Source organism: Narcine bancroftii, chromosome 4 (genome assembly GCF_036971445.1).
Source record: "Narcine bancroftii isolate sNarBan1 chromosome 4, sNarBan1.hap1, whole genome shotgun sequence".
Lineage (NCBI taxonomy): Eukaryota > Metazoa > Chordata > Chondrichthyes > Torpediniformes > Narcinidae > Narcine > Narcine bancroftii.
In genome coordinates, this window is record NC_091472.1 from 111,269,221 (window position 1) to 111,341,309 (window position 72,089).

At 42.2% G+C, this 72,089-nt stretch overlaps 2 long non-coding RNA genes across 3 annotated transcripts; one reads left to right on the plus strand and one right to left on the minus strand.

Moving 5' to 3' along the window:
* Positions 1-4,894: 4,894 nt before the first annotated feature.
* Positions 4,895-5,863, minus strand: LOC138760998 (uncharacterized). Its single transcript, XR_011356057.1, has 2 exons — positions 5,617-5,863; positions 4,895-5,091 (listed from the first exon to the last, which is right to left on the minus strand). It is a non-coding gene; the product is annotated as an uncharacterized lncRNA (long non-coding RNA).
* On the plus strand, positions 5,573-38,453 carry LOC138760999 (uncharacterized). 2 transcript variants are annotated; one of them, XR_011356058.1, is made up of 3 exons: positions 5,573-5,698; positions 6,917-7,237; positions 36,884-38,453. It is a non-coding gene; the product is annotated as an uncharacterized lncRNA (long non-coding RNA). The 2 variants fall into 2 exon arrangements; XR_011356059.1 differs by having other exon boundaries at positions 5,578-5,698; positions 7,089-7,237.
* The last annotated feature ends 33,636 nt before the right edge of the window (positions 38,454-72,089 follow it).

The following is a 72,089-nucleotide window of genomic DNA, read 5'->3' on the forward strand; positions in this document are numbered from 1 at the left end:
TTTCTGCCTGCATCAAGTGCAGGTGTCCTTCATGCTAGGAAAAGGTTCCCCAGGTCTTTTCTGTTGACTTCTCTATCCTCTGCAGGGTGGTGATACCAGGTGGTGATACAGTTGCACAGGATGCTCTTGATACATCTTCTGTAGAATGTAGTGAGGATGGAGGGTGGTAGATGGACTTTCATCCACCTTTGCAGGAAGTAGAGGCGCTACTGGGCTTTCTTGGCTATGGAGCTGGTGTTAAGGGACCAGGTGAGGTTCTCCGCCAGGTGCACACCGAGGAGCTTGATACTCTTGATGACCTCAACGGAAGAGCCATCAAAGGTCAGGGTAACATGGTCTCCCCAGGCCCTCCTGAATGAGAGGTCCAGGTGAAAGTTAGCAGCAAAGTGGATATCATTAACAAGCTCAACATGGATTCAGGAGGCCGCACTGATGTATCCATCGGTGTAATGGAGGAAGAGTTGAAGGTCATGTACCTGACAAAGGGCCCAGGCCCGAAACGTTAATTACCCTCTATCCCTCTGGATGCTCCATGACTTGCTGAGTTTTTCCAGCACTTTTATGTATTGCACTTGATCCCAGTGTCTGCATAACTCTTTTCAAATTGTTTAATTATTTACAGATGGTAAAATAGTCTTTTAAAAAACTGGGAAGTAATTAAGAAGGAGTTTGTTTCGGATCTGGTGAAATTAGAACAAGGATTTTACCAACCTTTAATAGGCTTCAGATCTCAAGTCCTCAGCAATGATCCAAGATCTGCATTTGTCCATTTCAGTCATGCTACTGTCCCAGCTGTTAATCATGCCAACAGTCACCATCATTTCACTACATTCTGTGCTGTCATCTGATCTTCCAAGTTCAAGCTCAGGTTAATGATCACATGTGCCAAGAAGCAGTGATAAAGGTTATTTTGCAAGCAGACCAGTTGACATCTCATGCATGGTGGAATGAGGAAAATCTAGTACAGAGGTACCAAGGGGAAGATGAGCAGAGAAAGATTTGATGATACAAAGCAAAGGATTCTGATAATGGTGGGAAAGAAACTGTCCTTGAATCTGGCGGTGTGTGATCTCTCACTCATGAATTTTGGTCTTGACAGTGGGGAGGAGTGGTTGAAGAGAGAATGGTCGGGGTGAGACATCACGTTTACTATATAGGCTGCTTTTCCAAGGCAGCAGAAGTTATATATGGAGTCAATTTTGGGGGGGGGGGGTGTATGGTGTGGGAGTTATTTGATGGCCTGAGCCACATTCTAAACCCTCTGCAGTTTCTTGCAGTCTTGGGCAGAGGAGTTCCTGTCCCACAAGGTGACAACCCTTGACAGGATGTTCTGAATGCTTCTACCTCTAATGCCTGAACTTTATCACAATTCTGCGAACTGTATCCCAAACTGCATTTTATCCAACAAATAAAATCCATATAATGAACAGATTTGAAACTTACCTGTCTCCCACATCTGGGGTTTCAAAGCATGACATTTACCGGGAGTGATGTATTCAGAGGGTCTGAATCATTGCTGAAGGTTCTTACCATCCATCTGACAATATCTTTGACCAACTCCCATAAGGGTGAAGGTACAAGAGCAGCAGGACTAGGACTGTCAGACCAGGTAACAGCTTTCTCCCTCAGGCTGCAAGACTAATGACTTTGTCACCATTGAGGTGCCTTCAATGTATAGTTTATTAATTTTGAAGGAGTTTTTTTCACTTTGAATTATATTTTATTAACTTATTTGTGGTGATATTTTCATTGGTGTGTGATTTTTGCATTGTGAATGCACTGTGGTCCAGAGAAATGTTGTTTTGTTTTGTTGTATGTGTACACAGTCTGATGACAATAAATTAGAACTTGATCTTTAAAAGTTGATCAATTATGCCCAGGAGATTTTGTAGGCTCCAGGAACAACTACAAAGGCAGAAAGATTGTATGGGGTGACATAAAACAAATGGAAGGAAACCAATATACTAGAGTGTAACAAAATTATGGCTGCCCTAAAGCAGCAGATAAAGTTTTTGTCAAGTGTTATTTGTGATGTTGAGGGTGAAGATGCAACAAGAAGAGCAGATTTGTAATCATCCATCTGCTAGGAAGGTGAACAGTAATTAACATATGGTAAAGAATCACATATTCAAATTCCTGGGTGTCAACATCTCCGAGGATCTGTCCTGGAGCTTCCACGTTGATGCAATCACAAAGAAGGCTCACCAGCGGTTCTACTTTGTGAAGTGTCTAAGGCAGTTTGGTATTGTGATAGCACAGATTCTATCACCAATATGTATATGTATAGATTGTAGTGTAGGATGATTGTGATTGGCTGAAAGCGTAGCCACGCCTACTGGCAGGTCTTAAAGGGTTTCCCCTAGCCAGACCAGGTCATTCTGGACTGGTCGACCTATATGTGATATGCTCCAGTCTTCTAGTTAATAAAAGCCTTGGTTTGGATCAACAAGCCTTTGATTCTTTTGACACGCTCTACAGGTATGTCATCGAAAACTCTCAAAAACCTGTACAGATGTACCATGGAGCGCATTCTGGCTGGTTTCATCACTGCCTGGTTTGGAGCCACCAACTCTCAGGACAAGAATAAACTTCAGAGGGTTGTTAACTCAGCCTGCAGCATCACAGGCACCAGACTTCACTCCAACAAGGGCATCTACATGAGGTGGTGTCTTAAAAAGCAGCCTCTACCTTCAAAGACCCCCCCCCCCCCCACCCAGGCCATGCCCTCTTCACTCTGCTACCATTAGGAAAATGATACAGGAGCCTAAAGACGAGCACTCGACGACACAAGGACAGCTTCTTCCCCACTGCCATCAGATTCCTAAATAGTCAATGAACTAAAGACACTGCCTTACTTTTATGCACCATTATTTTTATTTATAATCATGTCATAAGATGGTTATAACATGAATGTTTGAACGATGATACTGCTGCAAGAACACTGAATTTCATGACTTGTTCATGCCAATACAAATTCAGATTCTGATTCTTATTCTGGGATAAGTGGAATCCATTCTTTTTTTTTACTGGATGGCTCTGTTCTTGATGATGAAAGTTAGATGATTATTGAAGTAGGTAGGCAATGCTTTGCAGCTGGAATCCTATACATTTCCTGCCCTTCACTGCAACTGCAGAGGGTGCCATCTCAATAAGAGCTACTCACCTGGACGACTGCAAGAACAATCCATGACCACCATTGACAAGGAGAACAAGGCACCCACCATTGTTAAGACCCCCTCTAAGTCACATATCAGTCTAGCTTGGACATATATACATACAACTGGTCCTTACCCGATAAGCAGTTTGTTCCTGGCACTGCATTGTGGGAACCACCTTTATCAGAAGGACAACAGCAGTTCAAGAAACTGGCTCAACTCTGCCTTCTCCAGGATGATAGAGAATGGGCAATAAACATCGTCAATGTTCAGATCCCCCCTGCCCAACACAGAAAATAAGGAATACAAAAATCATGAAAACTAGATCAGTCTTTTGGCCAGAGCAGGGGAATAAAAAAAAAGACAGAGAACACAAGTTTAAGTTGAGGGGAGAGAGATTTAATAGGAACCTAACAGGTTTTTGTTTCACAGAGGGTGGTGAGTGTAAGGAATGGGCTGCCAGAAGAGGTAATTGTGGAAGGTACTATTGTGATATTTAAGACTCATTTGGACATAGACATGGATAGGATGGGTTTAGAGGGAGGGATATGGGCCAAACGCAGGCTGTTGGGACTAGTGTGGGTGGGACATTTTGATTGGCATGTGCAAGTTGGGCCGAGGGCCTGTTTCCATGCTGTACGACTCCACGACTATAAATACACCAAATTAATAGCTTGAAATCAAGATTAAAATGTGTTCATTCATCATAAAGCATTTTGGCACATTGCAAGAATATGAAATTATGCAAATACCATACTTCTTCTTATTTTCAACCTTTCCGTGTTTCTATAAATCAGCAAAGTGGCAAATGAGTTTGTTTGAGAGGATGTTTCTCCAGGATCTGTTGGGCAGAGCAGATTGAATAGTATTTTCTAATGTGCCTATTGCATTGCAAAAGACCATGTCACCGGCAACCTTGGTAGCCACCATTGCGGGTCAGCCTGGTTTTCTCTCGAAGTCTGTTCCTGGATCAAGTGGGGGTGGGGATGCATAGCATATGTTCTGTGTATCAGAAACAGCCCCCTGAACACTCCTTGCTCCCAAAAGCGCAGATGATGAGGCATTCCTGTGAAAATTGCACAGCGTCCTCTGCAGAGATAATAAAGGAGTAACTATACAAGATGTAAGGTAGAAAGCATGGATGATATCAAAGAGATAGTGTCAAACTAAAATTAAAACAAAATAAGCAATCAAAAAGCAGGCAGGTATAACTTGTGTTCCCTGGTACCCTAATAATGCTGCCTCCCTAGTTACAGCTGAAAATTTTATCCAGTTTTAAGAGGACAATGGCATACCTTTGTGATGTCATTATCACCTTAAAATGAACGAGTGGATAGGGTCTGGAACTATGTGTACACCCTTTAACAGTAGTCACTTTCTTCAAGAAAGAAGCAAAGAGGTTTAAGGACCAAAAATAATGTTTTGAATAAGAATCAAAGTTGTAGGTTCAAAATGTTAGCAATTATTTCATTCAGATACATTCCCTCCATTGAAGCCTATTTAAAATCTTGTATCTTAGTTCAATCTTTGATTCAATTAGGACTTTCATGAACATTAGTTACTGTGGTTACTTTAAATTCAGATAGGTCTTTTCCACTTTAACCAGTGTTCATTTCCCCTGAATACAAGGGTATACTACAAAACTATTTTGATTTAATTGAAAGAGATGCTTTTATAAATGACCCTGTCGTTTTGTTTCGCTAATCAAACAGGATATGGAATATTTGACTAACTGTGGATCTTGGTTAAAAGCCCAAATTTATTAAACAACAACAAACATTCACATTGGACTCTTCATACACAGCAGAGCTGATTGTAATCCAGTGGATGTGGCAGGAATTTGTAGGCACCAGATTTAAAGTTGCAGATCAGTTACGTCCGGTGACCAAATTTCCAAGGTTCTGTCACCCAGCTAAATCAGATTGGGGCCTCATTACTGTAAATAAATCAGACTCATATAATGTCAATAAGATATTGAGATCATGCGTGATCAGCTCAGGTAGTCATGGGGAGAGGCCCTGAAGAGGTAAGTAAAAAAGCTATTTTCATAGGAAATCCTCCAATATTCTTGAGGCTGGGATCTCAGCCTCCATAAACATAAGCTCTTCTAAAACCCTCCCACCTAACTTGCACCAATTTATTTTCACTCATCACAACTGTACTCACAGGACCTCATTACTTTCTATTCCCCACTCCCCCGCCATGGTGTTCCCCTTCCCTATCTCTAGCCCTACCTTGGACCTTCCATCTTTTGAGATCTCTGGTCACTTGCAAGAACATTATTTTAATTGTTCCATCATTGCTGATCATACTTTCAGTAGTTGGCATAAAACTATTGATAATAATTATGAGTTCAATGTTAACAATTGCATTTCTATACCAAAGTTCTCCACATCCCTTTTCTTTATGGTGCTCCATCAATCCTATACATTAACTGAGTTTACAGGCAGAACTGAATGACCTTTATGAATTTTGTTCCAGGCTTTTTTTCGATAATACGTCTTGGAAACTCCTGAAGATGTTTAACTGCCTTGAAGTGCTGTGTAAGTATAAGACTTGGCTGTAAGGAGAAGCCAAGAATCTTTTCCAATCTTCATGGACTGCTGTTGAACTGAGCTCCACCTTGCCACTTGATTGGCTGGATCTTTTGCATTGTTATTTAACTTCCTGCCAGCCATTTTAACCTATGAGCATGGCCGATGGTCCTTTAGGTCGTATCTGGAAATTTGCAGCAGGAAACAGGTTTGGGGTATGCAACTTAGTTGGACCATGCTTCCTATTGGCAGCCTCAGGTCATGTGTCAGCTAGCTGCCTGAAATTTATAATCTGTCCTCAGCTCTCAACTAGGAATGCCAGGAGTGGAGGCTTAAGATATTGGCCATAGAGAATTTTGTCTGGTTAGGATGAGAAGGCAGAATCATGGTCAAAGAGGAGACTTTTAAGAAGGCTTTTTAAAATTGCTTAATGGAGTCATCTTGCCAAAGGTTTTCAAAGGGAAGGAACTTAATTCAGTTTCCAATGGTGGACTAAATAGAATGAAAGAAATGTTATTTTTAAGCTGCAGAATTGCAATGTGCAAGATAAAAGGAAGACCAAAATTGCTAATTGGCTGAGGTTTCAAATTCAGATGTGACTCAGAAAGGATCATTGGGTTCTGAGGATGAACAAGTCTGGATGAGAATCTGAGTAAGGAGTTCTGAAGTGATTGAAAATGAGTAATATAGACACTGTGGACCATATGCAGAATCTTTCAGACTGTAAGGAAAGGAATGATTCCTCCTCAATGTGCATCAGCCTGTTGTCAGGCTTGGACACCACCTGTCTCCTAATTAATGTGGGTGACGGTGCTGAAGAACTGATCATGGTGGAGAGTACCTGAGTGCAACAACAGGAAATCAGAAGGTCATCTGGTAATGGTGACAAAGAAGACCCAGGAGTTAAAAGGAGTTCCCATGAACTGATGGAAAAGTACTGGTTTGCAGGCCCTGCTTCATCAGAGGGATATAAAAATGCACTGGATTGCCCACTCATTGGAACTTTGCCTTTGGACTTGGTACAACCAGGAACTCAGGAATCAGAGAAGGAGGAGTCTGCAGGAGTTCATCAGCTTGGAGTTTGCCCTGACATTGAAAGTACTCTGTGTGTGAATGGCTGTTGGGAAGCTAATGTTGTATTAATTTGTGATTGTATGTCCTTCTGTGTCCAAGTTACAAAGCTGATATTTCTCACCACACAGATATATATAAAATTTGATTTTACAGGAGCAAAATGACAAAGCCACAAAAAATCTCCATTGTTTCTTCAAAAAGCTGAAGCATATTGTCGTCCTGATTCACTGCAAAATCTTCACATTTTACCACTCTTGCTGAAGGGGTTTACCTCAAAAAGTTGACCATTCTTTTTCTCTTCTTTGATGCTGCTCAACCCACACAGATTAGTGTTATCTTCAGATGCCAGTATCTATACAGTTTCCTCTGTGACTTCTGCATCTGATGCTGGAACAGGGTGCAAGACTCTGGAATCATTATAAACCCAATTGCCAACCACCTCTTGCACCATGTCTAAGGAGGGAAAAGATTCAGGTAAAAGTTTGTTATTTGCTAATTGCAGAAGACTTTGTTGAAAATACAGCATTTATATTATTTTGAAATGTAAAAAATGTTCTAATAGATATTTTAAAAATGTTTATATTGTGTAAAGCATTTTTATCTTTTTCACTTTTTGAATTTTTAAAACCTAATCTTTGCCATTTCAAAGTTTTAGAAGCTTAGGCTTATTTTTTCAAAAATCATTCAAGTCTTTGACAGTTCTTTCTAAATCTAGATCTGCGACCAAGCCACCTGCCAAAATCCTTTCTGATTTCATTGTCAGAAGTAAACTTACTTGGTACATGGAATGATTGATGACAGTCACGTTTTCTTAGTCAGAGCATTGCTAAGGAAAAGCATAGATTGTTTTTATATATGCAAATTCGTCAATGGGTCCTGTTGGCCCAACACCAAACGCAAAATCTGGGCTATTGTTTCAAAGCTGCTTTTTAACTTTTCCCAGAACCCAGAAAATTTTATTCCTTGCCATATATTTTGAGCTAAGGGTAGTACTGGGAATCGTCCAGGAGAGAGTGCAATTGCATCCCTATGAACTCAAAGCAAATCAGAGCAAGGCAGCTGATGGCTTAAGATTGACAAAACAAACCAGAAAATACAAACTTCACAAATTCTGATGAGAATGTTTGAGTCTGATTGCTATTACTGCAAGAATTCTTTTGATCTTATTTGTCATATTGCTAACAATCTCATTGCGACTTGTGGGAGCGTGCTGTTCACAAGATGGCTACAATAATGACTGCTATCAAGCCTGCAACTGACTGCAAGTTCTTTAGCTTTGTCTGGGGTTGTAAAAAGCACAATCTAAATATTGCGCAAAGGAGGGAGAAGGATGTATCTTGGAAGTAAAATGAAAGGCGGGGTAATCAAGAAGCATTTGGCATGCCTGCATTCATAGGCTTGGGGCTCGAGTATAAAAGTTGGATGTCATGCTGCACTTGTTCAAGTCTTTGATTACACTGTATTTAGAGAATTGTGTACAGTTGTGGTCACCATAACACAGGAAGGATGTGGTCTATTGCTACCACATCCTTCCAGTGAGGGACATAAAGAGATTCAGCCTGGTACGGGAGTTATAACATAATAAAGAGAGAGTGGATGAGCTAGGTTTATCCTCACTTGGAACATGGGCAACTGGGGGATGATCTTGCAGAGATTAAAATTCTAGATTGGATAGATAGTCAGAATATCTTTCCTGTGGAAGGAGGTGTCACAGGATCAAGCTGCGAAGGGAGAAATTTAAAGGAAATTCCACACACAGAGGCTGGTGAATACCTGATTATCAGCTGCTAGAGGAAGTGGTGAACGCAGATACAATTACATATTTTAAAAGTCCTTTGCAAGGGGTAAAAGAAAGGTATAGAGGGATTTAGACCTATTATGTGCTTCATTAGACTTCACAGTCAGTGAGTACAAGAGGAGCTGAAAGGGTTAATTTCTGCACTACGTGGCTTCTGTGATTCTGTGGCTTAATTTTACATGTTCTCATCATAACTTTATTATTTAAAAAACAATGCATTAGATGACTTGTTCTATGACATCTAACTTTCACTTTCTTTTGAATTTTGTTAAATAATTGGTTCTACTTCCAACTTTATGTTCGATGCAATGTCATCAATTTACAAATCCATAAAGTTGTTGTAGAATTAAGCCCTCTCTGTTGGCTAATGGGTTAAATTTTGTGTTTTTCTTCTTTGGCTTGGCTTCGCGGACGAAGATTTATGGAGGGGGTAAAAAGTCCACATCAGCTGCAGGCTCGTTTGTGGCTGACAAGTCCGATGCGGGACAGGCAGACACGATTGCAGCGGTTGCAGGGGAAAATTGGTTGGTTGGGGTTGGGTGTTGGGTTTTTCCTCCTTTGCCTTTTGTCAGTGAGGTGGGCTCTGCGGTCTTCTTCAAAGGAGGTTGCTGCCCGCCAAACTGTGAGGCGCCAAGATGCACGGTTTGAGGCGTTATCAGCCCACTGATGCAATGTCATCAATTTACAAATCCATAAAATTGTTGTAGAATTAAGCCCTCTCTGTTGGCTAATGGGTTAAATTTTGTGTGTTGTTCAATGAACCACATTGACAGTTTCATCCCTGTTATGTGTTTATTTGGCTAGCTTAGCAGGAAAGACACTGGGGCTACTCTCATTGGCCTTAATATCTGAATGCTTAGACAGCCATAAAGCAATCTTGTTTCTCTTTCTGAATCCATTTCACTTGCTACCAGAGACACTAGTCACTTGACTGGTAGTTTTTTAAAAATAATTGCAGAGTTAAGATTATAGATGTGGCAAAAATTTAGCAGAATCATCCTAATCTTTTGCCTCTGCACAAATTTTGAGTTTTTATATATGAACACAGGGGTCGTGTAAATGGAGTGAGTTGATTAAACTTGCATCTTCGTCGTTCTCCATAGCTCTTGGTGATTCATTATATTTAAGGAGCTGCGTGCAGTTCCCAAATATACATCTGCATCAGAGAGGTAAAGAAAAGATTGCGCATTAAGAAATCTGAATAATAGAAATGCAAATAAATTTGCATGGAGAAATTGCATAGAACTTTGAATCAAGCATGAGGACTTCGCTGAGAGAATGGCAGCAGTTTGAGGCACCAATAGTTGTTGCTAAGTCCACCAATGGCTGACCCTGAGCAACTGCGACCACGCGGGTTTCCTCTTGGTCAATGGTTCTCAAGCTTTTCTTTCCACTCACATACCACCTTAAGTATTCCCTATGCCATAGTGATTAGTAAGGGTTTGCTTAATGTGAGTGGAAAGAAAAAGTTTGAAAACCACTGTTTTAGACGTACCTAATTGACTCGTTATGTGCACGGTTTCATAACTCCAAAGGAAATGGGCCATTTTTTTCAAGCAAAATATTTCAGTAACAATTGGGTCTAGAGTAGTGATTCTCACCCTTCCCTTCCCACTCACATACCACCTTAAGTAATCCCTTACTAATCACTTTGAACATAGGGAATGCTTAAAATGCTATGTGAGAGGAAAAAGGTTGAGAACCACTGGTCTGGGTGCTCTGGTTTCCTCCTATGTTCCAAAGATGTACGAGGGTCAGTAGGTTAATTGGTCACATGGGTGTATTTTTGCAGGGCAAGATCATGGACCGGAGTGACCTGTTACCTTGCTCTCTCTCTAAATTAAAACATGAGGATCTTGAGACCAAGTCCAACAGCAGGTGGTGCCACTGGCCCGGAAGTTGTACATGTCTGAAGAGGTGTACAAGGCATTTGCAGAAAATGCAAAGAGGAACTTGCATTTCTCACACCATCCAGGGCAGCAAGCAGATCTTCCTCGGGAGCTTTATCTGTGCATTGTTCAACCTGATCTTCTGCTTTCGGAGTACTCAGTGTGGCCTCCTTTACATCAGTGAGACCAAACACAGAGTGGCTGCTCGCTTTATCAAACACCTATGTTATGTGTGTGAGTCTAAGCTTGAGCATCTGATAGGCAACCATTTCAATCCCCCCTACCATTCCTACAGTGACATGCCTGCCCTCAGCCCCATCCATTGCTGAGGATGAGGCAAAATGTAAACCTGTGAAGCATTACCTCATATTCCTCTTGAACATCCTTAAACCTAATAGCAATGACCCTACAGCACAGAAAACAGACCATTTGGTCTGTGTTGACCATCATTTGACTAGTCCCACTGCTCCCATTCCATAACCCTCCAGACCTCTCCCATGTATCTATCCGATTTATTCTTTAAACACAAGATGGAGTCTGCACTCACCATCTCAGATGCAGCTCTTTCCACACTCCCACAACTTTCTGAGTGAAGAACTTACCCTTAATGTTTCCCCTAAACCTTTCCCCTTTCAGCTTAAAAAACTATGATCTCTCGTATTTATCTTCCCCAATTTAAGTGGAAAAAGCCTACATGCATTCTCTCTGTCTGTAGCTCACATAATCTTATAAACCTTGATCAAATCTCCCCTCATTTTTCTTCACTCCAAGGAATAACGCCCTATCCTGTTTAATCTTTCCCTGTAATTCACCACCCGAAGACCTGGCATCATCCTAGTAAATCTTCTCTGCACTCTTTCAATCTTATTGATAGCCTTCCTGTAGTTAAGTGACCAGAAATGTAGACAATACCCCAAATTTGGCCTCACCAATGTCTCAAACACAATGCGCAACAACTTTTCTAATTTTAGGTAAAAGTCCTTAGCCCTTTCACCCCATCACCATCTGGTTCCACTATTTCCATCTCTTCTACACCAACTCCTGTTCTTACTTTATTCTCCTTACCCTCCCACCACCCCCCCAAGGATTTCCCCTCTCGCTGTCTCTCCACATCTAACACCTTCTCTCCTTCATCTCCTATCCTCCCCCCCAGCTTATTTCCCCCTTATATAAAATATCCTTTCCATCTCTATATGCACTCCCATACATGCTCCTACCCCCCTTTCTAACAGAGTAGGTCAGAGAGCATTCATTGGTACAAATGTTCAGTCAGCATTTTGGATCAGGATCCTTTATCAAGACTATAGGGAAGTGGGTGATTTTGCACGTATGATGGGGGAGAGAAAGGCCCTAGAGGTTTCAGGGTAGAGGGCAGAGGTATGAGAGATGGAGAGACAGGTAGAGGGAGAGATCTCTTGGTATTCCGGGGTGGGGGGGGGGTTGAAAAGTTAGAAAAGGGCAAAAATGTGCAGGACTGGTGTAGTGTGTGTATATATATATATATATATATATATATTATGTACTGCTGCTGCTCTGTACATAAATGGATGGCCTGCCCACTGATGACTCAATCCCCCATAACCCCTCCCCCTGTGACCTGGCTATAAAGGTCAACCTCCCTATCCCCTTCCATTCATTCGAGCACATGGAGTTGGGCCAGCTGAAATCTAATGTGTATTAAACCCTATCGTTCTTCAGACTTTGGAGTCATTAATAGTGTGTATCAATTTAATACACATTAATTTTCCACACGGGATGAGACCTGACAGACTTGAAATCGATCCACAGACATCCGGAGCTGTTGAGTGGTATGAGCAGTGGATTGCCTGCTTCACAAACTTCCTTGAAGTCGCCTCGGGCCTGGTGGACTCGGATGAAAAGAAACTCAAGGTCCTGCAAGCTAGAGTGGGCCACCAAGTGTAACTGGTAATCAGGAGCTGCAGCACCTTCCCAAAGGCCATGGCTGAGCTCCGCAACCTCTACTGACCCCAGGTGAACAAAGTGTACTCACAGGAGTCCATGGATGAGTTCCTTCGAGTGCTGTATGACCTGGGGAGAAATTGCTGGAGCACTGCTACAGCCCCTGTGCCTGTAGCCCAGTGTTTAGAGGAGCTGGTCCAAGATGCCTGCATGGCTTGAGTGAGGTCTGACTACATTCATCTGTGACTGCTTGAGGAGGACAAGCTGCCAGGACTCTCAACTCGGCCCAATGCAACACTGATGAGATCACCGGTAAGAACAGGGCCTCCACGTGTGGACCTCCGCAATAGCAAGCTATGACCCCCACTGCCACCGGCGCGATCGGACTCCTGAGGTTCCACTACTGTGGCCAGCTGAAGCACCTCTGACAACTCTGTACGGCTAGGGAGGTGACCTGCTCGGGGTACGGAATGAAAGCGTGTCTGTAAGACATCCAAACTCAATGATCCTCCAGGCACCCTATCCCGGGGCATGTGCACTAGCGCACTTCTTGACCGCCTCCAGTCTCTCCACGTTGACCTCTGCCACCCCGGAGTCATGAGGTTGTTCCACTTCATAAAAGCTTGGATTCTCCCATACTCCATTGAGGATGTCAGGTCTCTGACCAGACACTGTTGGGTCTGTGCTGAATGTAAACAGCAGTTCTTCAGGCCCAAAAAGGCCCATCTCATCAAGGACTTTTGAATGGCTGTGTTGATTTCAAGGGACCAGAAGGAATGTCTATTTGCTCAACGTCATAGACGAGTTCTCCAGATTCCCATTTGCCATCCCCTGTCCTGACATGACCCCTACCCCTAGTTATCAGGGCACTCCACAGTATATTCACCCATTTTGGGTACCCGGACTATATTCATAGCGATTGGGGGTCCTTGTTCATGAGCGACGAGTGCGGCAGTACCTGTTGGCTAGAGGCATAGCCACTAGTAGGACTACAAGCTATACCCCAGGGGAAAATGACCAGGTGGAGCAAGAAAATGCCACCATTTGGAAGGTGATCCTCCTGGCCCTTAAGTCAAAAGGCCTGGTCATATCTCATTGGCAGGAAGTCCTGCCAGAGGCGCTCCATGCCATCTGATCCCTCCTGTGCACTGCTGCAAATATGACCCAACATGAACGCATATTTTCCTTCCCTAGGAGGTTGGCAACCGGAACCACTCTGCCACCCTGGCTCTCATCTCCGGGACCCATTCTGCTAAGGAAACACGTGAGGGGCCATAAGACCGACCTGTTTGTGGAAGAGGTGCAGCTCCTGCATACAAATCCATAATACGCATATATCCAGTACCCTGACAGCCATTATGACACAGTCTCTGTCCGGGACCTGGTGTGTGCCAGCGACACCCACCTACCCACTGCCCTGGCCACCACATACACACACATCGGTCCCTATAGCGACTTGGTGCAGGCTATCAGTGCCTCCTGGGCACCCACACCACATGCCCAGGACCCTCGCCCTGCCAAGCCGACTGCCCCCACAGACAACTAGACCCCACAGCCTATGTCTCAAGAAATCCGACCAGCAATGAGCCGACCAGTACACCCCTGGCGGTGCTGCACAGGTCACAGAGGAAGTCATCTGACTGGCTGAACCTCTAGAACTGGGTCTTTTTTTTTTAAAGATGGGGTGAGTGAGGAACGATAGGCTTTAATACACGTTAGATTTCGGCTGGCCCAACTCCATGTGCTCGAATGAATGGAAGGGGCAGGGAAGACTCAGAGGAATTCTCTTTTGCTTTGCTTTCTTTTGTACTGTAAGGGGTGCTGGCCGACATTACTTTTGGCATTTTCTCTGCTTTATGGTAGGCAGAGAGCAATTTTATGGAATAGTAAAGGAATCTTGAATCTTGAACCTTAATGGCCAAGTCTCAATTCTTACCTATGGGACTGTACTAGCTATGGCTTGGATTACTCCCAGACGGTGGTTCTCAATGGCTGAGTTAACCAAGAGGGAAGATCCATTGCCTTTAAATCACAAAATTTATAATTGAAGTTGGCAACCAACATTTTCAAATGGTCAACAATAGCAGCATTAGTTACCTCACACTTATTCAACCAATAGAATTGACTGAAATTTCTTGCAGAAATATTTCTTTGGCATAATATCTTTGTTTTTCCATCAACGAACATCATATGTGCTACTTGGAGTTGCTTGTTCAATTTATTTAGTTTCTCAAAAATGTCCAACAAAGAACTCACATAAGCTTTACCATCTGTTGTTAGCAACAGCTTCATTTCAGGTTTGTCCTTCAAAAACACGTTGAGGAGATCAAACAGTTTCATAAACATTTTGAAGCAGCTTCCCTTTGACAATCACTTTACTTCAGTGTGAAGCAATAATCTCCCATGTTCTGCATTTTTATCGACATAAAACTGCTTAGACAGATGTTCGCATTTGGCATTAGCTTTGATGGCATTGATACACTTGATCACAGAATGCAGTATCTCGTGTAGAACAGGGGAAACTTTCTTGGCAACTAAGTTTTCTCGGTGAATAACATAATGCACAACCAACATGTTTGGATTTTCATCCTTTATTAATTTTAAACATCCTGTTTTTACCCGTTTTAGTAGGTGCACCATCTGCAGCACAAGATACAATGTTTTTTTTGGTATTTCATTTTCATTCAAACAACATCTCTTCTAGAAGCATTTCCAGATCAATATATCTCGTGTATGCCAATAACAGAGCCTCATTGTCCCATACGGTAGATTCATCCAGTTTTATTGTGAACTTTCATGATTTCAACTTCTCAATAAGGTGTTTTTCAACATCTTGACCCATGTCATCTACTCTATTGCACAGTACTCTGACTCAGTGGCATTGCTCGGAAATCTTTTTCATCCTTTTGCGGATCTGTTTTGAGAAACATGATATTGTGGGTTGAATCGGTTTCTCCCCAATTGGATGATTCTTCCCATGTTTTGCCATCAGTAGAGAAATTTCAAGGGTACGATTCAGGGCTGTAGTTGGCGCAGCGAATAATGAAGTGATTTTTGATCTATTTTCAAACTTCTCTTACAGTGATTTAAAATATTCCAATTTTGAATTGACATGGTTAGGATTTTTTTTACACTCAAATGAGCTTCAAGATGGCCTGCTTTCATTAGCTGCTTTCAGATGGAATCGCCTGAAGAATGCAGCTCCGGGGCGGCTGTGGGTATCTGCGAAGGGACTTTTAGGTGGCAGCGCTGAAGGTGGTGTTCTGCCACCTGAAAGGTTCGAAGCGGGGAGAGGTGCCGCAGAGAAAACGCCAGCTCCTGAGTCGGGGCATCCATCTGTCAGCTCACCTCCCCGCTGCAGACAGCCCCTTCCTCGCTGCCTGACAACCCCCCGGCGCAGGACTACGGGGCTGGAGCGGCCGGCGCGGGATGTCAGTTCTGGGGCTCGCTGGCCGCTGACATCCTGCACTGGCCGCCCCAGTGCTGACATCCTGCATCGGGGGACTGTCAGGCAGCGAGGACTGCTAGACACCTGAAAGCTGTGAGCCCCTTTGCCTGGTGCTGCTTTCAGGTGCAACAGGGGATTCTCTGAGCCAGAGAATATACCTACAGGAGGAGGGTTAGGTAAATGCTCCTCCTGGCCGGGTTCTCCACTGTGGCCACCCAACAGCTGCATTGGGGTAGAATAGGCGGGTATCCTGGCCACCTGAGAGCGGCTATTGATTTATTTGTCAAAGTCTGTTGGCATAATAGGCAAAAAGGTACATGTTCATTGTGTTCAGCAGGTATAAACCCAAACTTTAAGAATTCCACTGAATATTGACAAACCTTTTTCTTGCTTGGTCTGCTCATTTTGAATATGTAACAGTGTGACTTCCCTGAAACAGATTAATCAATATTTTATTATGTCTTAGAATTGAAAAATATAATAAAAGTAATGATCGAATCAAAGGAAGAAAACTGACTCTCAAAAAAATGAAAAAAAACACTAGTGTAGTTTCTGACATTTTTTTCCTCGCAGAGAGTGCATCAGAACTGCGTTTGCATTGTCCTTTACTTTCTGCGGTCCCTATTTTTTTTCTTAAGTTTGGCATCCTCCTCAGGCTGGCACCTGGGGTGGACCCTCCCCCCTGCACAAAGATACATACAGATACAGGTCTCACTCACGACTGAACTGAAAAAGTAAAGGGGTATGAATGGAGACATGATGGTTGAGATCATTTGGAATTCTCATTACCGATGAGATAGTTTGAATGGATGGGTCAGAAAAATATAATTAGAATGTTAACCAAGGATAACAACAATTAAAATAAGAGGAACATCAGAAGAGCAAATACACATGTTAAGAAAACAAAAAGATCAAAGTGATTTTAGTTGGAAGTAACCACAATTGTGTTTTACTGAGAGTGTTGCCAAATCACATCTTTTACACCAACATAACGAGTTTACTTTTCAAACCATCTTTTTAATTATTTCCCAAATATTCCTACGCCCCACTAAAATATTCCCACACCCCACTGGTGGGGCGTACACCCCATCTTGAGAACCTATGCTGCAGGATATCTGTTCTCATCTCCAGATCCACTAACATGTGCACCACTTTGGCTCTCTGTAATGATGTGAGTCTCTCTCTCTATGGTTCAATACAACAAATTATCTGGTTGTTATCATGCAAGCTTTCTATATTCAGAATGATTGTTATATTACAACTGGGGGCCCAATTAATTGTCATTAAAGGTCTGTGGGGTTTAGGTGAGTGAGGGGCTGAAGTCTGCATTTCTCCAAAGTAGTATTTAAATGAAAGCCTTTTCTTTTTTTTCCCTAACTTCCTCCTTTCAACTTTGGGTCAGTTAATCCTTTGTCGATTTAGCTTCTACAGTTTAAAGTACTCGAGAAACGTTTTGTGAAACATCAGGGAAATTCCAAAATATCTTTTTTTCCACCACTGCTGTAAATATATTCTGGCCATGTGGTGTCTGTGTTAAGCAGCCTTTTCAGCTTAGGAATGACAAGTCACTTTTCATTCCATTTAGATGCACAGATTCCACTTACTTTCAATTTTTTTAAAATTATAGCGAGGGTTTCAGAATTCAACAAATCCTTCTATTAAACCAGATTTGGGTAATTTGACGGAGACAAAGAATTAAATCCATGATGTGGAGAAACAACATTTATAATAAAGATATTGTAAGCATTTAATACCAGAAAAAAAATGGAGCAACTGTTGAGAGTTACTTAGTCTAAGCACTGCCTGGTTGTAGTGTTAGCCTTATTAACTCAGTAGATCTTAAACACAAATCCTTGTTAGTACAATATTATTATTGAAGAGAGAGAAAGTCTGTTGAAAACTGAGAAGACAATTTGAGTTGAAACATTCAAAAGGTTTGTTTAATTCATGGCGACTCACTTCCAGGAAGGAGGACTCCATTCTTCCCTCTGCTAGGATTTCTCTTTGTCTCTTCTGCATCGTCCACTTCCTTTGGTTTCTGTCACCCTTCGTGCTTTTTGCATTTTTAAAAAAGTTTAAAATTAAAAAAGAAATACTTCTGCTTCCTCCATTTTCCACAGCTTAAAACTTGTTTCATCTCCAACTTTTCCCAGTGTTGATGAAAAGACCTCAAACCTAAACTGTTTGCTCTGTTTTTCTCTCTTCTCAGATACCACTTGCCCTGTCGATTTCAAGCTCAGCCTTCCTCCACCTGCAGCAGTTTATTTGTGGTCTGTTATTGTGCATTGTTGCAGTTCTAATGTTTTTCATGTTGATCAGTTATGCATCATCAAGGCAAAAGTACAATGAAACAGTACGTCATTCTAAATTAATATTGAATTGCTGAATGATCACTTGTCACTTTGTAATTGGTACAATGCTAAAATAATTAATAAGTACGCAGATAAAGAAGGAGCCACGAGAAGCTAAGTGATAAGAGCTTAATTATTTATTATCGGAAGAGATAGTTAAATTACACTGCTATTTCAAGATTTAAATATTTCTACAAATAAAGTGACTGTTGTGATTTTAAGCCCAATGGAGCTCTGTGTGTTTATAATGAAAGCTGCCAAGTTAAACAGTTGTGCGAAGTTAATGAGCTACTAATGAATAAAGGGGAAATTATACTCTTGGTTAGATCTCAAAGTTAATAACTGAAGGTTAGTCCTCTCACACTAGAGCTTGGCTCTAACTATGCTGGACATCATTCCAGTTTGGGTTACATGCCTGAAGCAGAAACTATGAAAACAGTAGCCTCACACCGTGGATGACATTCATGCAATTCAGATATCAGAAGTCATCTTGCACCATGAATGTTTTGTACAGTCATACCAGGTGATGAACAGCCACATTAGCGTACCCTAAAAGCAATGGTTCCAACTCTCAACTGAGTGAAAGTTGTATGTGTTAACACTCAATTAAAGATGAACCCCCATAAACACTTACTGGTATCACCTGCTGCTTCTTTTACAGAGTGAGGAGACTGCTGGAGACTCGAGAGACTCTAGGCAATTTTTTACTTTTTCACTCAGAGGGTGGTGGCAGAATGGAATGATCTTCCAAAAGAGATAGTTGCGGCAGGGTCCCTTCTGTCATTTAAGAGAAGGTTGGTTGTGTACATGGATGTGAGGGGTTGGAGGGTTATGGGCGGAGAACAGGAGGGGGAAGCTAGTGGAGTTGTTCAAGTGAACCGGCGTGGACTTGAAGGGCCGACATGACCTGTTTCCACGCCGTAAACAGTTATATGGTTATAATGCAACTTGTCCCTGAGATGATTGAGGTGGAGTGGAGGCATTCCCCTATCCATCATATTAATGCCATTGTGAAGAAAGCACATTAGTGCCTCTACTTCCTCAGGAGTCTACAGAGGTACGCTAAGTCATCAGAAACCTCTGCAAACTTCAACAGATGTATAGTGGAAAGTGCACACTGACCGGCTGCAATGTGACCTGGTTTGAGGGCACCAATACCTCTGAGTGAAAAATCTGACAAAAAGTAGTGGGCTCAGCCCAGTACATCACAGGCGAAACTCTTCTCACCATCGAGACTATCGACATGGAATGCTGCCGTCGGAGAGCAGCAGCAATTATCAGGGATCCACATTGACCACCACATGCTCTGTCCCGCTGCTGCCGTCCAGAAGGAGGAACAAGTGCCACAAAACACATACAACCTGGTTCAGCCAATAGTTACTTCCCCTCAAGTATCAGGTTCCTGAACAATTTGCTCATTTAGAGACTCAGTTAAGGACTCGCATTTTGCTCATGCTTTTTTCCTTTATATTTGTCCATGTCTATGCAATTTCCAGTTTATTTGCAGTTCTTTCTTTCTTTGAGAAAAATTTACAGTTACTGGTAATTAGAAATTTTGCTTGATCTGCAGAGAAAGAATCTTTGGGTTGGATGTGATGTATATGTTGTCTGGTAATAAATATGTTCTTTGAACCTCTGCAGAATGTGAATTTGCTCAGAGTGGGTGGAGAAGGGTGCAGTAGCAGCATGGCAGAGGACTCTTTCATTTATGGGCTGTTCCCAGTGATGCACACAGAGTCAGACGTGGTGAAAGAATCACTTTGCTCTGCCTGAAACCTGCTGGTCCTCCAGCACACTGAGATGTTGGTGCGGGAATGCTGCTGACTGGCACATTCCAAGCTGCAGGAGTATGTGCTGAGGGACACACTGAAGCATGGTGCATGAGGGCTCTGTGGGGAAGGACCATAGTCTTGAGACCTTCTGTTACGTAGCATTGAGGGGTTGAGACTGAAAGGAAAATCTTCAAACAACAGACGGGAGAGTAACGACAAGATGCCACAGTGATGGAGAATGAATGTAACAATGTACAGTGATGGAAATGTATGGATATGACACTAAGGATGTGAAAAGACTTTGATCAGACTAGAGCTTACATTTTCTAACTGCGACTACATGGTTTTCCTCTGGGTGCTCCAGCTTCTTCCCAAATCTCAAGCTCGTGCAGCATGGTAGGTAAATTGTCAACTGTAAATTGCCCCGAGTCTACATGACCAGTAGATTTGATAGGAAGGATGGTGGGGAGGGGGGGTGCGGGGGTGATAAACGATATTACGGGGAATATTAGTGAGGGAATGAGACTGGAACACGAGTCAGCATAAACTCAGCTGTCCAAGTGGCCTCTTTCTATGCGATAAGGAAAGAAAATTAAAACCGATTCCTGCTTATCTTTCCTCTCAGTTTCTTTCTAGTGACTAGGCCACCTACAGAGACTACAGAAACGTCTGGTACCCATATCTTTATTGTACTACATTGAATTGGTTGTTTGTGTCTGCATCAATGTATACTTAGGACAATCCTTCCTCCTATTGTCTGTCTCTATCAGTGCAGAAGCACCAGGCTTTTGCTCACTGCTTGTTACAACACAGCTAAGAACAGAAGCTCTGCAAAGTGAGGAAATCAAAGCTGCCTTTCACTGTTCAATGGTATCATGGTTTTACTTGTCCATTTATACAGCTTTTAAGTCAATTCCTTGCTCAGCCAAGTCTTAGAGTGAGCCACCTCTGTGAACCAGTACTCTATGTTTGCAACATCAAGGCCATTTCTCCAATCCTGGTGGCATAACCATTGACCCGTGCAAAAGTGGTCCATGAATTTTGAAGTGAGAACAATGAGGTGGATTCTTATCAATGTTGCCGATGCTCTCAATCACTGGCTTTCATGGATCTGGACTAAAAGAAGGATAAATGTTGTTAAAGTGAGAACAATTTCTGAACCTATTCACCTTCAGGTAAACCCGTGGTTGTCAACCTTTTTCTTTTCACTCACATACCACTTTAAGTATTCCCTATGCCATAGGTTCTCTGTGATTAGTAAGGGATTGCTAAACACTGTTTTAATTGTACCTAATTGACTCGTTATGTGCACAGTTTCATAACTCCAAAGGAAATGGGCCAATGACAATTTTTCCTCAAGCAAAATATTTCAGTAACAATTGGGTCTAGAGCAGTGGTTCTCAACCTTCCCTTCCCACTAACATACCACCTTAAACAATCCTTTACTAATCACGAGCAACTATAGCATAGAGAATACTTAAAGTGGTAAGTGAGTGGAAAGAAAAAGGTTGAGAACCACTGAAGTAAACTCACAGCAAGGGCACCCTGGCTTGCAATCCCTTTCTGAGATGGGTTCTCATCTCACTGGCCTCAGGATCTTAGACTAAGAAACGGGTAAGAAGCAGAAAAAAAAGTCTTGTTTGATCAGTTGGCAACATTTTTAATTGGGAGCAATAAGTAACTGGAAGTCAGTCTCAGCAAAAAGCAGGTCATGAAGGAAGAACAGGGGAATCCTGCCGAGAGTCTCACATTTATCCTGCAAATGAAATCATTAGCGGTTAATTTTAATATTTATTAAATGGGATTTTGCTGTCTCTAAATTTCCTCCTGTTATCTTTACACATCATGTCATCTGTGTATTGTATGTACATATATGACAATAAACTCACATATATCATATCATATATCATTCTCCTGTCTCTTTGGTCAATTTGACTCTCGACAGTTGAGTGAAACATCTGATGCTGATCAGCCCCTGAAGTTCCAACCCATCTTCTTGTTGATCGGTATTATGATGCCATTCAAAAGAAAGTAAGTTAATGAGCTGCACAGTGTGAAACACGGAAGTCTGCAGATGCTGTGATTATTGTAAAAACAGGAATACTGGAGGAACTCAGCAGGTCTCGCAGTGTCCATAGGAGATAAAGATCAAAATGTTTTGGGCCTCAGCCCTTCTTCAAGGTATCAGCCCCAAAAATATTGGTTATATATCTTTACCTCCTCTGGATGCTGCAAGACTTGCTGAATTCCATCAGCATTCTTATGTTTGAGCTCCAAAGTGTTGCAAGCATAGCTACAATTCGCACTAATTCAAGCTTCATTTCAGTATCACCTATTAACACTTTGTTTTCCATCCATGTAACCTTATACACTAAACCTATTTTCTTGATAATGTTATTACAATAATAAATAAGGTGTATAAAAATCAGCAAAGACATGTAAGGAAAAATGAGTATTTAAATTATTCATAATGATTTAATGTGATCTTAAAAGGAGGCTGAATAAATTATCTTGTTAAATGGAAAATACGCATTATGATTTCCATTGACTCATATTTGCCGGTTACCACCACACTTCCAAGTTACAAGGAAAACCACAGGAGTGGAGGTGGGGTAGTGCAATGGGAGAAGACCATCATTACAGACTGTTCCCACTTCAAATAAATCAATTATAAAGCAGAAGAATGTCAGCAGTCTTAAAGATTTGAAAGACAAAGATCCACCTCAAAAACACATTTCCATTGTGATTTTTGCAGGTGGAAACGTTAAATTGAGATCAAGCCTCTGAGTTTTAGCAGGCATGAAGCTGTAGCTTTTAACCACCTTTCCTGGAATTGAAAACATTAAGATTCTGTGCTGTATTTATACCAAGTTCCTGTTTCTCTACATCAAGAAGTTTTTAACACACAGTCATGTAATGATCTCACACCATATTTCATCAACTTGTCACCTTAAATGAAGTCAGAAAGAAGTTTGTTACGTCTTCCTGCTCTTTGGTTGCAATGAGAAAATTAACAGTTCTCTCTTAACACTTAGCATATGTTTAAAAAAAGGAGAACAGAACCTGTGGTCACACTGGACAAACAAGATTTTTTTTCCTCTCATTCCCTGATGTGGGACAATGGAGGATAAAAAAAAATCGACCTCACAGTTCAGTGAAACCAATTACAAATTACTCAGTCAACAAGCAAACCCTTGTATGTCAACCTTTTTGCAGAACCACTTTTAGATGAAGGGCTATGATGGTAAGTGCTCTCTGAATGCCATGAAGGGGTGTGAGGTCTAAAAACATTCTATCATTACGTACCCAGGACCTAAAATCATAGCCTCTCATAATTTAGAAGCTGTTAACAGTACCTGTCATTACCACAACTGCATCTTTTAATTAGTTTTAACACTAGCATTTCATTTTTAGCTAGTGTGTAATAAGAATGAACATAACAAGTATCAAAACAAATTAAACCTCAAATGTTAATGGGTGTTTTTTTTAATTAGGCAGTGATTCCTTGTGGTGGGCTTCAACATTGTTTCAGAAAATCACTTAATTACACACACAGATTAGCAGATGTCAGGTCATAAAGTTACTCATTTTAAATAAATAAAGAAATATTACAATTTCTCTTGCAGGTGTAGTCCGGAGTTGAGACAGTTGAGTGCCTTTCTCTAGATCTTTGAATAAAAAAGAACATGTTTTTAAACAAAAAGTTGCAAATAAAACTGGGCAACTCCTCTCTTTGTAACCATTGCGAGAATTACACTTGGGTTTGACTGAAACCCAAGTGATTGCATACATCTATGGCCCAGCAACAGAGTCTACAGAAAGAAAATATGCTGGAGTTCCTGATAGTCATCCAACAACTTTGTGTGTCAATATTAGATGAAGATAGAATCTGACTTGTGGTAATACTTCTCATGGAACAAGATTCTGTTACTCCTTGCTCTGTTGGACAGGCATGAAAATCACCAGGCGAGAATATTGGGGGTGATGGTGGTGGATTGAGGTTGTTGGATTATGAAACGAGTTAATATGAAATAAAAAAAATACCCTATGTTGTTTTCCCAAGGGTAAGAATGAAGGTAAAGTGAAAATGGGTGGATTTAGAGAAGATAAGCCCATGTTCAATGAAATCCAGGATTATCACTGATAAATGAAATCTGCCCAAAATCTGCTGAGAATTAAGAACCAGTATAATTGAGATGAAAAGCGTAGATAGAATCACGCTTATTCAGCATAGAAATGGGTCCTTCAGTTCATTATGATGGTTATCAAGTATCTGTATTACCAGGGACAATTGTAGTATTAAAGGTTGATAATTTAAGAAGCTAATGGAGCATGAGGTGGGAAGGGAACTAAAAGTTAATCTCACAGGATGATATGGAAATAAATTTAGGAGGTGTCTGTGAAGCATTGTACCTGAGCTGAATGGCTTGTTTCTATGCAGTAGATGCTGTGTGATCACATGTTGAAACATGAGAGATCAGGAGGCTTTGCAGATATCACCCTGCAACACTAGTATTGCATTCTCAATAGAAGAACATCACCAGTGCATTGTACATTATCTGTGCCAATTCTTTCAGAAGGCAGCTTGTGCTGGTTCATACTACATTTAATCACAAATGCCCTTGCAGAGTAATGACTGTTGACTGAAATCAGAAATGTAAGCTCACATGTAATGGGGCTTTTCTTTATTTTTCAATTTTTTCAATTGGTTTTTATAATAAATACAGTACAATGAAGAAAAGGGAACTAAAATGAAAATACAATATTACAGATGTAAATATATAAAGATAAAACTTCAAACAGTATAAACTCACGCCCCCCCCCCCCCCCCCCCCCCCGCCACGGCACTGGATGAAGACAAAGAAGACATCAAAAATATTATATAAACCCCACCTAACCTACTCTATTAAAAAATAATGAAAACTAACAAAAGAAATCTGAGCAGCTGATCCTGATGGTTACATATATTTGTAGCTTTTGATTCATACCGTGAATCAAAAAACAAAGATAAGGCTAATACATCTAATCGCATTAAAAACATTTACATCAAATGAAAATAAGACATAAAAGGTCATCATGTATCTTCAAATTTCATTGATGATTCAAAAATACATAGCTATTTTTTCTAAACTTAAACAGGATATAATATGAGAGAACCATTGAAAAACTGTTGGAGGTCTAGAGTGTTTCCATTTGAGTATGATGGCAAGAGAAAATGTAGAGAAGGCCACAACCCGTTGCACAGGTACAGAAAAACTCCCTATGTTTGGTTCAATAACCCTAAAAAGAGCAGTTATTGGATTGGGCTGTAGTTCCATCTAAAACACAGTTGAAAAGATATTAAAACATTTCTTTCCTGGTGGACAAGACCAAAACATATGTATCAATGTAGCAATATCAAATTTGCATCTGTCACAAGTAGGGTTAATATTTGAAAAGATACAAGCCAGCCTTTCTTTGGACATGTGAACATGATGCAACACATTGAATTGGATTAATGAATGTCAGGCACATAATGAAGATGTATTCACCAGTTTAAGAATTTTGTCCCATAGATCCTCTGATAAGGGTCTTGAAAATTCCAATTCCCAAGCCTTTTTAATCTTATTGTGAAGTACTGGACGTAATTTCAATAATCTATTATATATAATTCCATTTAATCCTTTCTGAGAAGGATCTGGTGGATATACAATTGGAAAGTCTGGTAATATTCTATTGAAGAAATTTCTTAACTGTAAAGATCTAAAAAAATGAATACTTGGTAAGTCATATTCATTTGCCAGCTGTTCAAAAGACATTAAACCTTCTTTAAATAAATTTGCAAAATAAATAATATCTTTGATTTTCCATATAGAGAAGGATTGATCAATTATTGATGGTCAGAAAAAAATAATTATGAGAGATATCACGAGATAAAAAAAGTTTTTTTAAATTAAAAAACTCCTAAATTTAAACCAGATTCTCAGTATATGTTTGAGTATGTAAAGAGGCTTTTTAACACCATTACAAATACAATTGATCAGACTATTGCCTCAACCAATCAGGTACTGTTCCATGGTTTGGGGTATTCAGCTGGGACACTAGAGCAGTCCTCTTTGTGGTTCCACACGTCACACTGTAATGTGCATGATCTTGATATAAAGAGGATAAATCCTTCTATAATTTGAGCAGGAAGTAGAAGAGGTCAAAGATAATAAGATGAACAGTAAAAGTAGCTAGCATTGGACCACAGTTCTCCTGCATGACAGAACTCTTGGAAAGCATGCAATGTAAGAGTGTATCATTGAGATCACCCTGCCACCTCTCCAAATGAATTAACACTTCAGCTGCCCACTTAATAAAATTTACAAATGAGACTGGAACAAACTGACTTAAAAATGTTATGGTGATTAAACTGGTCAACAGCCAGGTTTGAGAAGCTGGGAGTAACTACATGAGATCCAAGGAAGTATTTTTATTACTTGCAATGTTGGATTCACCAGAACCTCACATTGTTCATTTGTAAAATAAAAAAAGTATCTTTGGTATTTTAGATAGTCATTTGTATCAGTTTAAAAAATCAGCTAAGCTATCTAATTGCCTCTTGGCAAATGTCCATCAACTGTTCCAGATTTTAGAGAGGCAAAAGGCTGCTGTAAATTAATACTGAAGAAACAGGATTGATGTCCAAAAATATGGTATAAGGATGACACCATGAACAGTGTGGTATTTAATATTCAGAGCATGACTGTTATGTTCCCACACGGCAGTCTGTGCATCAAACACATATTAAAGACCAAAGTTGCCATCCTGAAAGGGAGAAAAAGTTATAACCCGTCAGGTTAAAAAGACATCAAAAATGTTCAATAAACACAAATAATTAACGTATTAAGTCAGGATTATCAGTCCAGCGCTCCTCTGATAATTAATCTATCCAATTTATTTTCATACCCTGTAGTTCATATCTCATGTTCAGTAATTATAGTTCTGCAGTGATTCCCTTGTGCTTCCTGCCTTTGAATTGTGAGGTTTCTGAAATAGGATATCATTTATATGTTTTGTTATTTAACGACATACGAACGCTGAGCCTTTCTGACTTCTTAAAATATGCGGATTATATGAAAATTACTCTTTTCCCTTTCATGCTCGCAAGGATGGATACACATGGTACCATATTGAATATGAACAAAGTATTGTTCCCCCCCCTCCCCCGAGTAGAATGACAAATGCAGCTAGAAACAGTTTTGTATCCTAGTGACATGCCAATAGCAGACAAAGGACACTGTATTTCATGCATAATTTTAAAAAGTAGATTCTACAGGCAAGGCAAAAATGCAACGAGGTCACAAGCAACAGGAGCAAGCTTCCTGCATCAATTGGACTGAGAGCTGACAAGAAGTGGGTGGGTTGGCAAATCTGGCATATCATTAGTCTTCAAAGGGCCGTGTGTGAAAATTAAAGGGATGTGGTGAGTTAAATGTGAGCAGCTGCACAAGGGACAAATTCCTTTTCACCCTCTCCAAAGGCTGCCGATGACCTTTTAACTTCTGCAGACTTTTTCAAAGGCTGTAGCAGTTAAAGGACTATGTGGAAAAAACACCTCTGAGGTAGGAAACTGGCAAGTGTCAGAATATAGGAGCTGGATGCGTTAATTGAAAAAAAAACCTTAAACTGCAGATACTGAATTCTTGCTGGAGGAGTTGGACAGGCCAAGCAACATCTGTGGAGAGCAACGGTGCTGGTCAATGTTTCTGGACAGGTCCCTTTATCGAGGCCAAGATATAAAGGGGAAAGAAGTTGGAGGGAGCGAATAAGGGACAGAATGCAGAGCATATGTGATAGAGAATTCCTTTTAATCTCTACCCTTTCACCTTTCTAGCTTCATCCCCCTGTACATATTGTATATCATCTTTTTTTTTTTTACCTTATTCTCAAGAAAGTGCCTGACCCGAAATGTTGGCTGAGTATTTCTACCCACAGATGCTATCTGTCCTGCTGAGCCCCTCCAGAAGCTCATTGTGTGGTGTAGGGGTTGACAAGTGGAGGTGAATGCAAGAAGATGGTTCTCTTTGGCATTTGGAGCCACCTGCTTAAGGTAAACAGTTCAGCAGGTCTGTCAGAAGGTTGTCAGCTGTGGACGCCACCTGCACCATTTTGGAAGCAGTTGGACACTGGTCAGAAAAGACGACAAAAGATTGATCCAAGTGAACAATTTATTTTATAACTCTTCATGGATGCTGCTTGACCTGTTAGTGCAGCACTCGTCCACTGGTACAACAAGATAAGGAAGACCTGCCGGGCTTTCCTAAGACTGCATTTACGCCAGTCAGATCACCTGGCTGTGCACCTTCTGCCTTTTTACAGACAGAGCCTAAAAAGAGGGTCTCCCAAGATCAGGACAGCTAGAATATGGTCGCAGGAGGCTGAAGAACAGTTACAGGACTTTCTCAAGTCAGCAGAGTGGGCAGTGTTCAAGGACTCAGCTGAAGATTTGAACAATTACACCAGTACTGTCACAGAGTTTATCAAAACATTTAGGGTTTTCCCCAACCAGAAGCCCTGGATGAACCCGTTGAGAGCCAGATCACAGGTATTTAATTCTAGCGATCCAGATCAATACCGAAGGAGCAGATATGGCCCATGGAAAGCAGTGTCCTGGGTGAATTGAAGATTTTGGATGAAAATGGAAACAACAAAAGACACCTGACTGCTGTGGCAAGCCCTAAATGCCATAACCTGCTACAAAACCAAATACAGTGCAGTAGCAGACGGAAAAGCTTCACTCCCAGAGGAACTCGTTACTTTCTACACCTGACTTGACTTGAGTAAGAGGGAAGAGCCACCACTCTTGCACTCTCATAGCCCTCAATGATCCTCTCCTGTCCATAACTAAAGATGACATATGGACTGCTTTCAGGAGACTGATTTTGATGGAAACATCAGGTCCGGATGGAATACTTGGCTGGGTATTAAAAATCTGTGCTGATCAACTTACCAATATATTCACAGATGACTTCAATATCTCACTCTGGCAGAGTGTGGTACCCACCTGCTTTCAAACTGGTATCAATCATAGCAGTGCCCAAGAAGGGGGTGGAAACTGGTCTTAATAACTATTGACCAGTAGCACTTTCATCAACAGTGATGAAATGTTTTGAAAGGCTGGTGATGAAGCCTATCAGGTCCTGTCTGAGCACTGATGTGGATACATTCCAGTTCATCTATTGTTGAAACAGGTCTACTTTGGATGCCATGTCACTGGCTCTACACAAAGCCCTGGAACACCTGAACAGCAAAGATGCATTCCTGAAGTTGCTCTTTATTGACTTGGCATTTAACACCATCATCCCCTCAAAACTGATCAGTAAACTCCAGGACCTGGGACTCGACACCCCACTGTGTAATTGGATCCTGGATTTCATCATCTCCAGACCACAATCAGTTAGGATTGGTAAGAACATCTCCTCCACAATTTCCATCAGGGCCATGTTTTTTGCCCCCTGGTCTATACTTTACACTTTCATTTGTGTGGCTCGTTTTGATAATAACACCATCTACAAATTTGCCAACAATACCACATTAGTGGATTGTATTAAAAAAAGATGATGAGTCAGAATATGGAGGGAAATTGAAAGCATGGCTGAATGGTGCACCAACAATAATCTTGTATTCATTGTCACCAGAACCAAGGACTTAATTGCTGACTTCAGGAAAGGAAAACCAGATGTGAGTTGACTGTGGATAGACAATGGAAAGCATTCACAGATCTAATGGAGAACTTGCAAAAATCGTTTATACCGGTTTGGCATAAAAATAAACCAAAAAAGGTGACTCAACCGTGGATAACAAGGGAAATTAGAGACAGCATTGGGTCCAAAGAGAGAGCATATCAATTGGCCAAAAAAAGTACCACAACCGAAGACTGGGAGCAGTTCAAGATGCACCAAAGGAGGACAAAGGGATTAATCAAGAGAGCAAAAATAAATTACGAAAGTAAGCTTGCGGCAAATATAAAAACTGACTGCAAAAGCTTTTATAAATATGTCAAGAGGAAAAGATTGGTGAAATCCAGAGTAGGTCCTTTGCAGTCGGAATCAGGGGAATATATAATGGGGAATAAGGAAATGGCAGACCAATTAAATTCTTACTTTAGTTCTGTTTTTACAAGAAAGGATACAAATAACCTCCCAAGGATGTTGCAAAACATAGAGACTAATGCAAGGGAGGAACTGAAAGAAATCAGTATCTCTAAGGACATGGTCTTGGGGAAATTGATGGGATTGAAGGCAGATAAATCCCAAGGGCCTGATAATCTACATCCTAGGGTACTTAAGGAAGTGTCCATTCAGATAGCAGATGCTTTAAGAATTATTTTCCAGAACTCGATAGACTCAGGATCAGTACCCATGGATTGGAGGGTAGCTAATGTTACCCCACTATTTAAAAAGGGGGGTAGAGAAAAAGTGGGGAATTATAGGCCGGTGAGCCTGACATCAGTAGTGGGCAAAATGATGGAATCCATTATTAAGGATGTAATAGCGGAGCATATGACTAGCAGAGAAGGGATCAGACGGAGTCAACATGGATTTACAAAAGGTAAATCGTGCTTGACAAATCTATTGGAATTCTTTGAGATGGTGACAGGTAAAATAGATGGGGGAGAGCCAGTGGATGTGGTGTACCTGGACTTCCAAAAGGCCTTCGATAAGGTCCCGCATAAACGACTGGCTTCCAAAATCAAGGCTCATGGGATTGGGGGCAAAGTATTGATGTGGATTGAGAACTGGCTGGCAGGTAGAAGTCAGAGTTGGGATAAATGGCTCATTTTCTGAGTGGCAGGCGGTGACCAGTGGAGTACCACAGGGATCTGTACTATGACCCCAGCTGTTCACAATTTACATTAATGATCTGGATGAGGGGATTGGATGTAATATCTCCAAATTTGCAGATGACACTAAGCTAGGAGGGGTTGTGTGCACGGAAGAGGGGGTCAGGAAGCTCCAGTGTGATTTGGATAAATTGAGGGACTGGACAGATACATGGCAAATGCACTACAATGTGGATAAATGTGAGGTTATCCACTTTGGTAATACAAACCGGAGGGAAGATTACTATTTGAATGGCAATAGATTAAGAGATGGGGAAGTGCAGAGAGACCTAGGGGTACTTGTACACCAGTCTCTGAAGGCGAGCATGCAGGTACAGCAGGCGGTTAAAAAGGAAAATGGTATGTCGGCCTTCATATCAAGAGGGTTTGAGTTTTGGAACAAGGATACCTTACTGCAGCTGTACAGGGCCTTGGTGAGACCACACCTGGAGTATTGTGTGCAGTTTTGGTCACCTTATCTAAGGAAGGATGTTCTTGCAATGGAGGGAGTGCAGAGGTGATTCACCAGGCTGATACCTGGAATGGCAAGAATGACTTATGAGGAAAGATTGCGCAAATTGGGATTGTACTCGCTGGAGTTTAGAAGATTGAGAGGGGATCTCATAGAGACATATAAAATTCTGGCAGGACTGGACAGAATGGATGCGGATGGGATGTTTCCAATGATGGGAAAATCCAGAACCCGGGGCCATGGTTTGAGGATAATAGGCAAACCATTTAGGACTGAGATGAGGAGGAATTTCTTTACCCAGAGGGTGGTGAATCTGTGGAATTCATTGCCACAGAGGGTAGTAGAGGCAGGTTCATTAAATATATTTAAGAAGGAATTAGATCTACTTCTTCAGTATAAGGATATTAAAGGTTACGGAGAGAAGGCGGGAACGGGGTACTGAACTTTAAGATCAGCCATGATCTCGTTGAATGGCAGAGCAGGCTCGAAGGGTCGAATGACCTACTCCTGCTCCTATCTTCTATGTTTCTATGTTTCTATGTGTAATGATCCAGTGATCATTGGGGGATCAGAGGTGGAGAGGGCGAGCAAATTTAAGTTCTTGGGAGTCAATATCTTAGAGGATCTTTACTGGACTCAACACATTAATGGCATCATAAAGAAAGCACGCCAGTACCTCTACTTCCTCAGGAGTTTGCAGAGGTTTGATATGACACCAGAAACCCTGGCAAATTTCTGCAGATATGTGGTGGAAATTGTGCTGACCAGCTCTATCACAGTCTGGTATGGATGGAGACACCACAACCAATATCCTTGAGTATAAAGCCCTCCAAAATGTAATGGATACAGCCTAGGACATCAAAGGCAAAACCCTCACCACCATCGACCACATCCACAGAGAGAACAGCAGCAATCATCAAGAACCCACACCACCCAGCACACACTCTGTTCTCGCTGCTGCCATCAGGAAAGAGGTCGAGGTCCCATAAGACTCGCACCACCCAGTTCAGGAACAGCTGCTACCCCTGTACTATCAGATTCCACAACAATAAACTCAATCAAGGATTCATTTAAAGGAGTCTAATTTTGCTATTTTTTCCCCCTCTGTGTATTGTGCAGTCAGTTGTTTACATTTCTTGATTTGTACATTGTGTACATTTTTTTGTACTACTATCGGTGGCAATTTTGCATTGCCTGCAGGAAACTGAATCTCAGTGATGGCATGTATGCACTCTGACAAATATGAATAGAAATAACTGATGAAGATGATGTGGTACACCAGCTTCAGCAAAGTCTGTTCCATTCTTCCACCTTGTCTCTTGGCTCCATTCTTGCTCTCACAGTAACCCACAGATCACACAAAGTATTCCTATAAACAACTGCATCAGAATCAGCTTTCTAAAACTATATTTTGTTATCATAGTCTTTTAAGAAAAATGGGGTGACACGATTAGTGTCGTGGTTGGCACAATGGTCTCACAGCAGCAATGACCCAGGTTCCAATCTGGCACTGTCAGAGTTCATACGTTCTCCCCGTGTCTGCATGGGTTTCCTCTGGCTTCCTCCCACCCTCCAAAAATGTATGGGGCTTGTCGGTTAACTGATGTATTTGAGTGGCTCAGGCTCATGCTATATCTCTAAATTAAACATTTAAATTTAAAAAAATTATATTTCAACTCACCATTGTCCTAATAACTGGAGCAGCTATTAGCATCCAACGACACTCGCAACCTGTTGGACAATCAACTTAACTGCTCACGTCCGGCCTGTTGACAGACTTATTCCCAATTCTATTTCCATTCACTAACTTGATGAGCTGAAGGCAAGTCTCACAAAGCATGTTGAAGAACATGAACTTATATAAATACCTATATCCCACATTGAAAAGCTGATATTGGAATGACGAGAAGGAAACAACTGTAGTGTTGTGAGAACCCAACTAATCCTTTGGGGAAAAAATACATGTATGTGTGATTGACTTGAAAAGGCTTGGCAAGAGATTAGCTGGAGGGTATTTTTGGATGGGCGCTATATGTTGGCTAGGTGAGTGGCACCTGCGTCTCACATGAGCAATTAAACAGCTGCTCTTTAGTACGATCTCTCTCGAAAGCTTCAAATGTAATTCCTCTCCTCCCATCACGATCTTAAAAGTGTAAGCAGTGCATGCTTGCTGAACAAACTAATCAATGTAGCTGATATAACTGCTTTCCCATATTTTTCTTTGAGAATTCTCAGTCAGCTTGCAGTCAAAATGAAGAATAATCAAAAAGGACATCAATATCCATAATATTAACAAAATAATATAAATATCGATAATGAAGAAAGTGAGAAAAAAGAGTCAACATGTGATTTGATTATTATATTGAAAATTTGCAATTATTCTATAAAATGCAAATTCAATAGTCCTTGTTGAATCAAAGGGAGAAAATTATAATAGAAAGATAACAGAGAGAAAGAAGAACAAGTAAGAGGAATGTTCCCACCCTGCAAGAAACAAGAAAGAAGAAAAGAAGAAAAGTAAGAAAAGGAGAAAGAATAAGAAAAAGAGAAGATCGGCTTCACCTCAGATAAATCCCACTCCCATCAAGGGACAGATAACCTGACTCAACTAGGGTCCCCGGTGCTGCAAGCATGAGGGGTGGGGGGTGGGGGGGTGGAGGGGGGCAGAGACAGGAGGGGGAATCGTTAAAGATGTACGAATTCCATATTCTTGAAAATACATCATTCCCATTTCTGAGGTTATAGATGATCTTCCCCAGGGGAACACAACTGTGCTTTTCTACCAGTGGGGTAAACCTAGCTGGGAATCAGATTTCCAAGTAACTGTTACACATTTCTTGCCGACTGCTAAATCGATCTTAACGAAATTTAAATGATATGTTAACAACCTAATTTCAAGTCTACGTCTTCTAAATTCCCCAATAAAAATAATTCAGGTGCCTGAGATATTGAATTCCAGTATTTTTTTTCCAGGAGATTACCCAAATCATCATGTTTGCCCATTCTTGATGAAGATGCCGCCAGAGCTCACGAACAAGTCTGGCTGACAGTGAGAGGAGCCATCCCAATCAGATCCTTCTTGTACAACCAAAATATTACCCACTATGCACATTGCCCTTGAGATGACTGCGGTGGAGATTCGCTAAGAGTGTGTAGAGAAGGATGCGAGGCTCCTTGTTATAGTTTCATCCCCAGTAGCGGTCTGATCTATGGACTGTTCCCAGGGATGCACACCGAGTCAGCCATCCAGAACTGCTGGAAGGTCATCAACTCAGTGAATGATGCCCTTCGCTCCACCCAAAATTTGTTGGCCCTCCAGCACACTGTGATGTCAGTGAGGGAATGCTACTAAGTGGCACATTTCAGGCTGCAGGAATACATGCTGAGGGATGCACAGAGGCTTGGTGCAGCCAACACAAAGGCCCTGTGGGGCTGAGACTGAGGGGAAGCCACTCAAATAACAAAAGGGGGGAAGAAGTGATAAGGAGCCATGAGGGTGGCAATAGTGGATTTGGAGAACAAATATAACAATCCACATTGATGGGAATGTACAGCTATGATTGACACAGAGTGAAAAAACTTTCCATTTTTTTTATTTTTTGCAAATAATTTATTGTGAATAAAGTCTATTTTTGGAAAATAAAAGATACTGAAATTTTAAACTCAGGCAAGATCAGAATGTATAGATGGACAATGCATGCTAGCTTCATACTGTCAGGCATGTATTAAAATGGATGAGATGCTCAACTCTATCGCATAGAGAATGAACATCAAATCAGTCCTTTGCAGATCGTTAGAGAAACACAAGTTACACACTGGATTAGTCCAGCCATGGAAAGATATTCCAAAACAGGATGAACACAGGGAGATGATTCACTGGATAATTAAACACAAGTACAAAGCAGCGCAGAAGTGAAAGGCAAAACCTACAGAAGCTGGAATCTTGAGCAAACAATGAGAAGCCAACGGAACTCGATGGGTCAGACAGGATCCATTGATAGAACTGACAGTTAGTGTTATGCTTAGAACTGTTTATCAAAATCCTTTCTCCCACTGACTAACTATTTCTCTCCGTAAATGCTGCCTGACCCACTGAATTTCTCCAGCAGTCCTTTGTAAAAGGCAGTGCATTCAGGCAGGAAGAATAGAGATGTTACCTACTGTTTAGGGGGATGCAAATCTAGGAAGAACAAAGGAATCTTACAATACTAATTTACCAATTTGTGCTAACAATAATCAATGCCATAGAGTAAGCAGACCAAATATTAAGATGTTTCTCTTTCCAATATTTTTATTGATATATAAAGATAATGCTCACACATAAGGTAATAAGAATTTAAATCGAACAATGCAAATGTATATTAACAGATAGCTGTAAACAACCAATGAAAGAGACAAAAAAACCCAAAATGTATATAAAGCAAAAACTATTCTAATAATCCAACCCTTCCCATGTGAAGTTACGATTAAACATATATGTTCTATTAATGAATAAAAGAAAGGACAATCAAACTATAAAATGGGATCCAATAACATTAAAAATTCTGAAAATAATTAAGGAAAGAGCCCCATAAATTTATAAAATTAAGGTTCATTACATTAGTAGAACATCTAATGTTTTTCCAGAGTCAATCATGCCATCACATCAGATAACCACTGAATAATGTATCGGAGGGACAACATCTTTCCATCTCTTTTGGCAATAAGAAGAGCAAAGGCAACAATATGGGATTGTAGCCCAGACAAATTTAAATCAGCTAAGAGGGCAAAGAGGGCAAAAAAGATGTGTTTCAAGAAGATAGTATTGTAAATGTGATAAATCATACTGAATCTTGGTTTGAATGCACTGAGTATTGCATATAGTTCTGGTCACAGTTTTATAAAAAATTATATAGGAGCAACGGAAAGAATGCAGAAAAGATTTACAAGGATGTTGCTGGAAGTGCAAGGTATACTTTTCAGGGTAAGATAAAGAGCCTGTGTCTCTCTTTTCTTCAGAAAAGAATGCTGAGTTGTTAGTGAATGAAATTTTTTAGCATTATTTAGGGTTTTAAAATAGTGGGTACAGAGAACATATTTAGATTTAGATGTGGAAAGGTGGAAGGAGACTCAGTTGAAGCAAACACTTTGTTTTTGGCAGGTGGGTTGAATGGCCTGCTCTCTGCCATTATCCTGTGAAATTATAAGAACACAAGAAATAGGAGCAGGAGATAGCTATCTGGCCCATTGAGCCTACTCCGCCATTAATAAGATCATGGCTGATATGGCTAGGGACTCAGCTCCACTTACTTGCTATTCTCCGTAACCCTTAATTCCCCTATTATTTCAAAGATCTATCTCTCTCTGTGCCTTAAATATATTCAGTGAGGCCATTTCTATTATTTCCTTGGGAAGAGAATTCCGCGCACATTTCTCTTCCATTATGCAAAATATTTAATTACGTAGCTATAATATATATAATTGTATTCTACATTCATTAATTTCACATTTCAGTAGTAGTGCCATTATGTATGAAACTTGCGTACATCAGGGGTTGTGACTTGTGACATGAGAAAGATGAAGTTCCACGGGATCATTCGGCATCAGAGAGGAGGTGATGATGTCTGTTTGTTTTGGTTCCCCAGATGCCAGGCTGCCAGCGGCCACCAGAGCATCACAGGAGACTGAGCTCACAGTTCAACACACCAGGAGGCTGGTCGAATAAAGTAATGAATGAATCCTAAAAGTTCTTCCAAGGCCATGTGATAAAGTTAAAAATAATGAGGTTCAACTTTCATCGCACAAGGGAACGAAAGAGTTAAAAAATTGTTGAAAAGCTGCCCCTTGTGAAGAATGTGCTCAGGGGAGCTGTCGCTCCCCCTACTCCCCCTCTAGCTACGCCACTGTTTATAAAAGACTCCCAGTGATCTGTTTTGGTAATGCCGCGGAAGCATTGTATTGGCCAGCGTCACCTCCTTTGACCTTATTAAAAACAGATTATGTTCTGAGGCAAAGCATTGCATTTATGATAGTACAGCGACAGGTCTTCAGCAGTGTGCTTGGTTAGAGTTTTGTGCCAAGTCTTAGCAGTGGGTCTTCGGCCCCGAATATTATGCGTTTGGATCTCAGATAGGCATAAGCCAATATTGCTGGAAGAGAAAGAATGGAATTTTGGAGAAGAAATTGAAGAATTATTCTGCTAATGTTAATTGCAGGAATCTGGGTTTTTTTTTTCCACCCTTCGCCACTTAGTGCCCAGGGTAGAGATAATCTGGGATCAAATAACAACATTTCTACATTATGGATGGCTCTGCCATTACTTTAAAAAAAATCTTAAACTCTTACTGCATTTTGGCTTCATCTATTGAAAAAGACACACAATAAATAGCTCACTCTCTGAAATGAGGAAAGGAAATGAATTGCACATACATTATCCAAGATCAATGTGATGAAAACCAGACACAAGATGATGTATGCACTGACAGTCACTGTCCATCTTTGCCTTCCCAGCCCTAGAAATTGTCAAGTATATTGTCATGGCCCAGCAGTAACACATCTATCCATCAGCTACTTGAGTACCTTGTATTTCATCAACTCTAGTCATGGTAACAAAATGCCATGTGTGGAATGATGAGCTTTGTAACCCTAGTCAACTATTATGTGCTATTTACCAGTTTGTATGACATGGGAGAAGGTTAAGAATTAAGCTAACTCATTGTGACCCATTGAATTTTCTGCTGTGCATAATGTACTTTCTTCAGGTTGGGGTTTGTTGTATTTACATTGTGGACTCTTAGAAAAAGATGAAATCAGATGACTTACATGATATTGCTATCTGAGTCTGTCATCTAGTGATTGAAACATTTTTGGAAGCGTATTCACCTGTCCATCATGTATTCCCTTAATGATCTATCTTTAAAGCTCTTGAGGCAGTTTGTAACATTGTTAGAAAAAAAAAGATTTTTTTTAACGGTTTCATCTTAAAGTAGCACTTTTTAAAAATTGACCCTTGAAAGACCCAAGCTGAATGTGTATTTATCAAATAAATCTTATTTGTATGTTGACTTTGGGGCTGTAGTGTTGCATCTATTAACATATGTTTTAAGCTTAAAGAAAATGTTATAGCTTTAATTCTCATCACTCTGTTACCCGTGTTTTTCTGTCTTCAACTCTTCTGGAGGGAACCTAGGCTCTTGTCAGATGAATAAGAGAAGATGCAGGAGAAATAAAATTCTATTTTGCAATGGCTCTGTTGACCTTTGTGAATATGATGGAATAGATGCAAGATTCACGGTTCAATTTAGTCATGTACACAAAATACATAATCATCTTTTTGTGCCCCATGAGCAATAGGTCCCAGATCCTGTCAAATGATTCAACTGCATATACAATTGACTCAATATAGAGACAAAACATAATTAACACAACGTTAAAGCAGCAGAAATTACTCTCCAATATATTAGCATTGAGGAACGTTTGATGACCTCAAAGAAGCATTTTGAATGTTGAAAGGCCTGGACAGAGTAAATGTAGCAAAGTTGTTTCCCATGGTTGAGAGAGTCCTGGACAAGAGGGCACAATTTCAGGATTGAAGGGCATCCATTTTAAAACAGAAATATGGAAGAATTTCTTTAGCCAGAGAGTGGTGAATCTTTGGAATTCGATGCCACAGGCATCAAAGCTGTTGGGTGTTTTTAAAGCAGAGATTTATAGGTATTTGAACTGTCAGGGTAGGCTATGAGGAGAAGGCAGTGGAGCTGGGCTGAGTGGGAGAATGCATCAGCTCATGATGGAATGGCAGAGGAGACTTGATAGGCCAAATGGCCTCTTTCTGTTCCTCTGTTTTATGGTCTAATAACAACTGTCCCTCTCAAGTATAACATAACATAACAATTTACAGCACGGAAACATGCCATTAGGCCCTTCTAGTCCGCACCGAACCAAACACCCCTCTCTAGTCCCACCTCCCTGCACAATGCCCATAACCCTCCATCTTCTTCTCATCCATATACCTGTCCAACCTTTTCTTAAATAATACAATTGACTCCGCCGCCACTATTTCTCCCGGAAGCTCATTCCACACGTCTACCACTCTCTGAGTAAAGAAGTTCCCCCTCATGTTACCTCTAAACCTCTGCCCCTTAATTCTTAACTCATGTCCTCTTGTTTTAATCTTTCCTCCTCTTAACGGAAATAGTCTATCCACATCCACTCTGTCTATCCCTTTCATAATCTTAAATACTTCTATCAAATCCCCTCTCAACCTTCTTCGCTCCAAAGAATAAAGACCTAATCTGTCCAATCTCTCCCTATACTCTAGATGCTTAAACCCAGGTAACATTCTGGTAAACCTTCTCTGTACTCTCTCCACTCTGTTTATATCTTTCCTATAATTAGGCGACCAGATCCAAGAATTTTTCTCTTTTGTTTTAAATTTCGAATCATAATACTTGTGCTTTGAATATAATTCCACCTCTTTCTTTAACTTCCCAAGCTCCCAGTTTGGAAACTTGCAATACAGCACTAGTTGAGGGTTGCATTATTGAGGGAGCCATCCTTCTGATGATTCTGTCTCTATTGCTGAGTCATATGGAGGCCAAAGACCCAACAAGCATTTGTGAAGGAGATCAAGGAGATCTTCTGTTGTTCTGCTCAACATCCTTTCCTCAACATGGATTAAATGCATATTCATCTTCTCCACATTAGCACTCTCCATGTAACAATTGAGCATCATTATTGGAACTTCGTTGGCAGTGTATGCATCAAACACACTTTTTGAATTGAAAGATTGTAATTTCAAGCCTCATCAGGACTTCAGCTGAATGAGTGCCCACTATTAGTAGCCTTTCCCTTAGCTATTCAGCCCAACCATTCCATGCCATTTCCCAGCAGAGCAATCCCATCAGTCCCATTCTGCCTGTCACATTTCTCTCTGTCTTTGCAATTATCTGCCACATGTTCATTAAGTGCTGTTCCCACAAACGTAACAACTACAAACAGATGATATGGGCATTGATTACACTGGCAGTGCAGTGAAATTTAGAGTGAAAAGATGTCCATGTATTATTGGTAAACTAATTGTTATACGTAAAATTAATGCGCATCTATAGTTAGTGAACCAAATCCAAGTGAGCTGCACTTCTTCTACTGGGGCCTCCACCATGTGATGCTTTGACGAGATATGTACATGGGGGATGTGATAATACAGATTCTATCTTTGCTTTGCAGGGGAATTAAACGATAGGGATTGTGATAGTACAGATTCTATCACCAATATGGATTGTAATGTAGGATGACTGTGATTGGCTGAGAGTGTAGCCACATCCACTGGCAGGTCTTAAAGGATTGCTCCTAGCCAGACCAGGTCATTCTGGACTGTTCGACCTACTTGTGATATGCTCCAGTCTTTTAGTTAATAAAAGCCTTGGTTTGGATCAACAAGTCTTAGGTTCTTTCGACGCGCTCTACAATTTTATTAACTAAAAATTTTGGAAGGGATGGAGCGTATGCTACGACTGGAACACCTCGACATTGACCCACAGTCAGCTACAGCCTTGAATGACTTTAGCTCTGGGTGAGATGCTTTGAAGCATACTTACAGCTCTCTGACCCTGCCGTGATAGAGGACAGCCATTGACTACTAATATTGATGACTATGGTGTCCCCGAGAGTCTCAGAGTGTCCAGGGTGTGACCACTTACGCCGCAGCCATGAAGGTGCTGAAAGGGCTCTACGAGCTACCGGTTAACAAGGTCTATGCTCGGTACAAACTTGCTACAAGGAGGCAACAGCCCAGTGAGTCCTGTAGAGCTTATATTCAGGCACTAAGGGCAATGGGCAGGGACTGTGCGTGCAGAGACAGAACTGCTGCGGAGTTCACAGATGATCTCATTCGGGATGCCTATGTGGCCGGGGTTTGATCGAATGAGGTGAGGCAGCGCCTGCTGGAGCACGGGGGAGAAAACCTACGGACGTGATCTGGATTGCAGAGACGATGGAGGCTGTGGTCCTAGGTAAGGACATGTACTCTCGGGGCTGGATCCCACACTCTGATGTGAGTAGGATCTCCTCCCTCTACCCTACTAGCCCCCAGCACACCGACGGCCTGTCGGCTGCCGCTATGCTGCCTAATACAACCCCAAAGTGTTATTTCTGTGGGAGGAACAAGCACAGCAGGTCCCAGTGCCTGGCGAGAAAAGCCAGGTGCAAGAAGTGCCTTAAAAATGGCCACTTCGTTGTAGTCTGTCGCTTCAAAATGGCCACCGTCAAACACAGTGCCTCGAGTGAAGCCAAATTGCCACCTTCCATTTCAAACATTTTTTCCTCAGAGCTCTCGTCCAATGAGAGCGAGGGCTTCATCGCGCGGCAGCGCCTGACATCACGGGGCAGACACCGAGCGTGGAAGGTACAACCCACCCTTGCCGCAATGACGGTACAACCAACCCTCACTGCTGATCAGGGACCCGCCGCTGCTGCCGCCGACCAGGGACCTGCCGCCACTGCCGACCAGGGATCCGTCGCCGCTGCTGACCTTGTACCCACCAACGCTGCCGACTGGGGACACGCTGCCACGACTGACGCTACCGACCCGGTACCCACCGACACTGCCGACCGGGGACCCTACGCTGCCAATGGGGGACCCGCCACCACCGACCTCCCCACCGCTGACAGCAAGCAGCAACCCCCAACACTTACCGTTGGCTGGCCAACACCCCCAGCAGGCTGCAGGCAGCAACACCGACTCCTCGACGCTGTCTCTTCAGGCCCAACTGCTTGAGTGACGTCATCACGCACATGTTGCGTGATGTCATCACGCAGGACTCCATTGTCCCCATTACAAGTCTCTGCATCAGTAACCCTCGACCAGGACTTCCCCCAACCCCTCACAAAAGCAATGGAAATGATTAAAATGTATGGACACTATACCAATTGCTTATTTGACTCGGGGTCAACTGACAGTTTTATCCGCCCAGACCTGACCCACCATTGCAGACTGGCTATTCTCCCCACTGCACAGAGAATTTCATAGGTGACCAGATCGCACTCGACTAGAGTAAAGGGGTATTGCGTGTTGACCCTGAAAGTCCAGGGCATCAAGTTCACAGACTTCAAACTATTAGTCCTTCCCCAATTGTCCGCCCCTGCACTGCTGGGACTGGATTTTCAGTGCCAGTTTCAAACCATTTCCCTGCACTTTGGGGGGCCTCACGCTCCACTCTCTGTCTGTAACCGGCAGCCCGAGCCACCAGCCCCCGCGCCCCGGGGCCTCACCTGTAGTCTCTCCACCCTCCGAGTTGCTCCGCCAGTGTTTTTCGCAAACCTCACCCCTGGCTGGAAGCCTGTGGCCAACAAAAGCTGGCAATATAGTTATGAACAGAGGAAATTTATCACAACCGAGATGCGCAGACTAATGGATGAGGGCATTATCGAACCTAGCTTGAGTCCCTGGAGGGCCCAGGTGGTGGTTGTTAAAAACGGGGAGAAGCCGCGGATGGTGGTTGACTACAACCAGACAAAATCAACCGCTTCACGCTTCTGGATGCGTACCCCCTTCCACGGATCACAGATGTGGTGAATCAGATCGCCCAATACCGTGTATTTTCCACCATTGACTTATGTTCGGCCTATCATCAGCTCCTGAACTGCCAAGAAGACCGAACTTTCACAGCCTTCGAAGTGAATGGGTGGCTGTATCAATTCCTCAGGGTACCCTTTGTGGTCACAAATGGCAATGCGGTCTTCCAGCAGGAAATGGACCGGATGGTGAACCAGAACAGGCTGACTGCTACTTTCCCGTATCTGGACAATGTCACCATCTGCGACCATGACACGGAGGATCATGATGCCAACCTTTTTTCAGTCTGCAATTCGGCTGAACTTGACCAACAATTTAGACAAGTGTGTCTTCCAGACCACTCGGCTCACAATTCTAGGTTGTGAGGTGGAGAACGGGGTGGTCATGCCGGACTCTGACTGCTTGCATCCTCTCATGGTCTTTCCCCACACCCAGAAGGCACTCAGACACTGCCTGGGCTTTTTCTCTTACTATGCCCAATGGGTTCCACACTATACCAACAAGGCACGGCCACTCATTAAGACCACCTTCTTCCCCCTGTCAACTGAAGCCAGAGCGGCCTTCGACCGCATCAAATCGAACATCGCTGCTGCAACGATGCACGCCATCGACGAGTCCATTCTGTTCCAAGTCGAGAGCGATGCGTCCGACTTTGCACTGGCAGCCACTTTGAACCAGGCTAGCCAGCTGGTAGCCTTCTTCTCCGGAACCCTCCAGGGTCCTGAGAGCCGACACCCCTCTGTCGAGAAGGAGGCCCAGGCTATAGTCGAAGCAGTACGTTGTTGGAGACACTACCTCACTGGCAGGCACTTTACACTGTTGACCGACCGATGCGTGGTCTCCTTCATGTTTAGCAATACCCAGCGAGGTAAGATCAAGAATGACAAAATCGCCAGGTGGAGAATTGAGCTCTCCACCTTTAATTATGACCTACTGTATCGGCCTGGTAAACTCAACGACCCACCAGATGCACTCTCCAGGGGGACTTGCGCCAACATACAACTGGACAGGCTGCAGTGACTCCACGAGGATCTCTGTCATCCAGGGGTTACTAGGTTCCCGCACTTTGTCAAAGCTCACATCCTGCCCTACACGGTTGAGGAGATTCGCTCAATGACCCAAGCCTGCCCAGTGTGCGCTGAGTGCAAGTCCCACTTCTTCTGTCCGGAGAACACCCACGTCATCAAAGCCACCCGCCCCTTTGAGCGTCTCAGTGTAGAATTCAAGGGGCCAACTGTAACACCTACATCCTTAATGGCCTTCCCATTTGCTGTGCCCTGCTCGGACATGAATGCTTCCTCAGTCATAGAGGCCTTGCACAGCATCTTCGCCATCTTTGGGTGCCCCAGTTACATCCACAGTGACAGGGGGTCCTCGTTTATGAGCGCAGAGCTGCGGCAGTACTTTCTGGAGTGTGGTATTGCTTCAAGCAGGACCACCATCTATAACCCACGTGGTAATGGGCAAGTCGAAAGAAAGAATGCCACCGTGTGGAAAGCGGTTACGCTTGCCCTCCGGTCCAAAGATCTCCCCACCTCTCGCTGGCAGGACGTGTTCACTAGTGCCCTGCACTCCATCCGCTCCCTCCTATGCACCACGACCAATGTCACCCCCCACGAAAGGATGTTCACTTTCCCAAGGAAATCCGAATCGGGAACGATCATACCAGCGTGGCTCACAGTTCCCAGTCTGGTCCTCTTATGACGCCACATCCGGTACTCAAAGAACAACCCGAGTGACTCTGCTCCATGCGAACCCGCATTATGCCTACGTTGAGTACCCGGACGGGCGGGAGGACACAGTCTCGGTAAGGGACCTAGCCCAAGCTGGATCAGGCGCAGCAGTGCCTTTAACCCAATCTCCCCCTATTCCTTCTTCCCCAGGTCATGTGCTTGAACAGAGGGACCAGCATCACCCCACCAGCTCAGGACAGACTTTCGACAACACCGTTGGGGAACTGAGCGAAGCAGTGGCCGCACCCTACTGCCAACGACACGACTCTAGTGACCCCAGTCCCAGCGCCACGGCAGTCACGCCAGATGGTCAGGCCTCCTGACCGGTACAGCCCCTAACCTCCATCCACCCCAGGGTCGGATCTCAAAGAAGGGGTGAATGTGATAGTACAGATTCTATCACCAATGTGTATATGCACAGATTGTAGTGTAGGATGACTGCAATTGGCTGAGAGTGTAGCCACACCTACTGGCAGGTCTTAAAGGATTGCTCCTAGCCAGACCAGGTCATTCTGGACTGGTCGACCTACTTGTGATGTGCTCCAGTCTTTTAGTTAATAAAAGCCTTGGTTTGGTCTTTGGTTCTTTTGACACGCTCTACAGGGAACTGCAGTGATAGATTATAACCAAGTTCAAGTTCAAATGTATTGTCAGAGTACATACATGACATCCCATACAACCCTGAGATTCTATTTTTTGAAGGCCTGACAGAATTTCTACTTAACGATGGTGGAAACTGTACTCAGGAAAAGAGAGATATATAAACAAAGAAAGGCATGTCTGCTGTGCAAATACAGATCAAAAATAAATATTCATTTACAAAGAATGTGGAAAATAAGAGTCCTTAGGTGAGTCTCTGATTGAGTTTGTTGTTGGGAGACTGATGGTGGAGGGGTAGCACTGTCTCTGAACCTGGTGGTACGAGTCTTGTGGCACCTAGACCTCTTTCCTGCTGACAGTAGTGAGGACACGGCGTGGGCTGGGTGGTGTGGATCCATGAGGATTGCTGCTGCTCTCTGACCGCAACGTTCCATGTAGATTTTCTCGACGGTAGGAAGAGTTTTGCCTGTGATGTATTGGGTTGTCCACAGGGCTTTCCACTCAGAGGTATTGGTGTCACATGCCAGGCTGTAATGCAGCCAGTCACCACACTTTCCACTGCACACCTGTAGAAGTGTGTCAAGATTTCCGATATCATACCGAACCTCCACCAATTCCTGAGGAATAGAGGCGCTGATGTGCTTTCTTCATGTTGGGTCCAGTAAGGACCTCCGAGATAGTGATTTAAATTTGCTCACCCTCTCCACTTATGATCCTCCTATGATCACTGGATCATTCACCTCTGGTTTTCCCTTCCGAAAGTCCACAATCAGCTCCTTGGTTCTGGTGGCATTGAGTGTGAGGTTACTGTTGGTGCACCATTCAACCAAGTTTTCAATCTCCCTCCTGTATGCTGACTCATCGCCTCTTTTGATACAGCCCACTACTGTGGTATTGTCAGCAAATTGGCAAATGTTGTACTGAGACATTCAGTCGTATTGTTAATCAAGTAGAGCATGGTGCTCCAGTTCTGATGGAGATTGTGAAGGAAATGTCCTTGCCAATCCACACTGACTGAGGTCTGGAGGTGAGGAAATCCAGGATCCAATTGCACAGTGGGCTATTGAGGCCCAGGTCTTGGAGTTTGCTGATCATTTTTGAGGGGGTGATATTGCTGAATGACACTCTGTTGTCGATAAAGAGCATCTCATGTATGCATCTTTGCTGTCCATGTGTCCCAGAATTCCTCCAGCATTTTGTGTGTTGCTTCAGTTTTTCAGCATCTGGAGACTGCTTGCTTACCTCCGAATCAAAACTAAATTGTTTTATGGAATAACAGCCAAATTATGGCACTGAAGGAGGCCATTGGCCCCATCGAATCTATACGAGAAGAATCCAGTTCAATTCATCAATTGCAATTGTTCATTCCAATCTCTGTTAACACTGATGAAAACCAGCAAAGTTTTATTACCTTATAACTAAAGGGAATTGAACTGTAGTCACAATAAACATATGACTTGACCCAATTCCCTTTTAATAACGTGAAGTCAAATTATCTAAAAACTTGTGAAACACAAAAGCTGCAGACACTGGAATCTTGAGCAAACAATGAGCCACTGGATGAACTCAGTGGATGGGTCAGGCAGCAACCGCAGGTTGAAACTATCATTCGATGAAGGGTTCTGATCTGAAATGTTATTTAACCATTTCTACCTATGTCTGATGCTGCCTGATCCATGGAGCTCCTTTGGCTTCTCATTGTTTTATCAAAACACTTGTTTTGCTCTCCAGTTGGACAGTGTAAAGAATTAATAAATGTGGTATTTCCAAGAGTGATAATCTTCAGAAAAATGCTGGGAGTTTGCTGAAAGTTCAGGCAGAATAGCCACTCATGGTAGGAGGCATGATATCATCCTGTATTTCACATTTCTGAAATCCTCACTAAGCAATCTGCTCAAAATTCCCATTCCTTATTGCTCCCCAGAAGCTATTGAAATGTGCATTTGTGCATCTGAAGAAAAGGGGTCAAATTAGCTGTGAGACCAATTTGAAATTACAATTATTTCCAAGGCAGGTCAGGAACAAAGCTATTTGCACATATTCCTGAAATGCAATTATGTGGGTAATTTTTATGATTTCCAATCTGGGTTGCAATGAGATGCAGATGGGGGTCAATCTCCTGTGTCTGTTTATAGTGTAGTCATCACTGCTAGGGGATAGCTGGGCATTGATAAAGGTGGTACAATATTTAACTACATGTTTAAATTTTTGGGACCCTATCTTTGTAGGCAAATCTTCATGCAAAGACTGAAGCATGCCCTTAAATGCTGGGGGAAACCACAATGTCTGGGACTGCAAGTCTCCCAGACTCCCAACTGGAGACAGTGGCAGATTAAGTACCACCCAGGCCCCAAGGCTGAGCTTTAGTCAGGCCCTCCTGACCTTGTTTCCCACCTGCCTCCCCCCGCCACAGCCCCCACCCTTTGTTGAATAGAATAAAATGAAATTGTTCCTTTTATTAGCCTTTGGAGGTGATGCCCTCACATAGTCTAAATTTAACCGCTAGGTATGTGCTGGGAATACAACAGTTGGTGTTTGGTTAGAGATGGGGAGGAAAAACTTCATTAAAATCAAACAAAACGTTACCTTACAAAAGTCACCTGCTAGTCCCGAATAATTTGAAAAGTCTGTTAATTACAAAAGGATAAATAAAATCAGTTCTGAAAAAAAAATCTCAATACAAAATAACACAGGAGAAGGGAGTGTCTTTTTAAAAAAAAAAGTGAACCTCCCGTGAATGGTGCTGCATGAGCAGAGCTCTACTGCAGGAGGCAGACTTCAAACTTGCGCGTGTGTGTACAAACCGGAGCATTGATTGATGGGTAGCATTGTGACTGGCGGAGGCCGAATTAATAGATGGGACTGAGACCCCACTGCTGATTGATGGGTGAACACGATACTTCTGCAAGCCTTGATTAGACGGGTGGACCCAGGACTAACACAAGCCCATCTTGACAAGTGGTTACATTGGTGGACCAATGGTTGTGATGGGCCCCCTGCCCTTCCAGGCTTAAGCCTACTCAACCTAATGGTTAATCTGCTACTGACTGGAGAAGATATCCAGAAAGAAGTCTTTGGCTCACTTTGGAAGTTACATTGCCTTTGCACTTTTGTTTGAAAAACCAGACAACATTTTATTGCTTTCTTCCTATGGATTGGTGGTTGGAGATTTAAAATCCAAGTCATTGGAGACCCTCGACTCATATATCTTCAACTGCTTTGGATCACTTTCCTCTCATCATCAGGGGATGATCACTGATGAGTGTTGAATTCCCCTCTCCATTCAGCAAATGAAGTGCCCCATGTCTCAATGGAGTGATTCTAGACCACACTCTGGCACAGGCATACCCATTCCAGACAATGATCATTCCCAACAAGAGAAAGTGTACCCACTTACATTTGATAATCAAAGATATTACCATTGCTGAACCCTCCACCACCAACATGCTGGGGATGAACATTGACCATGAATGCAACTGATTCAGCCACATAAATACTGGAGGTACAAAACCAGGTCAGAGCCTGGGCATACTGTGGTGAGTGACTTACCTTCTGACACCATAATGCTATTCTAGTACTTTTAAGGCACACGCCAGGAGTTTGACACTGATTATAATTTTCTCGCATATTATATGCATACACCAAAATTCTTACTTGCTGCAGCTGAACAGGTAGTTGTGTTAAAAAAAGCTACGAAACTGCCCTTAATTAAATTAAAGAGGTAAAAAGTATAATAGATAGATAATAAATATTTACAGTAATCTAAATGCAAAAAAAATGTCCGCAATACTGCAGACCGTCCTTTTGTGGTGTTGAAGCAGTCCCTGCTCAGTGTAACAAGGGAGGTTCAAGAGCCTGATAGCCATTGAAAAGTGTTCTTGAACCTATTCAGGCTTCTGTGTCTTCTTCCCAAAGGTAGCAGTGAGAAGAGCTTGTGATTAGGGTGATGGGTTCCTTCATGATGTTCACTGCCTTCTTGAGGTAGGCCTTCACTTAGTTCACTTAGATGGTCCTGGATATGATTACTACCTCCTGGAGCTTTCTGCATTTGTGAGCGCTCTAATTTGCAGGCCAGGCTGAGAAAGCTTCCCTAACCGACAATCTCCACCATCAAGAAGGATCAAGGAAACCCACTGGAATTCCACCAGCTGCATATTCACCTCCAATATGCACATTTTCCTGGCTTGGAGGTAAATTTTGAATCCAGGAAATTCCCACCTCCAACAGATAGAAACATAGAAGATAGGAGCAGGAGTAGGACATTCGGCCCTTCGAGCCCGCTCCGCCATTCAATGAGATCATGGCTGATCTTAAAATTCAGTACCCCGTCCCTGCCTACAGCTGGCCAGGAAATATCTCTAACCTTCTTCTCAGGGGCAACTTGAGGTGTATCATGTGCTGATTTTGTCATCAATACATATTGCTTTAAGGGTTTTTCTTAAATGCTACCAAATGAAATTTATCCCCTTTATTTTCCATTCCATATTTATGATCAAGCCGTGTCATTGAAAACTTGAAACAGTTAATAAAGAAAATTAAATATTTGGCCATTTGTAGTGGTGGGCAGTGAGAGAAATGGGTTGGTGAGGACCAAAATTAATAGATAAAACTTTAACAAGTAGGAGTTACCCCACTGTCAGGTTCCACAATTCCATTTAACTGTGCTGTTGACAAGCTTCCCAGAATAAGCTTCTCTTGTAAAAATACAGTTCACCCCCCATGCTATTAGAATAGATAGAACAATACAGCACAATGCAGCCCCTTCAGCCCTCAATGTTGTGCCAACCCATAAATTCCTTTCTAAAAAAGTACTAAACCCTCCCTGTCCCATATCTTTCTATTTTTCTTTCATCCATGTGCCTGTCTAAGAGTCTCCTAAATGCACCCAATGTTTCAATGTCCACCACCATCCTTGGCAAGGCATTCCAGGCACCCATGACTCTGTGTAAAACCCCTAAATGCTCCTCCCTTAACTTTGTACATATGTCCTCTGGTGTTTGCTGATCCTGCCCTAGGAAACAGGTGCTGACTGTTCACCCCATATATGCCTCTCATAATCTTGTAGACCTCTATCAAGTCTCCTCTCATGCTTCTATGCTCCAAAGAGAAAAGTCCAAGCTCTGCTAACCTTGCCTCATAAGACTTGTTTTCCAATGCAGGCAATATCCTGGTGAATCTCCTCTGCACCCTCTCCATAGCTTCTACATCCTTCCTATAATGAGGTGACCAGAACTGAACACAATACTCTAGGTGTGGTCTCACCAGAGATTTGTAGAGTTGCAAAGTGACCTCTCTACTCCTGAATTCAATCCCCTATTAATGAATCCCAGCATTCCATAGGCCTTATTAACTATCCTATAAACCTGTGTGGCAACCTTGAGGGATGTATGGATTTGAAAGCCAAGGTCCCTCTGTTCATCCACACTCTTAAGTAACCGACCATTAACCCTGTACTCAGCCTTCTGGTTTGTCCTTCCAAAATGCATCACCTCACACTTATTAAGATTGAACTCCATCTGTCACTTTTCTTCCCAACTCTGCATCCTCTCTATATCCTCTTGTAACCTTCAACAACCTTCAGCTCCATCCAGAGGTCCTTGAACCTTTGTGTCAGCTTCAAACTTACAGACCCATCCTTCCCCCTCTTCATCCAGGTCATTTATAAAAAGCATAAAGAGCAGGGGTCCCAGAACAGATCCCTGTGGCACTCCACTAGTCACTTATCTCCAGGCAGAATACTTTCCTTCTGCTTTCTACTTGAAAGCTGTGATTTTTTTATCCACACAGCCAAGGGTCCACTGATCCTGTGCCCCATGACTTTCTGGATGAGTCTCTCATGGGTAACCTTGACAAAATCCCTTGCTAAATCCATGTTGTCCACATCTACTGCCCTATCCTCATCAATTTCATTTGTTACCTCCTCAAAAAAACTCAATTAGGCTCGTGAGGCATAACCTTCCCATCACAAACCCATGCTGACTATCCTTGAGTAGACTGTACTTCTCCAAATGCTCATAGATCCCATCCTTAAGAATTCTCTCCATTAGTTTGCACACCACTGATGTAAAACTCATCGGTCTATAATTCCTAGGATTCTCCCTTTTATCTTTTTTTTTTTAAACAAGGGGACTACATTTGCCATTCTCCAATCCTCCGGCACCTCCCCTGTGGCCAAGGGGGATTCAAAGATCATAGCTACTGCCCCAGTTATCTCTTCTCTCATTTTCCCACAGCAGCCTGGCCCCGGGGACTTATCAATCTTGATGTTTTTAAAAAGATCCAACACTTCCACTTCCTTAATCTCCACATTGCCCAGCACCCAGGTCTCTTCAATTTCAACCTCATCGTGATCAATATCCTTTTCCCTTGTGAATATTGACAAAGTTTTCATTTACGACCTCCCTAAACTCCTCTGCCTCCAGGCACATGTTCCCTCCTTTATCCTTTAGCAGCCCCACCTTCATTCTTGTTATTCTTCTGTTCTTCACATACGCATAGAATGCCTTGGGGTTCTCCTTAATTCTACGTGCCAAGGCCTTCTCATGCCCCTTTGAGCTCTCCAAAACCCTTTTTAAAGCTCCTTCCTGGCTACCATATACTTCTCATGAGGTTTTCCTGTTTCCTATATCTAATGTATGTTTTCTTCTTCCTCTTTAGTTGCCTGACATATTTAATCAACCACAGTTCCTTTTTACTACCATTTTTTCCTTGTCCCAGTAACACAAACTTATCCTGAACCCTGCTCAAGTGGTCATTAAACTTCCTCTACATTACTTCTGTGTTTCCAATGTACTCGTTAATTCCTGCCTCATCACTTCATAATTAGCCCTTCCCCACTCTTTCCCATTTTGACTGGTTTTATCCTTTTCCATAGCTATGCTGAAGCTCAGGGAGTTGTGGTCACTCTCACCAAAATGCTCCATCACCTGAGCAGGTTCATTCCCCAGAACCAGTATGGCCTCTCCTCTATTGACATTGGTGTGTACATATCTCAGGGGTCTATTCACTCAGGTTCCTAAGTGTTGTAAATCTGGCTTACTAATCAGCTAACTTATTAACTGTTTTAAATGTGAATCAGAGGGGCAGGAGACACAGGTGGGAAAAAAAAAATCAACGGTTTTAATCATCAATGACAATTTGATATTCAATGCAGCAGGAATTCTAGATGACAAATTGAATCAGGAAGAATATGACTGAACAAAATGTTATTAATTAGCCAGTTGTCCTTGCATTTTTTTTGTTCACTTCACATGCATATAGATTTCTCATGTTTGGCATTTCCTTATTTCCATTTGGCCCATCAAGTCCTTTCCAGCTCACAGAGCAGCCCCATTAATCCCATTCATCATTTATTCTGCCACGTATGAACCTCCATGAGGTTCTCTCCCTGACTCTCCTTTTACTCACCCATTTACAGTAGCCACTTAACAAGCATTATCATGAGATTAAAATAAGTGACCAAATATCTAATGTATTTTTAAAAAATATTTTCCCTGCAAGGACTTAATTGAAATGACAGGGAAAGGCATAAAGGTAACAATATTTGCTTCTGTAAAATGTAAGGGACATCTTCAAATACACCCAATGATAGAAGTTCTCAAGATGTAAAATTTACTTTCCTACTTCTATGAAGTGGGAAGGATTTGCCAATAGACAAAGTCTACTTTTAAAATGAAACATAGTTCCAGTGGGTGCAGAGTTGGAAACAACACTGTCAGACGGTTTCCCAACCATCTTTGCACAGTGCCCCTATATTGTCAATTGCCAAGGTCTCCCAAGGCAGCGACTGTGGGACAGGGTTAACATTTCAGTTTCTGATTTAAAATCCTCCTTCTGAAACACTATTTGTTTATCTTCCCACAGTACCTGACCTGCTGACTATTTTGAGCATTTTCTGTTTCCAACATTGGCAGGTATTTTTTTGTGGCTTGGAATCATATCTATGACACCCAGCAGTTAGAATTTGTAATAACATGTTCTTTTTTTTTAAATCTTTCGGAAGTATTTGCAGTGTAAGGCATGCTTGACAAAAGTTCACGATGAAGTGCTGCTATAATTTGCTCCCTGCAGCAACAAAGCCGGGTGTCCCTTCTCTGAAGGAAAGGACTGTAATAACGTTAATTCAATTTCTTTCTCTTGAAGCTTTTAAATTGGTTTCAACATGGTGGACAATACTCACCCAAACCTGTATGCCCCATTGGGGACATCCAATTTAAACTTGGAGATATAGCATAGCAACAAACCCTTCCAGCAAGAGAGAGAGAATAAATACAAAAGCTGCATTCAGGTGAAATCAGAATATCTGCCTTCCTGTCAACATAAGACCATTGTCCTGTACCTTTCCTTTTACCTTCATTGAGAGCTGCATCTGTTCTCATTTTTTGATCACTCCCTTTTAAAGCCACTTAACCTTTGCCATCTGTGGAACAGAGGAATAAATTTGCTGATGCTGTTTGTTGTTTCCAGTGGTATTGTGCTTTAATTGAGTTAGAGGGGCCATTAAGCAATCATTGTTTGTGTTCATTGGATAATTGAGACTGAAGGTCACTTCATGCCTTTGCTCTGGCATGAAGTGATTAGATATTGATCTCCAATCACAATTTTAATTTAACTACTTCCAATAATGGGCAATTGCCTAAAGTCTTCATTAGTCTTGTGACAAATTCAATGTGCAATTTCCTGAAGATTCCATTTATTACACAAAATTGTTCCCCTTGTGCAACTGTTGAGACGAGAAAGAAACAAAAAGTGTCCCTCAGAGACGTTGCGAATCTGTGGATTCCACTGCCCCCACCACAGTGAACAGGTAGGATGGGGATGGTTCTGTTGTTAAAAATTGGAATCAAATATTTAGAAAGAGGAAACATTGGATCGGAAGATATAAAATCCCTGTTGGTAGAATTAAGAAACTGTAAGGGTAAAAAGACCCTGATGGGAGTTGCATACAGGTCTCCAAACAGTATGTACAAATTATGGTGGGAGATAGAGAAGGCATGCAAAAAGGGCAATGTTAGAATAGTTATGGGGGATTTCAATATGCAGGTTGTTTGGGAAAACGGAGTTGGATCCCAAAAGAAGGAATTTATGGAATGCCTTTGCGGTGACTTTTTTTTAGAACTGTTTGTTGCTGAGCTCATTCAGAAATATCAATTCTCAATTTGGTGTTTATGTAATGAACTAGAGTTGATAAGGAGTTGAAAAGTATGATATGGCAAAAAATATCAAGATGAGGAGAAATTTCTTTCCCAGAGGGCAGTGAATTTGTACTTTGTTGCCCTGTATGGCTGTGGAGGCCAAGTTACTTCAATCAAGAGTGAATGGGAGAAGGCAGGAGAATGGAGTTTAAAAAGTATGATGGAACAGTGGTGCTGATGTGATTGGCTGAATGGCCTAATTCCACTTCTATGTCTTATTGTCTTCTACTCTCCTGCACCCCTGTTACTTTCAAAACAGTACTGTGCCTCTCTGCTTCAGGTAACGCCAAATGTGAGGCATCCAGTTCACGTCCCCATGGCCATCAGTCCCCACCACTGAAGTGATTAGGAAGTTGTGGCCGCCCAAGGTCATTTGGGAGCCCTACTTGATGTCAGCACCTGCATTGATCTTGGTTCCCAGAAGCCAGTGACCAGCAGCCCTGTCTGGTATGAGGTCTTCAGCACCAATGGTAGTTAAAGGGCAAACTGTGGCTTCTTATTCCTTTGTTTGTTCTCCACTGGCACCCAGGACCTAACCCACACACACAATGCACTATCCCTCCACTCCTTTCCATCTCTCACAGTTGTTCCAAGATCATCTCATTCATCAGGGTCCAGAAATTTGAAACTGGGGCCAATCTGTTAAAGCTTGATAGGCTTGTGAGTTTACTACCATTCTTTGAATGAAGAACTGTCTCCCAGCTGGATTTTTACCAGCAATAACTTTCCATGTGATAGACTTGAGTGTTAACAAAAGAAATTATAAGCCAGTGTTGCCAGAGGGGATTTCTCTTTGGTTAAGACTACCTATTTGCTCTAAGCTATTGCTGTCATTTGTTAAAGAACATAATAGAAAGGCTTTGACATTGCAGAGGAGATGCAGCTTGGCTAATTAACCTTCCTGTTGGATGGGAAAATGCTTCAATGAAGTTAGCTGTCCATAAGCTAACTTCTTCGATCAGGAAGGAGGTGCAGGTGCCAGAGGGTCATACCTCCAGATTCAGGAATATTTGCTCTTTTCAACTATCAGACTCCCGAACACATTCAGAGACTCCTACTTTTCTCATTATTTATTACTGAATACTTTGTACTTGTGTACAGTTGGCTTAGTTCTTTGAGTACTGTTTATATTTACTGATAATTAAAAATTCTGCCTGGCCTGCAGAAAAAGAATCTTAGGGTTATATGATATCAGATGTGTTGGCTGACAATAAATTTCAACTTTTAATGATGAACAAGTGACAACAGAGCAATGGTCACTGAGGGGTTCAGGAATTATTTGAGCAGGGTGTTTGAGCTGATCTGGTACCGGGAGCAAATAGTAATGTCAGTGCTGGGACAGGGTTCTAAGGACTTGTATGAGGCGAAAGTAATGGATGGCAAACTCAAAGGCAAAACAAAGTCCCATGAACATCCTCTATAACCCATCAAGTGAATTTGGTGGAGGAAGTCAGTTCATCTCCAGGGTCAGAGTGCATTCCAAATAATTTTCCATTTGAAGTTAGAACTTGGCTGTCAAAATCTATTGATGCAAAAAGGAGACTGGCTTAAAGAAGTGTTTTGATAATTGGGGTTGTTGGATGAATGATTACACTGGCCAAGGTACAAAGGCTTGCAAATTGGCTGCTCTAATCTATAGTCTGAAGACATCCAAATTTAAGCTTGGGAAAGAATGTCTTGGCAAATGCTCACCGCATTGTAAAGATTCAGCTGCACCACATATGCATTCATAAGCTAACAGCAGAACTCTATATGGGTCTGTTACACCATGTTTAGCAACACCAGATGAAACTGTAATGATATTAAAATGGACAGAGAGTGCAGAGAAGATTTGCAAGGTTGCTGTTGGGACTTGAGGAACTGAGTTATACGGAAAGGTTGTGGGGTGCTGTTAGTCAGAATCAGACACAAACACAAGGTAAAGACTGCACAACAGGCTTTAATGCACAGACTTCCACAGAGCCAGGCTGGCTGTAGCTGCAGTAACTTTGGGAGGTTGGAGGTTTCCCCCTGCAGTAGGCCAGTGGTACACTCCTGCAGGTACAGAGGTTGCCCCCTGCAGTAGGCCGGCGGTACACTCCTGCAGGTACAGAGGTTTCCCCCTGCCGTAGGCCGGCGGTACACTCCTGCAGGTACAGAGGTTGCCCCCTGCAGTAGGCCGGCAGTACACTCCTGCAGGTACAGAGGTTTCCCCCTGCCGTAGGCCGGCGGTACACTCCTGCAGGTACAGAGGTATCCCCCTGCCGTAGGCCGGCGGTACACTCCTGCAGGTACAGAGGTTACCCCCTGCCGTAGGCTGGCGGTACACTCCTGCAGGTACAGAGGTTGCCCCCTGCCATAGGCCGGCGGTACACTCCTGCAGGTACAGAGGTTTCCCCCTGCCGTAGGCCGGCGGTACACTCCTGCAGGTACAGAGGTTGCCCCCTGCAGTAGGCCGGCAGTACACTCCTGCAGGTACAGAGGTTTCCCCCTGCCGTAGGCCGGCGGTACACTCCTGCAGGTACAGAGGTATCCCCCTGCCGTAGGCCGGCGGTACACTCCTGCAGGTACAGAGGTTACCCCCTGCCGTAGGCTGGCGGTACACTCCTGCAGGTACAGAGGTTGCCCCCTGCCATAGGCCGGCGGTACACTCCTGCAGGTACAGAGGTTGCCCCCTGCCGTAGGCCGGAGGTACACCACCACAAGTACATTTACGGAGCGAGGTGGAGTGCTCCACACCACCTGTGCAGTCAGCCTGGGGAAGGATCGGATTTGGTGTCTTGGAGGCGTGTGTGGAAGATTTATGGAGGTTAGTTCAATGGTGTGAGTGTGGAGATTATTTGCCTTTGGATTTGTAATTTTTTTCTCTATACAAGGGCCTAGAGACCTGTTCAAACCATCAGCAACCCGAGCTCAGATCCAAAGCTCCAATGTGAACAGAAAGTCTTCAGCATCTGAGACCCTTTGGGAGCCCTTCTTTCCGCCTACAATGTCTTAAATCCTGGCTCTTGTTCCCATGAGCCAGTTTCCAGCAGCCGTTAGCCTGGTGTGAGTCCTTCAACCACAAGTTGCCAACATCCTGTGACCTGTGTGGGTCCTTCAGCCGCTGAGCCCCTCACTGGTCTGACATGGTCAGCATCCTGTAGCGTCATCCCTCATACTTATCCTTCTCTATGGGGGGGGGGAGGGGGGGAAGTTCCCCTCACTTCTGTTGCCCTGCTCCAGAGTCTGCAAACCACATAGGCACTGCCATCTTGGGCACAGAGCTCCGTAGCAATGGGACGTTCAAAAAGACTGTCAGCTCCCTGACAGGCTGTTAAAATCTTGTAGTGAGCATAATGACTGGGCAGTAGGACCTTCTGATATGGAGGTGAGTTGTTGGATCTGCGTAGTCATTTGGTATGTTGGAAGAATAAAATGCGATGAGTGAAGGATTGGTGTAAAGTGGATGCTTGATGGTCAGAAGAGATTCAATAGGCTGAATGGTCTGCTTCCATGTGGTGTGACTCAACAATGATCATAAGTATATCTGAAATACTAATTTTTTTTCTTGATTGCCAAGTTATCCTCACAATGTGTGTCCTCCATGCCACCTTTTCAGTCCTACATCTGTCTTTCCCTATTTTCCTGGCAAAAAAATAATCCTGGTCACCGACCAGCTGCAGGATCAATTTTGTCATTTCAGGGTGCAGTAGAATGTGACATCTCTGTACCACTTGGGTCGGCCTCCCATTGTACCTTGGCAGTGCCTCACACCATTGTAAGAGTCACTTTGGCCCATGTATCGGTGCCGTAAATGGTGTCAATGTCCCATTAAAACATGAAGAACTTCCTGTATTTTGTTTTCAATTTTTCTTTCTTTTCAAGTTATTTTTATTAAGTTGGAAAAGAAAGCAAATGTTTAATAAATCCATTGCATTGAGATTATTGAACTTTGGACTTAAATCCCATCCAATATCTATTTATACATAGAGTTGTATAAGAAGTAAAGAAGGAGAAAAAAGAAAAAAAATTAACCCAATGCCAACCAAGTTTATAATTCATATTGTAAGTAGAGATAACACCAAGCAATGGCCTTGGGAGATCTGAACAAAGCACGGCCAGTAACAACCATCATTGCATCTAATTAGCTCAATTGTGAAAGTAAGTCATAAATGGACCCCAGGTCCTATCAAAGGAAATCTTGATTTTTGTGACATCATGCCTAATTTTCTCCAACTTTAAAAAGAACATAATTAATGCTTAATAGTCATTGTCTGTGAGTGGGTGGGAACTCCTCTTTCCATTTTAACAGTATTGCTCATCTTCCTAGTAAAGTGGAGAATGCTGAAACCTAACTTTGATTAGTGGAGAGTTTTATGCTTGTCTCTGGAAAAGCCAAGGCAAGCATTGCAATAACCAGACAGGGATCCAAATTAAGCTGAAAAAGAGCTAAAAATATCAGTCCAATATTTTTGCATATGACCAAAACATGTGTATCAAAGAAGTGTCGTAAATTTTACATTTATCGCAGGGTGAGTTGATAGCTGGATAAATATTAACTTTGGAAAAATGTATTTGATGCACCATTTTGAACTGAATCAGAATTGACATCCAATCTTCGTCCACAAAGGAGATATTAAGGTAATTCTCCCATTCGGTTTTAATCCCAATTAGTGAAATTGTTTTCATATTCAATAATTTATAATGTAGGGCAGATGGTATACCTTTATGAGAGAATTGTAATTCAAAAAGTTCATCAATAAAATTTGTATCTGGAAGAAGTGGAAATGCTGAAAGTTTAGAACGAACAAAATGTTGAATTTGATACCTGAAAAAGTGACTATTTGATAGCTTAAATTTGATCATCAACTATTATAGAGATGTGAAGTTTTGTTGTATGAAAAAAATCCGTAAAATTTTTAATTCCTGAAAGATTCCATTCTTGAAAACCTGTGTCTAAAATAGCAGGTTGAAATAGATGATTATATAGGATAGGACTTGTGTTTATAAAATCCTGTAATTCCAAAACATGTTCTAACTTGGCTCCAAATCTTCAGTTGATGTACCATTATTCTTTCTCAGCTCTCGAATAGAGAGAGGTATAGGTGAACTGAAAACTGCCTGTAAAGAAGTGTTTTAGGGGATTTCAATTCCAGCTCAATCCATCTTTTCATATTGTAACAGTAACGTATTCCTTATGTTCATAGCCCAGTAGTAAAATCTAAAATTGTGTAGTGCCAGCCCCCCATTATTTCTTGATGTCTTTTATACAGTCTGGGTTTACTTTTTTTGCCATACATGTGACATAATGATTGATTACAAAATCTTGTAAAAGGACTTCAAAATAAATATAAAAATTTGGTAAAATATTAATTTTGACCGAATTAACATGACCATTCATAGTCAAAGAAAGTGGTGACAATCTGGTAAGAATTAATTTAGTTTGGTTAACTAAGACTGCAAAGTTTTCTCTGAAAAGATTTTTAAAGTTCTTGATTATTGTAATATCTAAATATTTAAATTGTTCATTTACCATTTTAAGTGGATAGTTAGAATGGAAAACTCATGGGTTCTATTGGTAGAAGTTTGCTCTTGTGTAGGTTAAGTTTATAACCTGGAAACTTGCTAAAACATGAAAGTAACGTCAATATGCTTGGTATAGATATCTCGGGGGTAAAAATAAAATTTAGAAGGTCATCTGCATAGTTCAATAGATTCACTAAACAAACCTTGATTTGATCGCAAAGCAATAGCTCGTGGTTCCAGCACTAAGTCAAAAAAAAAACAATGGGCTCAGGGAAAAGCCCTGTCTCATGCCTTGTTATAATTGGGGAAAAAAATTGGATTGTTGGGAATTAGTTAATTGAGGCCATTAGAGATGCTTTTCCATTTTTAAAAAATATCCCTTCTCCCACCCTTTTCTGGAGGTGAAGTGAGTTTAATAACCTGATATTAGCAAAGCTTAAAAATGATGTTTTATTGCACAGATACTTTAATTGGGATTTCTCTTTGAAGGTACTTCTCCTGTGATAATTAATTTTTTCCAAGTATAGTTGGTTGAAGTTTGAATTTTATTTTAATTCCTTTCCTCTGTTGTAGCTGAGATCTTCTGTTTTCCTCAGCATTTGGCATTTATTGTATATTGTATTGCCTTACATTTAAACTTACCGATGCGAAATCTGTTCTTACATTAATAGATTATTTCAGAAGCAGGTGTAAAAGATTTACTCAAGATATTGTTCCTGGTTAAAAGCATTAGAAATCAATCCACTATGGTCACAGCTTTGGACTGACAATCAGTAACTCCTGCTGTAAATGTTAATGGAACTTAAGATGGTTCTAGGTACTCAGTCTACCATGTCCTTTCAAGGTTTTCTGAGATCTATTTTCAATCTTCCACTTGAATAAGACACGGGGTTTCAGGAACCTGCACTTTACGGAGTTCTCCATCACTGAGTCACAAGCTGAAATCTCCAATCAATTCACAATCATCCCCACCTGTGGCTTTCAATTAAACAACAGACCCTTTGGCACAGTGTTGTGCTGACCTTATAACCTACTCTATCAATTGCTTAGAATTTAAGCACTACATAATCTTCCATTTTTCTCAGTTCCATGTTCCTTTCTAATAGTTTCTTAAAAGATCCTATTGTACCTGCCTCCAACACTATTGGTGACAGCTCATTCCATTGCTCTCCGAGTGGAAAAACTTGCCTCTTCCATCTCTCCTGTGCTTCCTTCCTAGCCACTTCGTACTATGCCTCCTTGTGTAAGCAATTTCAGCCCTGGGGAAAAGCCTCTTGCCATCCACATGATCAGTAGAACCATAGAACACTACAACACAGAGACAGACCATTTGGCCCTTCTAGTCTGTGCTAGACTATTCTGCCTAACCCTATTGACCTACACCCAGACCATAGCCCTCCATACCTCTTCAATCCATGTACCTGTCCACATTTTTCATTAAGTATTAAAACTGAGCCTGCATTCATCAATTCAACTAGCAGCTTATTCCACACTCCCACCACTCTCTGCAGGAAAAAGTTTCCCCCAAATATTCGGTTTAAACTTTTCTCCCTTCACCCTTAATCCATGTCCTCTAGTTTTTGCCTCGTGTTACCTCATTTACTCCATCTATACACCTCATAAATTTGTATACGAATGCCTCTCTCCATGACTTTTTAAAATAAAACTTCTGCTGAGTTATGTCATCTGGTCATGACATATATTTGTAAATAATGGCATCAATAGAAAGGGAAAAAATTAAGTGTTTCAAGTCTGAAATCATGAAATAAGAAATAATAATAAAGGCATTCTGAATTCTATGTTGGCATCCCAGCTCTTGCAAAGAATCCAAGAATTTAGAGGGTGACAGACTATTGTCTGACAAAAGGTCTTGGACTTGAAATGTTAACTCTTTTTTCTATTTTCATGAAGCTTGTCTGATTGACTGGGTGCTTCTAGTATTTTCAGTTTTACTTCAATTGTTTCAATTCATGGACTGCTTCTTGGAGAGCTACTTTTAAAATTTAAATTTAGACATACAGAACGGTAACAGGCCTTTTTAGCCACGTGTCCCTGCTGCCCAATTTACACCCAATTAACCTACACCCCTGGTACGTTTTGAACAACGGGAGGAAACTGGAGCCCCCAGGGAAAACCCACGCAGGCACGGGTAGAATGTACAATCTCCTTGCAGACAGTGCGGGATTCGAACCTCGGTCCGGTCCCAATCGCTGGTGCTGTAAAGGTGTTGGGCAAACTGCTACGCCAACCGCACCACCTTTAAACTTTCCATCCCTTAATGTTGACCCTGTCAATTAATATCACTGGACTTGCATTCATAAAGTCAATTTCCAAGGGTGACTGCATTCTGCTTCACTTGAACTGTGCCTTTAGATTTTGACTTTGTAAGAGTCCTGTGTGTAAAAGATTTCTGCCTATAACAATATCTCATGGTTCAACAGATTTTTAAATAACAATTTCCTTTGGATTCCATGTTGTAACTTACAACTTCTCAAATAAGATGTTCAATAAAAACACAGATGCTGGACTCTTGAACAAATGGAAGAGGGAGGGACTCAGCAGGTCAGGCAGCACCCGTGGAGAGAAATGGCTAGTAAACGTTTTGGACGGTCTCGATAAAGAGTGCCAACTTGAAACATTAATTGATCATTCCTCTCCCTGGCTTCTGTCTGATCCACTGAGTTCCTCCAGCATCTCTTTGTTTGCAAATAGTATGGATACCCAGCTGCAGAGTTTGCAGTAATGCAGAGGTGAGTCACACAATCGCCTCCTTTCATCCTTCATTAATGGTGAGATTGGCAGTACTTTGGTGCCCATGAGCAGTGAACAGGGGAGAGAAAAACCAGGAAAAAGGGGAGGGGGTGGAAAGGAGGGTAGTGGTGGAGAGGAAATTAAACATGTCAGCAGGCAGGAAATGTCTGCTTCTTCTGCAGGTGGGGATGTGGTTCTGGCTTTTGATCCCTGAGTCATTTCAGGAGCCTGTGGATCAGTTTGCCCTCAAATCAAGGGTGGACACTATTCTCAGGTGCAGAAACTTCAATCGTTGTATTTTTGTATAATTATCCTTCATGAAGCCACTTGATTTGAATGAATGATTTCACTTTTTAACTCTCAGGAGTGCAGCTGTTGGTGATGAAGCATCTTGAGATGATCTTAGACACTTTAGGGATTGGCTGTCTGCTTGAGCCTCAAGGTAAGGACATTGCACAGGAGTCTGTTTCTTTAATCACATTGCAGAGGCAGTGAGGTGTGCTTTCCTTCTCAGTAGAAGCTTGCAGCTGTTATGTTCAGCTCTCGTTATTTGCACAGCACAGTTGTATTAAAGCTTTCAGGACCAGTTTTAGTTGAGGGAATGCTGCAGATGAAATGCTGAGTTACACTTGGATTGGAACGACTTGTCATGGGGTGTTGACAGTTGAGTGCCGAATGTTGTTGTGACCTTTCATTTCCACATGTGGCCTTTCTGCCTGGGCCCTGAGTCTGGGCCAAGGGGTCCTTGTTCTATGCTCTGTTGATCAATGGTACATGGCAGAAAAATAGTTCAGCATGGACTAAATGGGCCAAAGGGCCTGTTTTTGTCTTGCAGTATTTTATTTTTCTCACTTGCTGACAATCACATTGGTCCTATCCGTGCATCAAGGGAAGGATACCCACTTTGGTGCTATCTGGCTGTGTCTGAACCCATTTTTCTTTCTCTTTCCCTCCACATGGGAGGGCTTCTGACAATAAGTTGTGCTCCTCTGCTAGTTAAGTTGTGTCAAGGATGGTGGATGATGGCCAAGAATGAGATGATGACAGACTACTGTAATGGAGCAAGTATTCAATCGATCTTTGGTACCCCTTGGCATGCTCCTGTTAGTCCTGCAGTACTCACTGTAATGGTGCTCAGCAGAATTCTCTTCAACATAGAGAAAAGTCAGAACCCAGCAAAAGAGAATGCCATAGTTATTTGTGGCATTAATCATGAAAAATCTCCTCCTAAATAATGCATTCAGTATGCGCTAGCCCTGTGTTCTGAATGGGAATGCAAAACACCTCACAAGTACAGTCTATCACCTCACAAAACTTTGGGAAACTTGCAATGTTTGTTACGTTTGCAGATGCTGAAAAATTGAAGCAAACCACAAAGTACTGGAGGAACTCAACAGGTCAGTCAGTATCCATGGAAGGCAATGTTTTAGGCCTTTGTTCAACTTGCTGGTCTCTTCTGAAAGAAATATAAATAAAGTCCTATTTCTTTCAGTAAAGATCATTGTTTACTTCTTGTTTAGTGCACTGGAACATGTGGCTTTAATCGGCCTCAACCACTTTGAATGCTCCAAAGACTAGATGATGGTGACCCAGAATTAATATGCTGCGCAGTAAGGTCATAGATGCCCAGCTAATGTTTGCTCTCTTTCTTCAGTCCAGTTTTCAATGTCCTTCCAACCTTTATAAGGGGGTAACTGGTGCACATGTGACACTCACCTCATCTAGAAGTATTGTTGTTCAAAGCACCACACTCTTCTCAGACATGAGGGCCTTCTGCAATTGTATGAATGGTCTTTTAAGATGAAAATATGCTTCTTTTTAAGTAGCTAACAGATTGTTTGAAGTGGAAATACTCAGTGTATTCTGGTGGAAAAACACCAAACATGCATTGTATGAGGAACAATGTCTCTCGAAGTGAGTCTCCCACATGTCAAATCTCTGTTTCATTTGTGACCGGAAGTGCCAACTCCAATTACTTAAGCTGTTCAATTCTTAAAGCAGTTTGAGAAATTTGAAACGTTTTGCAAACTTTTGCACTTTTCACCAGAAACCATCAATTTTTATTTGTGTTATGCTTGGAGACAATGCCACATGATCAAATTTCGAAGCACTTTTTCTGACCACACAAAGGAGAAGTAAAATTGCTCAGGCTAAATAAATGAATGAAAGCAAGGCTGCTGAGAGGTGTGGTTGCAAGACAGAGAATCAGAGGTGCACAAGGTTTGATTGCCTGTAATCACGTACACAAAGCCAAATAAAGTGCAAAAATATGGTTGGAATTTGTAAGGGTGAAAGTACATTGCAAAGAAAAGCAATAGCTAATATACAAGGTTGATAGGGTAGTTAAGAAGGCTTATGATATGCTGGCCTTCATTAGTCAGGGGATTGATTTCAAGAGCTATGAGCTAATATTACAGCTCCATAAAATTCTGGTTGGACCACATTTGAAATATTGTGTTCAGTTCTGGTCACCACATTATAGGAAGGATGTGGAAGGTTTGGAGAAAGTGCAGAGGAGAATTACCAGAATGTTGCCTGGATTTGAGAATGCCTTATGAGGCAAGGTTAACGGAGCTAGGCCTTTTTGCTTTGGAACGAAGAAGGGTGACTTAATAGAGGCCTATAAAATTATGAGAGGCATAAATAGGGTGGACAGCCAGCACCTTCTTAGTGGGTCAACAGTAGAAAATACTGAGGTATTTGCAACTGAAAAAGGCAGAAAGAGGAACATTTAGGGGAGACATCAGCGGGTAAGTTTTAAAAAAAACACAGACTACTGGGTGCCTAGAATGCATTGCCAGGACATTTAAAACACTCTAAGACAGGGACATGGATGCATGAAAAATAGAGGATTATGGGTGTGAGGTAGATGGTTGTGCAGGATTATGTAGGCCAGCACATTGTGGGCTGAAGGGCCTGCACTGTTATGTACTGTTCTATGTTATTCATCGAGAGAAGGATGAGGGAAGATTTTAAGAATGATGCTTTTAATGATGGTGTTTGATAAAATAAATGAGAATATTTTGCAGTTCAAAAATGTTTTTTTATGTTTAAAATAATTCTTAGTTTGAGGAGAGTAATTTCTTTAGGAAGAGTCCATTGTGGCATGGAATGCTTTGTCAAAGGGAAGAGTTAAGGCAGAGACCACTGGAGGTCTGCAAGGTAAACTGGATGCTGTTTATAGGAGCAGAAGAAAACATAAGAATGTGTGGAGATGACAGGAAATTGGGCTTAGTTCAGCATTACACCTTGGTCCAAATGAACACCCTTTATCAAATATACAGCTTTGGTTCTTTGGGGGAAGTATACGTCAGTGAAAAGGATGGCATTATGTGTGCAAAACTTAATGCAGAGGAAGTTCTAAAGAGAAAGTATATCAGCCGACAAAGAAAAGTCAATGTAGCACAACAATAGCAAATTTACTGTGCTCCAAGAAAAGGCCCAGATTGCAAGACTCCCACAAAAGTGACACCTGAATAAAGTTAATTACCAATGATTTAGGAATTGGGAACCCTGCCTCTGGGGTTTTAATGGGTAAGTACCCATGGCCTGTGTAACACTGAATGGCAGAGATCATGAAAGTTCATTCCTTCAGATGGTTACCTGATTTCACTTGGAGTTGATTTTGACACTTCGGAGGGGTCAAGACCTCTGTGTTCTACTTGTGATACTGGATACTGTATATGCATAGTTATGTTGCAGTACTCTGTTAACTGGGCTGAAGGAGACAGCTTAAAGGATCACAAAGGAAGGTTAATCAGTTGAAGGGGTTAATCATACTTGGGTGTAAGTGAGGGAAGTGGAACTCTCTTTCTCCAAAACCCCAAGGAAGCTTATGGACTCAGAGCCAAATGAAGATTTCAAAGTAGAGACCAAAAGAATTTTGTGAGACGAGCAAACCAAGAGTTTGAATTTGTGTTACAGAATGTCCATGGACTAATTTGGTGGAAGTATAGTCTCAAAGAACTAAATGGCTCCTTTTGGTTTCCTGTTCTCACCTGACAAATTGTACCCTGATATGTGTCTAATGCATGGTATCCTTAATGTTTATTCTTCAAACTTTAAGTGGAAAATTATAAATGATCTCTGCAATTTTCATTCCATGCAGGAGAATATTCTTAATTTTTGGTAGAAACCTCACGATGAAGATCTGTCCCTCTGCTTCATATTTCTTAAATGTTCCAGGACATGTAAATTTCACATTGTCCAGTTAGCCAGGAGTTTCAAGGTGCTGAATCATCCCTGATGATCATGATGTCTCCTGGTGTGAAATTGTATCTGACTTTAGACCTTTTCTGGCATACCTGCAGTTGGGGAAGATGCTCTTTAATCCATCTTTTCCAGAACAAGAACTTGCCTCCAAGAGATGAGGTCTTTGAGTTTCAGGTAGGAAGGGATAATGGAGAGAGCTAGGGCAGTGGAATGCTCAGAGTGCAGGATGTGGGAAATCTGGGACAGCAAAATTGTCCCTGATGATTACACCTGCAGAGGTGCAACCAGCTGCAGCTCTTGAGAGACAGTGTTAGGGAGCTGGATGAAATCCAGATCATTTGGGAGGCAGAGATAGCTATAGAAATGGGCTTTAAGGAAGCAGTCACCCCTAAAAGGCAGGAATCAGGTAATTGGGTGACTGTTAGGAGAAGAAAGGGGGAGAGACAGTTAGTGCACAGCATCCCTGTGGCCATTCCCCCTCAAAAACAAGTATACTTTTTTAGATATTGATGGTGGGGGAGGGGGGGGAACAATCTATCAGTCAACAAGTCAATCTACAAAGTAAGGTGATTATGTCTCGGGCACAGAGGCTGATTTCCCCCAGCTCAGAAAGGAAAGGAGAGAGGAGGAGCTATGGTAATTGTGAACTCGTTGTTTAGGAGAGCAGATAGGTTTGATGAACAAGATCAAGGCTCCCATATGGTATGTTGCCTCCCAGGTGCCAGGGTCAGGGATGACTCTGACCGAGTTCATAGCATTCTGAAGTGAGGGGTTGAGCAGCCAGCATTACTGATCAGAGATGGTAGACACTTCCTCTGCAGTGTCCTCCCTTTATAGCCATGATACTGAGTAGGTGTGGGTGGAGGTCAGAAATGGGGAGGGAGCTATCACTGTGCTGGGAGTCATCTATAGGCCTTGGGATACTGAGGAGCAGATCAGCAGGGAGATTTTGGAATGGTGCAGGAAATGCATGTCCCTAATATTGACTGGCACCAACTGACTGCAAGAGAGATAGATCGGACTGAGTATGTCAGGTGTGTTCAAGAAGGTTTCCTGACACAGTATGTGAACCAGCTGATGAGAGGAGAAGCCATACAAGATCTGGTTCTGGGTAATGAACCTGGTCAGGTGGTGAACCTCTCAGTGGGGGAGCATTTTGGTGAGAGTGACCACAAACCCCTGAGCTTCAGCATAGCTATGGAAATGAATAGAAACAGTCAAAATGGAAAAGACTGGGGAAGGGCTAATTATGAAGGGATGAGGCAGGAACTAATGAGATTAAATTGGAAACATGTTTAAGGGTGAAAGCACAGAAGTAATGTGGTGGAAGTTTCAGGACCACTTGTGCTGGGTTCAGGATAGGTTTGTCCCACTGGGACAAGGAAAAGATGGTAGGAAAAGGGAACTGTGGCTGATAAAACAGGTCAGGCAACTAGTCAAGAGGAAGAAGGAAGCCTATATTATAGGTAGGAGACAGAAAAGGCTCATGACAAGTATATGATAGCCACAAAGGAGCTTAAAGGACAGGAAAGCTTGAAGGGGGCATGAGAAGGCCTTGGCATATAGAATTAAGGATAACTCCAATGTGCTCTATGAAGAACTGAAGGATGACCAGAATGAAGGTGGGGCCACTATAGGATAAAGGAGGCAATATATGTCTGGAGGAAGTTGGGATGTCCAAAATGAATACTTTATCAGTATTCATGAGAGTAAAAGACTTTGATCAGAGTTAGTTGAAATTGAAGAGGCCTGTGTGCTGGACAATATGGAGATTAAGGAAGCAGTGTGTTGGATCTTAAAAACATCAAGATGATGTTTCTGGGGCCGGAGGTGAGATACCCAGGTTGCTGTCGGAAGTGAGAGAAGAGATGGCTGGGACAGTCGTTGTGATTTTTAAATCCTCTTTGGCCACAGGGGAGGTGCTGGAGGATTGGAGAATGACAAATGTAGTCCCCTTGTTTAAAAAAAGGTAATGGGGAGAATCCTAGGAATTGTAGACCGATGAGTCTTGCATCAGTGGTGTGCAAACTATTGGAGAGGATTCTTAAGGATAGGATCTATGAGCATTTGGAGAAGTACAGTCTACTCAAGGATAGTCAGCATGGCTTTGTGAAGGGAAGGTCATGCTTCATTAGTCTAATTGAGTTTGAGTTTTTTGAGGAGTAAACAAAAGAAGTTGATGAGGGTAGGGGGGTAGATGTGGTCTATATGGATTTTAGCAAGGCATTTGACAAAGTTCCCCATGAGAGATTCATCCAAAAAGTCCTCGACATGGGATCAGTAGAACCTTGGCTGTGTGGATAAAAAATATGGCTTTCATTTGCTCTCCACAGGAAGGTGCTAAGTTCGATGATACCTTCATCAAGCAGATGTTGTTTCAGACTTTATAAAATCTCAGTCAACTGCACTGTACCTCTTGCTCTTTGTAGGAATAGATTTGCAGTCTGAGAACCGATTCGGGAAGAGAGGAGGAGAGGCTGCACGTGGGTTCTGATTTTTGGGGCCCTCTGTTCTGAACCATTACAGGGAGAGGGGCCCAGAATACTCCAAGGTCATGCTTTTAAGGTGACACAGGAAGTCCAGACCCAACAACACTGGAGCACACAATTCATCAAGTATATACAAGCAAAATTTACAGAATTCCCCCCATTGTACTGTACAATGTTGTTGAACACATATAGAATGCGAATGAGATGTGAGCAATATGCCATAATTAGAAGAATACATCTTCAGGTTGTATTTTTGCACAGTCTGTGAACCTATGAAACTTTCAGTAGATCCTGTGTCGATTAGACATTTAGTGGAATGTCTGTTTACCTTCACAGTCACTATGGAGTTGCTGAGCTGGTGAGGTCTGTCCTGATCTACAACCATCAAGGCTAGGACCCCAAAGGCTCCATGCTTCTCACATGAGTGGTCCCCACTGTCCTGGGTTGCACTGCATGGATAAGATGGCATTGACCTCGTGGTGTGGCAAGATGACTGCCCTCCTCCTTCCACCGATGATGGCACTGTTTGAAATTGGCCTCTGAGCCTTTTCGTGCCGATTCTTCACTGCCACCCTCAGTCAGCAATTAGCGCAGAAAGTGGGTTCGGGTGAATTCAGGGCTGACAACTTGGGCTGGAATCTGATTGGGGAACAGTGCAGGCCATGGACTTCCCCAGGCTTCCCCTCACATGACAAACCCTCGTTCAATGCCCTTTCTTGCCACAGCTGAAACACATGGAGTCTTTTGTTGGGCAACAAGATTGGGGGTGCTGGCTCTTGCTGCAGAAAAAGTGCACCCTAGTATGGGAAATGGCAGCCATTATGGCAGGGATAGCGGGATCAGCCATTCCTTGGAAGGGGTAACCTGGGTGAGCAAGCTCACTAGCTTTGAGGACATCATTCTCGAGCTTGACCTGTTCCAGCAATTTGGTCAGCTCGATGTGACTAGTCAGGTTCTTCTTTCCTGACTCGAGCAGTCACTGCCTCATGTTCCTCATGCAGACCCCCATAAATAGAATGCCCCGGATCTGTTCTTCCTCATGAACATGGCCCATAGCTGCTTCATACCTGAACTTGGCAAGCACCCACAGATCCAGCAGGTAGTCATCGATGGTCTCTTCTGGCTGTTGGTAACGTAGAGTGAGTTGGTGTCTCGCTAGGACCTTGTTCCATGACTTCAAGTACTGAGCCTTCAATGCCACGATAGTAGCATCATACGTAGAGCAGTCCCTAATGACTTCATATCTGTTCGTTCCTACCCTCGAAACTAGTGCGGACGTCCTGAGTTTATTGATGTGGAAGACTTCTCTGGTTGTGTTCAGGTAGGCCTGGAAGCAGTCTAACCTATATGTGACCTCCTCAGCCCTGTTGAGGGATAGAGGGTCTATTAGCAGCATCCCAGACTTGAGTAGCACTTCCATCGTTAGGGAATAAGTTAATAAAATTGTAGCATGAATAAAAGCTCTCACGATTGGAGGGTAGGGTCTCACAGAAGTCTTCAGAAACATTCTGGGTTTAGGCAGGAAAATAGTTATATGTGAGTAGATGGGGGTGGAACCAGGGGGCAGGTCCAGCCATCAGCACAACACACAAATGAATCTCAGTTCATTGCACCATGGTGGCAGCAGTCAACTCCATTCAAGGGATAGTAACTGGCTTTGATGGAGTTGCTCTTGCTTTTCCCATCACAAACCCATAATGTGCTTGACCATGGTTAGTATGCAGTAACAGTTCTGTAACCATCCTCTCATACATCAGCAAAATAATCCAGTGGAGCAGATGTCACTGTTCCAAAGTGTGTGGGTTTGATGCATATGATAACCTTGAAGTCTTCCAGCTTGTGAAGATCCTGAATCTAACACTCCCATTCCTGTACAATGGAGCCTGATATTGTATCATCCCAACCAATCCTTTTTCTGCACAAATATTGCAGGATCATCTTGACAGTCAGGATTACTGGTGCCAATATTCCTGGAGTATCATTATATCGAATTGACTGTTGAATGAATCCCATGATATTGAACTTAAAAACATCAGACTGAACACAATTGTACACTTAACACCCTCTCCACAGGAAGATCATTCAAATCAAGATTCTTCATTTCATTTGCTCTTTCTGCTTCAAGTATGGCAGCCAACACATAGTGTCTGTTACTTATCCAATTGGTAAGCAGAAATATTCCCTTGAAATGAATCATTTGCAGCTCATGATAAAGAGCTATTACATCTTCTGAAGCTGCTAAAATGAGGAAATCATCCACATAGAAGTTGTTCACGATGGTGCTTACAGCTTGAGGGCTAAACTGTTTCATATTGTCTGCAGCATCCTTTCTAAGGGCAAAGTGTGCATAACTTGGAGATGAAGTTGCTCCAAATAGATGCATTGTCATTCTGTATTCCACCATGTTCTGTCTGTAGTCTCCATCAGGCCACCAGAGGAACTGTAACCAGTCACAGTCTTCATTTGGTACTTTCACCTGGTGGAGCATTGCTTCAGCATCTGCAGTGATGACATCAGGTTCTTTACAGAATCTAGCCAAAACTATCAATGTACTGGTCAGGTCTGACCCCTGTAAGAGCTGAGAAGTTAATAAAACTTCCTGAAATTTCACTCTACAGTTGAACACCACTCAAACATTATTCTTCTGTGGATGCAAAACCCCATGGTGTAGTAGTTTCCATTTTCTGTTCTCATTATGTTCCAAGATACCATCTGGTACTTCCTCTCTATAACCTTTGGATATCATGTTAGACATTATCAGAGCAGCATTTACAGTTGTGCTCTGAATGAAAAGAATTGCTTTTGAATCT